The sequence below is a fragment of the Hydra vulgaris genome, chromosome 02, assembly GCF_038396675.1.
Source record: "Hydra vulgaris chromosome 02, alternate assembly HydraT2T_AEP".
NCBI lineage: Eukaryota > Metazoa > Cnidaria > Hydrozoa > Anthoathecata > Hydridae > Hydra > Hydra vulgaris.
This window is the reverse complement of record NC_088921.1, coordinates 19,490,179-19,562,267: the sequence shown is the minus strand read 5'-3', so window position 1 is coordinate 19,562,267 and position 72,089 is coordinate 19,490,179. Positions and strand designations below refer to the sequence as shown.

Sequence of the window (72,089 nt, the reverse complement as noted above, 5' to 3'; positions counted from 1 at the left end):
AAAATAGCAGCAAGACAAAATATCAATTATGTATGTATGTATGTATTTATGTATGTATGTATGTATTTATGCACGTATGTATGTAAAGATGCATGCATGCATGCATACATACATACATACATACATACATACATACATACATACATACATACATACATACATACATACATACATACATACATGAATGTATGTATGTATGTATGTATGTATGTATGTATGTATGTATGTATGTTAAAATCCTGTTATTTCTAATTTTTTAGACGATTGATTTTAAATAAAGATCTATATAAAGAAAGAATAATAGTTAGATATTTTATATCTCAAGTGAGTATTGTATTCAACCTTCGATAGATGTAAAAACATTTGATTTTAAATGAATCTCGTATTTATTTTTGATAGAAATAAAAGTTAAAGATAAGAAGTTTGTTAAATGTAACAACTTGACAAAAACTTAAATGAAAAATTTTTTAGTTAGTCTAATTAAACTCTTTATTTAAATAAAAGCTACACATGTCATTATACATTATTACGCAGGTCTATCATCTATACAGTAGTCTGTTATAAGGTCTATCATGAACAACACATTCTTAATAAACCTATTAAATAAATATTATACATGTAATTTGTCCTCATAAAATGACAGAAAAACCTCTACCTATGTAAGTTTGCAGTCATTTAATGAAGATAAGATGTTGACAGAAATTCAGAAGATGATACACAAAGTTAAAAAAAAAATGGAAGGTCAAAACGTCAAAGAACAAAATAACTTTAGAAATAGGTGAATAAACTTACTAAATTGAGAATATATGTGTGATGGAAATTTATAGTTTTCTAGTGTCTAAATGTTCATTCTCTTGCTATGTCAAAATTACCAAAATCTGTGATAGTTGGTATTTAGGTAATTCAAAAAGTCTGCTGTAATTCACAGTTGGTAAGTGAAGTACAAAAAAAAAGTATTGCGAAGCGTTTTATAGATCAAAATATAGACAGCTTAGTAAAATGCTTAGAGCTAGAAACATGACCTTTTACCCAAGCTGTAATGAAGTTCAAGGAAAATTCTAAAACAGAACTTAGTGTTCTAATAACTTGTGTGTGGACCACCTAGTGTTCTAATAACTTGCATGTCAACCACAAGCTTTTATTACCTCATGTAATTTTTCATAGTACAATCTAGTTATTTGGTAATATCTGGAGTAAATAAGCTCTACCGTTTCGTAATTTTTAATATTACTTTTTCCTGATTTCTCACATAGAGCTTCCTAATTCATCTACCTAATTTATCCCAAAGATCTTTAATGGGATTTAAATTAGGAGATTTTGGGGGAGGGTTTAAAGTTAGTTAGCTATACTTAATTCAAGTCATTCCTTGACACATTTGGCTGTATTTTGGGTCATTATTATGCTGAAAAATAAATGAACTATTACGTCCCATATTTTCAGCACTTTCATCTAGACTTATTCAGATTGTTTAAGTAGGCATATTGATCTATAATTTATTATTGAATACCAAGTTTCCTCCACCTGCTATTCTTCATAGTTGGTTTCATAGTTGCATGTTTTGTGTTTTAAGTGCTTTATTTGGTGAATTCCTAACTTTATAATGTATACATATATATGATATTATATATTTAATATACAATAAATAGTTTAATAAATTTCAAAAAATTTGATGTGATATATTATATGTAAAAATTTGACATAATATAATATATATATATATATATATATATATATATATATTTAATATACAATATATGGTTTAATAAATTTGTTTTATGCACAAGAAATATTTTTCATATTTCTTGTGCATAATTCCTTAAAAAAAAGTAAAACAGTAATTACAAAACTGGGTAATTGATAAACATTCAAATTAAATGTAACAAAATGTATTTTCAAAATAATATATAATTTTATAGTACCAAATCACCAGTATTACAGATACATGATGAAATATTAAATATTTAAGACTTAAAATTATAAGTATTTTTTAAAGGAATTTGACTGCATTACTATATCTAGTACTAGCCTGGTGCAACTTGACACTTATTGCCTCAATCAATATTGGTATAGATAGATATTAGCAGATTATTTACGGTCTTCAGTTGACATTTTCGAAACTGACCTTACTTGGCAATTTCAAAAAGAAAATGCCCCTTGCCACACAACACGCTCAATCAAGTAATTCATGGAAGAAAACCAATTTAATCTAATACCTTTGCCTGCTCGCTCAACTGATTTGAATACTATCAATAATCTTTGCAGTTGAATGGGCTGCAAATTGTAAAAAAAAAAGCTTACTTACTTGGTGCAGCTCAAGAATAAAATGCAAAAGTTGCGGTATACCTTTTTTCTTTGGCATGCCAAGACTCTATGTGGATTCCATGCCACGTAGAGTCTTGGCATGTCTTTAAAAAAATAGTGGCTATATAAATCATTAAATTTTCTTAGAATCTTTAAAAGATTGTTAGTGTGTTAATACTTATGCACATCTTTTCTTATCTTATATTTGTCACTCTTATTGCATTTTAAATCAATCAAAGATGATTAAAAAAAAAATTTATTTGAGACTTCGTAATTTTACTTTCTTTTTTCATTAAATTGAAAAAAAAAGGTTCCAGATTCGATTCAGTCTCTTATTGTTTTCAAATGTTATTTGAAAACAATTAAAGATTTTGTTATTTTGAAAACAAAGATAAAAAATTTCAGTGTTTAATAGTACTTCAGGAAGCACTCTACATATAAGAGATGTGCATAAGAAACTCAAATATGTTAGTATTAATTTCAGCAAGATAATGTTCGGTTAGACTTAGCTTAAATAGTTTCTAAATGATGTTTTTGGATAAAACAAAAATTCACAAAAAGAAAACAGTTTAGTTCAACAGTTTGTGTATTTCATTTAAAATTGTATGTTAATAATGTTTGATAAAAAATATGATAAAAATTTTACATAAGCAGATTCCATCTCAACTAAACAAGCAAAATACCATACTCGATGTTACATTAGGACAAACATCTAAATCAATGCATAAAATTTTATAATAATACACTAAAAGTTTCAGGATTTCTGTGAAAATTAATCATATTGGTGAAAAATTAGAAGTCATTTTTGTTAAACACAGTTCAATATAGTTTTAATGAGATTTTCAATTGTATATTGAATATATATGTTGAAATTATATGTAATATGTAAAATATATTGAATTATATATTGAAATAATTCAATATTATTGTTTAACATTGTAAATGCTATGAAAATGCGTTTGACTGGTTATTTGGTTTGGGATATAAAATATATAGTCATATAAATTAATGAAACTTCTTTCTTTTTAAATGTTAACAGTTTTAGAAACAAGGTCAAAAGATTAAAAGGTTTTTTTTTTTTGAAGTCAAAGATTATCAATATTAGATTAAAACTATTTTTAAAAATTCAGCTCTTTTTTGAATTGACCTGTAGAACATTCATTTACTAATATTAAAGAAACGTCATAATTAAATAAGTAATTGAGTAGAGTTTTTATCTTAACAAATAGACATTGTTTCAGAAAGTAAACTAAAATTTTGTTGTTTTTTGTTGTTTACAACAAATGTTAAAACACGCCAATAGCATTTGTTACTTTGGTTTAAAAAAAGTAAAAATTTTTAAGAAATGTTCTGCGCTTTTTTCTTGTAATTTTATAATATCCAGAGAAATATTAAATATTTAAAGTTCATACAAATATATATATAAAATGGTTGTGTGTTGTGAAATTTGTTTTTTTTGTCAGTTGTAAAGATATAAAAAAATATCTTTGTTTTAAAAAATATTATTTTGGACGAAATTTTATCAACAAACTTTAAAAACAAATATTTGATGTGATTTATGGTAAATTTTACGTTTGATTGGTTTTGATTTTTAACTTATTGCTTTTTTCTTTTTTAAATCGTTCATGTTTTTGTAGCTAAGTCTTGTGTTACCAGATTTCGGTTTGTATGTAGGGTACCATAGTGGAAATCTTGATTTTAATAGTGGTAAGACCCTAAAGACTTAAAGAACAAAAAAAAGTTGGTTTAGCACTGTGTTCTTTTACAAAAAATCGGATACCTAGTAACCATAGGTTTCTAGTTATGCTTTACGATGAAATGTTTATTATTGCAAGTGTATCAATGTTATATCAAATGTTTTTATTTTAAAATTTATGAAAAACTATAAAATATATATACTATGTTTTTGATTTTTAAAGTTTCCAATCAATGTCAAATTTGAATAAACAAATACAAAAACTCTCACTTTTTGAGTTTTGTATAATTTATTCACATAACTTAATTTAAAGTTTCCAATCAATGTCAAATTCGAAGAAACAAATATTAAAACCCTCACTTTTTGAGTTTTGTATAATTTATTCACATAACTTAATTTAAAAAAGATTGTCGAAGGAGATATTCGATTGTAAGTTCTAAACTTGAAATTACAAATTCCATTTATAAAAACATTTATTTCACTCCAATTCATTGTTTAAATAACATGCGTTTTCTTGGTGTCTTATTACATTATGTGGTTGAATTTTTAAATTTATTTGCTATAATAATATAATGAAGTATTTTTTAATATAAATAAAGGTTTTATATTATTTTTAGTATGCTACATTTATAATAAAATTAAATTATTTTGTTTTAAAAATGTGGTAAAGATTATGTTCAAATTGATATAATTAAAATATTTTTTATAATTTTAAATACAGAATTATTTTATCAAAAGTTTTACAGCTTTAAAATTTTTTTTCTATTATATTTTTTATCTTAATTTAATATAAATGTATATAATATTATTATATAAAATTATTTAATAATGATATATTGCATATACATTTTTATTCAATTATAACTTAATATAAATTTATGTATTAATATCTAGATTATTTTATTGTATATATTATGTTTTATAATTTCCATTTTGTTTAAATTATTATTCATTTTTTTATTTATGTATAATATTTATTTTTTCTTTAGATCTTCTAACTAAATGTTTTTTTTCATTCTTATTACTTTTATACTTAATTATGGTTAAATTATCAAAATGTTAATGAAAACAATTATCGACATAAATTTGAACTCAAAACTGAGTACATTTATTTATTTATTGAACGTTTTTATGAAATTGAATGTTTTTATGAAAGTCAATCATCATTTACTGATGAAATAAATTTAATTATCGATGAGCAAGAGTGGACGATTTTCATTGACGATAGAAAAACTTCTTGTGATAATTATTTCGTAAATCTTTGCATTAAATCTGGAAGAAAGTTAACGATGTTATATGTTTCAAAAACTATTTTGTAATGAAAAAAAAAATCTTTTCATTCTTATAATTCAATGTTCAAAAAATGTCCGCAATATTGTTTTTTTCGTCCAATTAAATTCAAAAGATAAAAACTGAAAGAAAAGATGGAAGGGTTACCGATAAACATCTCAGATTATGTAATAACAAAAAAAAGTTTTGAAGAAAATTTTCTTCAGTGAATTAATCTTTGTGAAGGATTGTATCTGCACCTTCACAACGACATCGATTTCATTAAAGAGATTTGCAAATGGATTCATTGTTTGAATATCAAGAAGTTGTTGATCTACTACCGTGTAAAAAAATTTCATAACCTCGATGAATAAAAAAACTTTATAACAGAATATGTTTAATATCTTAAATGAAATATAAACAATAATTATAAATTAACTAATAATTTAATATATTATTTTATAACTAAATATGTTTTCAAATATACGAATTAGTTTTAATAATGTTTAAAAGTTTAATTTTTATTATTTAAGGGTGATATAATTAATTTGTCTTAAAATATAATAATGATAAATAATTATTATTATTATTATTATAATAAATATATATATATAAGTAAATATATATATATATATATATATATATATATATATATATATATATATATATATATATATATATATATATATATATATAAACAACTTTAAAATGTTTTCTACAAAATAGAATGCTTAATGTTCTTAAAAGAACAGAGCAATTATAAATTAGTAAAAAATCACTAAACAAAATTTGTTTTTAAATTTAGACTTTTTTCAATAAAAACATCTATAAATTTAGTTTAAGTTTTTATAATTTTAGTACAAATTTGTTCAAAATTATTGGCTTGTAAACTAATGATTTTTAGAGGTGTAATGAAGAATGTGGCCCAAATCCTGAGTAAAATATTTAATTGTATATCATTATTTTATCTTATTTCTTTTTATTTTTTTATTTATTTTATATTATTTCTTAAGTCTACTGAAAAAAATTAGAGACAATTGTCTCTCTAATACTTGATCAAAATTTGCATTTAAAAATGGTCAAAAATTGCATTTAAAATCTTTTTATAAAAATTTAAATTTTGTAAGGAAAGCAATTCAAATGATTTTCTAATCATTTATTCAAATAAAGCACTAAATAGTGTGATTTAGTGACTATTTTAGGACAATTATATTCATATGCCAAGGAAGGATATTCCATTCATATGCCAAAGGGGACTCTGACTAACTCTGCCCCCCACCCCCAATCTCCCTAGATTTTTTTTTTTTTTTTTTTATTTTAATTTTTTTTTACATAAAATGAATTATTAATAAAAAATTATTAAAATAAAAATTAATAACATGTATTTTTTTTAGTTTAAGTTGAAAAAACAATTTATTTTCATTATTTCAAATTGGTGAATACTTACATACTATTTTATCAAAAACAGGCGTAAGTTTTGTTTTGTTGTTTTTAAAGGTTATACTTGTTTGTATTTTCTTAAAAATTGTGAATTTTATTGTTGTTATATTTTTTTGGCAGGTAATAGTATAAATAATAAACACATTCAATATGGAGAAACGTGACATTGGAAAAAGTCTTAACTTTTCTTTTCTAGAAAATAAGGTTTTGTTTAATTCAAAGATCTTCCTTGTGAAAAACTACAAAAATTACATGCAAATAGTATAATAGTCTAATTAAAAAGACATTATAAGTTTAAGTTTCAATATTCAGTAAATAATTTCATGAGTTACATAATCTTAAAAAAAAATGTCACAATGTTTTCAAAAATTATTTTTGAAAAAATGAAGTTATAAAACCTAAAACTATTCTGCAGGTAGTAAGCAACCGGGGCCAGGGCCAGGGCTCGGTTTGATAACACATAGCCGTGACCGAGACCCAGTTTATGATCAGGGCTGCATTAATATTGATAGATCCTATAAAAATTTTACTTTTAATTAAAATTTATAACATGAATTTTATTTAAAAACAATATTTTATAGGATCTATCAATTTTAATGCAGCCCCGGCTGGGTTTTTGACCGGGGCTGCATTAATATTGAGAGATCCTATAAAGATATTGTTTTTAATTATAACTTATATCATAAATTTTCATTAAGAATAACATTTTTATAGGATCTATAAATATGAATGCAGCCCTGGTCATAAACCCGGCCTCGGTCACGGCTATATGTTATCAAACCTGGCCCCGGCCATAGCCCCAGTCACTTACTATCTGCAGGTTACAAAGAAATTAGTTTGATCTGCTGTTTACATAAAGGAGGTTTATGATTTTCCAGAATTTAAGGTATTTTTTTCATAATTTTAAGTTTTGTCAGTAGTATTTTATAATGTTTATATGTTTTTTAATTATTATGTTATATAAACTATAGAAATATTTTTTAAGCATTTAAAAATAAAATATTTGTGATAGAAATATAAAAAGTAATTTGCAACTAGCATGCATAGTTTTATGACCCTTTAAGCACATCTGGCAGTTATGGGTAAATGAAGCTTATCTTTATGTTCATTATTTCAATTATTTGGTTTATAAATATTTTTGACATTTTTTTTTTATGCTTGAAAGGGATTCAGAACAAAAAAGAAAAGATGCATCAAAAAAACTGCAATTGGTTTTAACTGAAAACAGAAATATTGTTATACGTTGAAAGTATATTTTGAGACTATCTGATGCATTAGTTCACAAAAATCATCCTGTTGGTGAGTAAGTTTTTGAAAATAGGCTTTTAAGAATAACTTTGATTATGACTCTTTTTTAAACCATTAACTTTTGATTTTAAAAGGCAGCAGGTTTCACTCAGCCAATTCCATTCACAGATGAGCTCATTGTTAAAATTGGTGAACTAGTTGGAGTTAATGTAAAAACTGTTCCAGAGATGACCTTAAAACAAAAATAACAACCTTTGTTAACATAGATTTTAGTTCCTCTAATATGCCACTTACATCAAGTAAACATTTCTTTCCATGCGATGAGATCATCTGAAACCATATGATGAAAGCTAGATATAAGCTTTGTCACTCTTTAATAGACCAAGACTGACTGCTTAAAAAGATTAAAGAATGGGAAAATAACTCTAAGGAATCTTGTATAAAGTTTTGCAGAAAGGTGAAAGTTCAAAGGGCAATGATCCAGTGCTTCAAAATTCTTTGTTGTTTTTTTATTAAAATAAATGGCAAAGAAGTCTACTTTTGCGATATCGTAATGAGCTAGCTTTTCTTGATGCTACATATAAAACCACCAGATATGCTTTACCTCTATTTTTCTTGGTTGTGAAAACGAACATAGTTAATCAAATAGTTGCCACCTTTGTCTGGAAAATGAAAACAACAGAGGCAATTACAGAAGCTTTGGTATGTATTAAGAAATGGAATCCTTCATTCCAACCAAAGTTCTTTATGACTAACTGTTCAAATGAAGAAATAAACTCCCTTGATTCTGTGTTTCCAGGTAGTCCTTTTTATGATGTTTATTTGTATAAAAGTTTATTTAGGTTAAAAAATAGTTCTTAAATATGTGTATTATAATACCTTAGAATGTAGTGTATTTATTTGCAATTTTCATCGAGAGCAAGCTTGGGAGCAATGCCTATCCAAATCCATTAACGGCTGTTCCACCATAAAAAATGATGTTAAGATGTTGCTCCAACTGATAGCTCATGTAAAAACAATTCCGAATCGTAAAGAAGCTGGTTTTGTATCAAAAAGGTAAGTACTAATGTTTTAAAGATGAAGGGATTCTACATACAACTTGACCTGTTTGTGAATTTTTTTAAATAGTACGATTTCAATTTAAGTTTTTTTTAAGTTATGTTTGATTCTTTTACTAATGACTTTCATGTCATTTACTATGGCCCTTGTCAAAAAAGATAAGAAATAATTTTAATAAAACTTTCTGGTGATGATACTAAAATCTTATAAACAAAGGCAAATAAGGTAAGAAAAGTTCATGATGACTTCTAATAAGTCCTAATGATCTTATAACAGGTAAGATCATTAGGACTTAATAAAATCTTGTATGGCATTCAAGTTTTTATTAAATAGAGTAAGGTAAAAAAGAATTAAATTTACAGGTACAAGTTGTATCATTAGTTTCTATGTTTACCTGTTTTCTTTCAATATTGTGAATTTCGAGCCCATGTTGTGCAATGTGCCATATGGCAGGAGGTAGCTTTTTTGATCTAAAAAAATGATTTTGCAACATTTTTGAAAATTATCTTCTATTTTTCTTCATATTCTTAGAGAAGGGTGTTTGCCTACCGACAAGATCGATTATTGCTTAATTTAAATACTAACAATGGAATTGAACGGCAAAATCAATGTTTCAAATACAGTTTTTAAGAAAAAAGAAAATCTTCTTCCCTTACTGCTATGCTTAGTGTTTGCATTGAAGAATTCCTTCCACACAAGTATGACAGGTTAGTCAAAATTTACTAATTCTAACGATTATGCAATAATATTTGTGTATTTGTTTATATTGCTCGTCGTAATAATAGTTACAGTAATAAAAATAACAATAGTAAACATCCTCGTTTGCTATTAAGTTACTGTTTGTTGTAAGCAATGAATTAAAGTGAGTTAGTTATGCGGTAGTGGTGTCGTGGTAGAGCGCTCGCTTTATAAGCGAGAGGTTCCGAGTTTGATCCCCGCCACGTCCCTGGTAGTACAGCGCTCAACTTGTTTCTCTGCGCAGCAACCTTGTTTGTCAAGTTTCGTGTTTTGGAATTTCGGAGTTGAGAGAGGGTTATAACCACAAGTAGCCTCCTCATCTGTATTGGCCTTGGGAAGCTGAAGTAACAACAAAAAAAAAAAGTTATTTTATGAATCCTTATTGAATTTACTATCTTTATATTATTCATATTTTGTTAACAGACTTTTATAAAATTTTGTTCATAATATTTACTGTTACCAATTTTGTAGGTGTCTTGGCATAGTTAATTTTTATTTTGTGTATAAAAGCATCATCATATTTTCATGTTGATGAAAACAAAGAGCAAACTCATCGTACCGAAAATACCATGAGACTATTCCTAATTATTTGACCAATCGTCCATGACCTTTGGTTAATCATTGCATGAGAGTGGTTGACAAGTTACATGGTGTGGATTTATCAGAAGTAACTGCTTTGACAAACCAACTTTATAGCGTTCCATCATTTCAGTTTAACAGTAGGGTTATATACCAATGTTATCTTGGTGATGCATAACATATACCAACTTGTAGTTGCCCATCTTGGTTCCGTAGTACATATCTAGACAAGTACTTTTTTGCTATTTTCAAAAATCAAAATCTTTCTTGGTTTGATTTAGGTGCAGCTTACCAAGACTCTCCCTATTTTGTTCTAGATTTATAATCTGAAGAAAGTAGTCCAACAATTGTTGTAGAAAGTCCAGGTTTTTCTCTATCTTTAATTAATTCTCCTGAAATTATCAATAGTGCTGAAATTACATCATTGCAAACAAAATCTGAATCAACCAATATTGATTCAACTTTGAAAACTAGACAGGACTTGTCGCAAGCATGTAGGGATTTATTGAATGACATTAAACAGTTGATGTATCTATGTAGTTCTAAAACAGCATTAGATAATTTATTTAGAGAGCTACTTAAAGTTAAAACTGCCTTAGTTAAAAGTCTTCCTACTGAAAAAGGTATTATTTTACATCCAACAGTTCAACCAGAAAACTGTCGCAAATCTATAACAAAGTTACCTAAATCATTTAATCTACCAAACAAAAGAAAGTTAAAGCGAGTTGGTGCGATATATCACCAAAATAAAGCTTCAACAGAAATATATTTGAAAGTTGAAAAAGAAGATTCTTGTAATTCTGAAATTATAACAGATCACTTAATTGAAGAAAATTGTGAAATCTTTACTGTTGAAAGTGATGTTCAGTTAAATGTGTCAATTGAAGAAGTTGAAACAGGCAAAAGCAATGGACATAGCGGAGCCACTACAGGCCAAGTTCATGGTGATCGATTTCAAAAGAAGCTGCAGCATATTCAAAGTCTCAAATCCTCTTTGATTCCAGATGCTGAACTCTTTGAAATTAATAATTGTCAAATACCTAATGATAATGTTATTCACTTTAGCTAACAAATGATGTTGATTCAGCTAGATATTGATGTTGTTATACAAGATCCCTTAAAGAAAAAAGTTAAAGCTTTTAATAGACATCAGTCTGCCTCTTTTGTTCAAATTCTACACAATGGAAATCTCCTCTGGGTTTGTGTGAGCACATATAATTGTGAGCCAGGATTTATTTGTTTGGCATCCTTTTCCATGGCTCTATTTTTGTTGAGACAAAAAAGCAAATTTGTTCTATTTTACACTACAATAAAAGTTTTATTTCAATTAAAGTTTTACCTGTTCAACAACAAACTAATTTTGTTGATTGCGGACTGTCTGGGCTGGATAAATCCTTAAGAAAAATAAAATACATTCCACTAGCATGATGTTTGAGCAAGGGTGAATGAGAGGTTATCTCCTGAACTGTATACTGAACAACCAGTTAGATGTATTTCCACTCACTGAAAATCCTTCTTTATTTAGAAGATATTTATGCAAAGAACTTTTGCATTCTTCTACATTGCTTATGTCGTATGTTTTGGACACATGAAGATGAGCACATTTTTAACAGGTTTATTTTCAAATGGTTGGAGCTACGTACATTTTAGTTTAAATGAAAGATAAAAATCAACTATAAATATTATTCAATATAAAGATTTATTTAAGGTAAGTTTTTTTTGGACAAGTTTACTATATTTTTAAAGTTATCTTACTCTAAAAAACATCATTGTATTTTTCTCATTGATATTGTCATTGCACTAACGCTTTGAAGAAAAAACCTTTATAATATGCTTGCTATTTATCTTACTCTAAAAAACATCATTGTATTTTTCTCATTGTTATTGTCATTGCATTAACGCTTTGAAGAAAAAACCTTTAAAATATGCTTGCTATTTATTTTAGGCAAATGACTCAGGGTTCTACTTGTAAAAAATGGTTTCACTGTGAATGTGAAAGAATACCTCAGAGTGCATTTGAAAAGAAAATTTTGCATTTGGAATTGTCAAGATTGCTCTAGAATATATACTCTAAAGTAAGAAACAAACTTTGATTGTATGAAAAAAAGCTGTATGAAAAGAAATGCTTTTTTAGGTGCTTTTCTATTAATGAGAGAAAATGGTTTTGTATTATTGATATCATTTTTACGTAACATTTCAAGAGGTTAATTTAGTTGTACAACTCTTTTCCAATGCCCTGTTGCATTTACATCAAATAAAATTTGCCGGATTTTCACAAATATATAAATTTAATACACAAATAATTATGTTTAAAAGAGAATGTAACCAATTTGAAAATAAAATATCTTAAAAAAAAAAGAGCTCTAATCACAAAGTATCGGCTATTAACACTTATAACATTTTTTTTAGAAATGAAACCAAAAACGCTTTGCGAAGATCTTTAAAAATGGTTATTTTCATGGCCACATAAATTTTTAAAAACTTTGCATGTAATGAACAATTACTTTTTTACAAGGATGCACGATATGGTACAATGAAGCAAATGCCAGTTAATGACTTATTTTTAATCGTTCTTAATTTTGAGTTTTTATAAGTATTTTCATATATCTGCTTTTTACTTGTATATTTTAAATAAGCAGAATTCTAAAAGTATTCATATTCAATATACATTTAATAATTTATAGTTATAATTCCCTTATCTAATTATTTAATAGCGAACTTAATAGTGCTCATTTGTGTGTATTTTGACACGGACTTTTTACGGAAAATATAAGCAATAAAAATATACGAGAAGATAAGCATATTTTACGAGAAGATAAGAATATTTTACATAAGCACACAAAAGCTTTTGCATAAAAAGTTTTTTTTTCGGTTTAAAATACCATTTTGTATTAGTTTATTGTTTTATTGCACATATTATACTTTGTTAATTTATTCCTTAAACCATTATTTTGATTGAAGAACTTTGCTTGTTTTTTGTTGTATACAGTATACTTTATTGTATTTGTTTTCATATATAAGTATACTTTATTGTATTTGTTTTCATATAATAATTTTTTATTTCTGTTGAAGCTTTTTAGCATTTATTTGTAATAACACCTTAATTTAGGAAGATTAAAGATTCAGGTATTAAGAAGATGTTATTGTCTATGTCTTCGGAAAATGTTGAAGCATTTAATTAAGAAGATTTTTTTTTGAATAAAACAATGTTTACATTAAATAAATAAAAAATTTTGCTATAGTTTTGTAATAAATTTTTTTTTTTTTGTAATTAATTTATTTTACTTAGTTTAAGTACAAAGTAATTAATAGCATGTTTTTAATGTGATATTTTTAATGTGAAATTTATTAAGGTAGTTTTATTTAATGTTATATTTATTTATTATGTTATAATTATAGTTATTTAATTATATAAGGTAGTATATTTGTTGTTGTCGATGTTTTAAGTTCACTTGATTAGTAAAATTAGTCTTTTCTGCCTAAAGTTTATTTTAGCTTTTTAATGGAATTTATTTTTATAGTATAAATTAAACTATTATATGTAAATTACAGTATTGGACAAAACATTTGCAACCAACATCGAACAATGCTAAAAGTGTTCCTAACTTTACATGTCTTAAAAACGAAACGAACTATACTACCACAGCAAACAGTTCAGGAGTCTGGAGTCATAGCATGCCATGACATGAGCAATCAGCTGACAGGTGACAGCACACAGGGAGAATTTCGTTGACAAGCGCCATTTTGCAGCCGACAAACCAAGTGCAACTTTTTTGGTTTGTTTCATTTTCTTAAGTCTGGTCCGTGTCAACGTCACGGAAGTTTTTTAATAATTAAAGGAAGTATCCAGAAGTTTCCAGAAGAAGCATCTGGAAGCATACAGTAGCATCCAGAAATATCCAGAAACATTCAGAAGCATCCTGACGCATCCAGAAGCTTACAGAAGCATCGAAAAGAAGCATCTTGAATCTTCCAGAACAGGTTCACACAGGTTCATTTTACTATATAAAAGACATGTAAATCGACATGTAATTCAGTCAGTATATGGAAGTCAATCAGTCAGTATTATCAAGACAGTTTATCGAAGTGAGTTTTATCAAAGTTTTTTATTCGAGAACATCAATACAAGAAGTGAAATACAACAAGCGTTTCATTACATCAATACAGTCCACATCCAACCAAGGCGTTGTGTTCCACAGAGCATTATTGTATCATCACAAGGTAAATGTAACACGTTAAGCCTTGAGAAGCGTGATTATTTATTTTTATTATTTTTATGACTTCAAGTGCAAAAATGGCTCCCGACAGTCTTGGATTGAAACTAAAAAACGAAAATTATTGGCGATTACGTAAGTGGAATGTCACAAAAAAGTATTTGTGATAAATATCGCGTGAAAAAATGGACCGTATCAAGACTATGTTCCAAATATCGTTCTACGGGGAAGTTAGCAGCTGATAACAAAGGTGGAAGACCGCGTACCAGCACTTCTAGAGAGGATTCTATGATCGTCAGATCCGTCAAGAAGGATCCCTTGATATCATCAGTCAAGATGCAAAAGCAATTAGAGCTGCCTGTATCGGACCGAACAATCAGACGACGTGCTGTTGAAGCCGGATTTTTTTTTCGACGCCCTGCAAAGAAACCGCTGGTTTCACTAAAAAACCAGAAGAAAAGACTCCTGTTTGCTACATCTCATATTGACTGGAATGTGCAGAAATGGCAAACTGTCCTGTTCAGTGATGAATCGAAGTTCAACATCATTGGGAGCGATGGCATTTGCCATGTACGTCGACCGTCCGGAAAACGCCTCGCTTTACGTTACTGCCATAAGACCGTGAAGCATGGTGGAGGCAATGTAATGGTCTGGGGGTGTTTTTCTGCTAACGGTCTAGGTCCAATACATCGAAATGATGGAATAATGGACCGTTTCATGTATAAAAATATCCTGAAAGATGTTACCTCATGCTGAATGGAATATGCCAATAAAATGGGTATTTCAGCCAGACAACGATCCGAAACACACTGCAAAAGTAGTCAAGCAGTGGTGGTAATATTGTGTTGTTGGTTTTAGAAGTTAATATTGTCGTTTGCTGGTGATTTTGTTTGTTTGTTGTTTAAATTTATATGGTAGATAATATAGCGATTAGGTATTATATAATTAAATTATTAAATATATTATAAATATGATTAAATATTATATAATTAGGTACTATATAGTTAGATTATAGTTATTAACTATAACTTTGTTTAACACTCTTTAATCTAATTGTGTTATACCATTGTATATGTTGTATATAACTATACTATTGTATATGATATAACTGGTAAAAAATAAAGTGAATTTTCGTTTTTTTTTAAGATAAGATTGTTGTTGGTTTTGTGTTTCAAGGTTGTTTTAAGTTTGTTATTCTTGATATTATATATTTTCAACTTGCTTTCAAGTTTGAGAATTTAATAATTTTGTTACAACTATTTTTAATTCTTACACTATCATTTGTTGTTGTTTTATGTCCGCGTTGGTCATTGTTTCATTGATTTTACTACTTTACTAAATTTAAATAATGTTGAAACATTATTTTAATTTAGTAAAGTTTCATGATTTGAAATTTTATTTCTCAACCATTATTCATCAGTTATCGAAAAACAGGAAGCTAAACAACTAAGGTAAAAATAATTTTGTTTATTGGTAAAAACCAGGTTTCACAGTTGATTGTTACTGCTTTTTTTGTGCAACTATATTGTATTTGTCATTAAAAATGTTAACTTTTGAACATAATGCTAATAATATATTGTTTAAAGAATGGTTAATGAACGTCTTCTTAACACAGTGCTTTGATTTTGAATCAATTTGTCTTACTGTAATGAGGAAATCAAAATGTCTTTATGTAATGAGGGTTTCATGGTAGTTGTTCAACTAATGCTTCATAAAGGAAGAATTAATCAACCTTTTAGCCTAATAGTAACGTAAGTATTTCATAGATACAACAATCAATAATGACCATGTATAACTAATTTTTCTACAATTCACCTAATAATAAATGATTTTTTTGTTGGTTTACATTTTCTCTAATGCATTTATTTTCCCTAAATGCTACACCTTTGATAGTATTGAAACTATTTATATTGTTTCAATAGTCCAGTTCACAGTAGCTTCAAAGCTGCATCTACAGCTATTATAAACGAACTGTTTACATAATATTCACGGTTTACTCCAACAAAAGCTTTTATTTTTGGTTTTTTTCTTATTCGATTATTTTTCTGAACTGATAGCATATTAAAAAATATCTAAAATAGCTTAGAGAGGTTGTATTTTTAAGGTAGTGAAGCTTTTTATTAAAATACGTATCCAAGACTTTTAAAAATAAATTAATCAAAGCAATAGTAATTATAATTTTGTCATATATCAATTACTACATATGGAAAGATAGGGATAGGGATAGATAAGAAAGTGTCAAATGAAATATTTTTTATCTCAGATTACATTTGAATATTATTTATATATAAAATATTTATATATAAATATATATAAAAACATTTGATTTTTAAAACTACTTATTTAAATATTTTTTATCAAATTTTTATCAAAAGCTTCTCTTTTATAAATTTAACTTTCTTTTAACCTTTTCTTTTTTTAAATTTAGCCTTCACTCACTCACCTTCCTCTCCAACTTTCTGAATTTTTGTATCTCCCGAAATTGCATTAACAAAAAATGTGACGCTGATGTTTTGGCCAACTTAAAGAATTGATCAATTCTTACTTTGTCAATGATTGTACTAATAATTTTAACAGCCTGGTGATATTCTTAGAAGGTGAAGATGAGCTCATATTAAATATTATTGAGTCTCTTTTTTTTTTTCTAACAATTTTGTTTGATATTATTTTATCGATATTTGGTTGTATATGTTTGGAATGTTTTAAACTTATTTGATATTTTTGAATAAATTATTATTTAGATAACTGTTATTCAAGGAAAATTATGAATTTTGAAAGTTTACTTTTCTTTAAATAATTAGATAAACGTAATGTGTTCTTTTTTTATGTTAAGTCCAATTTGGTTATTGTTGTTATTTTTATTGAATAGCAATGTCTTTAGAATAATTTATATTTTTAGTACAACCACAGCCAATCAAAAATTGCGAGATTCCATTTTAAAGAGATCTTTTAGTGTAAAAGTGAAATTTTAAATATAATTAAAAACTGTTATATACAGTAAATTTGATAGTTTTTAATTTTTTAGCAATAAATCTATTCCAGCAAACGAGTAAATCTATTTAAGTTATTATTTTTTATATGAGTAAAAAAATTTTTTTCAGTGAACCAGATCTGAATGGTCTTTTTTTGTAGTTTGTTGTTTGTTGAACTTTTTATATTATCATCATTTGTAAGGTTAGTAATAACAATGAATAATGTTTTGTTTTATCTGAATAATATTTTTTAATTTAAGTTAAATACTTAATACTCCTACTTTAATATCAGTGGTAGGTTCATTTATTTTCTGTTTAAATTAAACAAGGTTGGAACAATCTTATATTCAAATATACTTATTAGTTAAATTTGTTTAAATGTTATTGTTATAATTCAGCGCAAATTATATATATACATATATATATATATATACATATATATATATATATATATATATATATATATATATATATATATATATATATATATATATATATATATATATATATATATATATATATATATATGTTTTAAAATTATAAATATATATATATTTATAATTTTATGAATTTAATTTCATGTGTTTAATTTCATTTAGTATATCCCGGTAATATGCAATAGCAGCCGATAACAAGTTTTCAATTAGTTTATTTATTTGTAGTTATGTCATGCGAGGTTTTAATCTTTTCTTACCTTTTAAAATATTAATTTTTTTTATTTTAACTTAAAGTAAGAATTTCTGTATAATTCTTTTTATGCTTATGCATTTTATGTAGAACAAACAAGGGACCTACATTCTATAATGTGCATAGCGTGTTATTTTTATTTTACAATACTAGAACTGGGATTTTTAAAATGCTTATGAATACAGTTTATATATGTATGTTTAATGTACTAGGTAAAGGCATATCCTATATACTTTATACAAAAAGTTTTTGCTCAATATACATTTATCTTTAACAAAATTTATCATCAGTGTGTAAATTCATAACAAGTTTTTTATAAGAAGTTTGCAGTGCTTTCTTAAATAAAAAGCTAATATATATTTTTTCTTTTTAGTGGTGTTAAGATAAATGCAATAAATGCATATTTAGAAATGATTCTAATAGTTATACCTCAGATTTTTACCTTTTAAATCATAAACTAAGTGTTTATGCATTCGAAAAACTTAACGTTTACAAAAACCAGGTATATAGGTATTTTATGTTAAAATAACTTATTAAATTATTAGAGGGTGTTCATATAATACATGACACTTTTAATCCTTTTTGGACTCCCGTCATGTTGTAATTTCATCCCCCCTAAAAGTATCGTGGCATTGTTTTTAAACAAAATATATCTCTGAGCTTGCGATGTTTTCTAAAAATGCACTAATTTTGCTTTGATTAAGATTTAAAAAATGTTATTATTCCAATTTCATGCCAATAATTTGAAATTTTTGGTTTGAGTAAGAAAAGAAATGAAAAGAAACGAACTGGTGGGTGCAGTGGTGCCGTCAAAACATGTATATATGTATATTTGGTATATTTACAATTGTATACAAGGTTAAGTAAAACTGATTATTTTTTAATGAAAGTAAAAAAATTTATCGATTTTGTTTTCCATTCCTCTTTTTTATATATAAAATGATAATGAATGTAACTGTAGTGTAAAGTCCTTTTAATGAGGTCAGGAGCCTTCGGCTCTTGTATTTATTCTTGTTACTATAAAATAAACAACGTTAAATTGTAACGTTATCAATAGGAAGAAACATTCACTAAGAGCTTTCTACTTGAAAAAGCTTTTCGTAATTAATAAAAGATACATATTGATGGGTTAAATATTCGTAGAAATAGTCTACCGGCAACATTTTTTCTCGGAACTTTGCTTTTGTTATTATTTGAATCGATGTATACAAAAACGTTTTAAGTCATAAAAACTATTTTTTCGGGGAAAAAGAAAAAACTTATTAAACCCAAAATTATTACTTTAATAAATTCAAAAAAAATTCTGGGTGCTTTTTGACATCTTTAAATATTAGATTTGTTAAAATATATATCAAAATTTGTGATATACATATGTGTTATACATAGTTAAAGTTGTCTGACTTAGAACCTTTATGTTTACATTTGTTAAGGAAAATAACAAAAAGCTTGTCTTTTATATATTTATTCATTTTTTGTACAAAAAACTATTAAAAATCAAAGTTCAAACTATTACACATGTTAAATCACACAATGTATAAAAGGACCGATTTCAAAGCCTTTGTCAGACACCTCACTGGATATCGTGTTCCTCTTCCCCGCCATTCGGTTGTTAACCAGCTCATGAGTTCATCATAAAAACCACTGAACTCATCCGGAGCATATTGCATTAGCTTCCTAATATCCTGCAGTTTCACTCTTTTTATTGGAACATTACCCAATGGGTAGGATACATTTTGCGGAAACTCGACGATGCGATCGACGACTTGAGACATCTTGTAAGTTTGGACCATCAGCCCATCAATGAGTGGCCTAGAGACAATTAATTGGAACGTGTTGAATTAGTTTTGTCTAAGACATTTTTATGAAAACATGTTGCATGGTATGCTATGATAGGCCTAAACAAATTATTAAAAGGCTAACTGGGTATCGAAATTGCAATACAACTCTCACATGCAATCAGTTCCAACAGTAGAAGCAGGTACAGTTCTTCCTTTGTAGTCAATGTACCTTTCACTCTAGCTTCTTTAACAACATTCCTTTTCCACATAGCCTCATTTTTAACCTTTATTCCACTGCTAGTACTAGGTTCTTCATCCATTATAAGTCTTTTTTATTAAAACAACGAAATGAATTGTAATAATTACAATTCATAACGCGATTTAATTATTAAATTGCGTGGGAGAAACCCTGTACGGCGGATTTGACTGACGTAGTTTCCTTGTGGAAATATAAATATAGTCTAAACGGTTTTTTTATGAGCATATTTGAGGTGTTTTTTAAAGTATAAGTTGAACGAGGAGTTTTTGTAGAGGCAGTTTTTTTAATGAATAAAAAAGATCTAAAATCGAAACATTGTGTTCACTGCGAGAAAACTACATGAATAATAAAATAAGCCCAAATAACCTCAAACTCGTAACCAAAACAAAACTAAAATTGGATTAAAAACATCTGAAAGCTACCAGCAGAACATAGCTGGTTTTCTCAGTGCTGCCAACAAAAACATTCTAAGTCACTGACCTAGAACCTTTTAGTTTACAGACAATATTTCAGCTCTCTATTTAACGTGTACGGAGAGGTCTGATTTAGAATGTTTTACTATACAAAAAGTCAAATATTAAAAAAAATGCCTTAGAACGTTTTTGTATACATTGATTCATTTGCAGAAATCCTGACGCAAGAATAAATTGATTCTTATTACTATAAAATAAATAACGTTAAATTGTAACGTTATCAATAGGAAGAAACATTCATTAAGAGCTTTCTACTTGAAAAAGCATTTCGTAATTAATAAAAGATACATAATGATGGGTTAAATAGTCGTAGATATAGTCTATCGGCAACATTTTCTCTCGGAACTTTGCTTTTTTTATTATTTGCAGTAATCCTGACGCAAGAATAAATTGATGGTTGCGTTAAGCAAGCCCGCTCCTAATACATTGGCGTCATGGACGAGTTAGTTCCTGAACTTGTTATTTTATGTCGCGTTACTATCTGATATTTATATGTTAGTCACAGTCCTGGCGAGCGTAAGGTTTACATGAGCCAAATTCAGAAAATTAGCTCCACTTTTAACAGCAAGAGGTACTTCATTAAAGACTAAAGAAAGTTATACAGCACATACTTTCAAACTGTTTTAATGTCAGTGAACCCTGGCATTATATGGTATTTCTATTAGTTTAATATGGAAAGCAAATTTTGTCTTTGTTTTCTCGCATATGGATTACGCTTGACTTGCGTTCTGTGATAAGACCAAAGGACTTCTTGGGGCACCTAAAATAAAGATCTAAAAAGTCTGATGTTTGCTGACACTTTCTGATCCCCCCTTAACACTGTTATAAATTATTTCAACACTTCCTTTAAGCTAATTTAATTAAGTTTACTTATTTTAAAATTTATAAGTTGTTAAAATCATATAATTATATCTTTCAATTCTTTATTTGTTTGAATGAACTTTTTCTAAATGAAATGTCGGCTATCGTCAGTTTCGGCTAATACAGCATGTTGCACCATTTTCATATTTTAAATTTTTTTATAAGCTATAAAATTTAAATTATAAAAAATGACGTCAATAACCTTTGCGTAAATATTTTCCGGAGATTTCGTGCAATATTCAAATTCTGCGAGACGTCCTTTTGAGACAAACTAAAAATATACATAAATTTTATTCGAATAAATTTTACATTTTAGTAATGTTACATGTTTAGTAAGGGCTGTTAGTAAACAAATAATTTTATGTTGGCATTTTTTTATAAAGTAAATTTTTAAGAAATGGAATCAAAATTTGAAGTAAAAAAAAAAACGTTATGCAGAATACCAAGCTAAATATGTTTCTCGGAATGCTGATAAAAAGAAAGAAATGACCAGAGTAAGATCCAAGTGATATCGAGAAAAATTGAAAGCCAATCCTAATAAAATAGCAGCTTATGCTGCTAAAGCAAAATTAAGAGTTTTAAGAAGTCGCACTCTAAAAAGAAAACGTTTAAATCAATTTCAAAGACCAAGCTCATCTTTTAAAACGTTCAACAATGAGAGAAGTTTTAAAAGCACTACCAACTTCAAAGAAAAAACAATCTGAATTTCTTTCTATTCTTTCAAATAGCTCTGCATGTAAACATAATTCGGTTCTACCTCCAGCATGTTCAAAGCTGTTTGGTCTTTTTGAAAGCGATGTTTTAGCATTTGTAAACTTTTCTAATGAAGATGAAGTTTCCTAAATATCACCAAACAAAAAAAGACGTCACTCGAATTCAAATATCTGACTGAAAAGAAAACAATATTCAGATACGTCATTTATATTAAACGCTAAAAGAAGCTTTTGAGTTATTAAAGGAAAAGCATCAGCACTTAAAAAATGGACAAATTTTGCGACCTTCGTCCACGCAATGTGAAATCAGTTACAAAATTTCCGCACAATGTTTGTGTTTGTAGTTTGCATGAAAATATGCGATTTTCCTTAGATGCATTAACAAAATCAATTCAAGCGTCTTCAATCAAAATTGGATCTGAAATGGTAATTAACTTTGTTTGTGAACCGTACTCATACGATTGCGCCTATGACAAATACGCCTATGACAATGCGTTGCATGCAAAGGTATGAAACAGTTCGATAAACACTTGCAAACTGTAAATACATTTGGTTTCGAAGTATCCTGGGGCGAGTGGAGAAAGCCTGAAACTAAAACATATGCAAACATTGAAAAAATTTCAATAAAGTCTGCTGTAACAGAACTAATCCAATACATATCAGCGATGCGTGATAAGTTCGTTAAACACGCATTTGTAAAAAAAAAACCAATCAACAATTTTTAAGAAACTGAAAGAAGTTTCGATGAGTATTAATTCTGAAATTGGGGTAATCAAAGTTGACTAGGCTGAAAATGCTAGGTGTCTCCATCAAAATGAACCGCAAGCGGCATCATAACCCTTGCAGTCTAGAACATGGGGTTAAAAACATTTGCCATAGTTTCTGATTCAACTGATCATACAAAGTCTACTGTTATACCGTACATTGACAAAACACTTCACTTTATTCCTAGACAAGTCAATGAAGTACGCATGTTCAGCAATAATGCCACTTCTCAGTTCAAAAACAAAAGCATTATGGCTGCAATGATTGTGTTTGAAAATCATTTTCATAAAAATTCTACTGGCATTTCTTTGCAGCAGTACACGGGAAAAGAGTGGTTAACGGAATAGGAGCTACTGTTAAGTGAATCGCAGCCCTGAGAGTTAAATCTAGTCAATGCTTTGATTAGGTCAGCAGTAGATTTTGCGTAAGCATTACAAGATTTTCAAATTTCTGTAATTCTTGTCACAAAATGACACAAGACAACAAAAAAATGAACTAGGATTCTGTTCAATTTAAAGTTATTCAAAAAAAATCTAAGATATGTCAAAATCACATCATTTTTATGTTCAGAATGATAATGTTGTTCAGATGCTATTTTCACCTGAGAATAATTAAAATTTATTACAAAATAGCAAAACTTTTTTAAATGATTTTAATTTCATCTTTTTGTTTCGTTACTGAATATTGTGATACTTAACAAATACTTTTTTTCTGTAAAGAAAAACGATTTGAAAACTTTGTTGTTTGTGTCTTTTTTTCATGACTGCCTTATTGCTAAATAATATATATATATATATATATATATATATATATATATATATATATATATATATATATATATATATATATATATATATATATATATATATATATATATATATATTAAACAACTTTAAAAAGTATTCTACACAATAGAGTGCTCAATGTTCTTAAAAGAACAGAGCAATTATTTTAGTAGTAGAAAATCACTTAACAAAAATTTTTTCCTTTTAACACTGTGTTTCATCAACAAAGATTTCTGATGCATTTCTGATGAATCTTTGTTGATGAAACACAGTGTTATATGGAAAAAAATTTTGTTAAGTGATTTTCTACTACTAATATATATATATATATATATATATATATATATATATATATATATATATATATATATATATCCTAATATATATATATATATCCTAATATATATATATATATATTCTAATATATATATATATATATATATATATATATATATATATATATATATATATATATATATATATATATATATATACAGGGTGTATACTTATTTTCTGACCCCCCACATGTTAAAACACAAGATTTTGAGTTGCTCTCTTAAATGCTACTTTACCCCGAAAAATACTATAGTATGTATTTTGGTGTAACTATACTTTCTGCACGTAAAAAGCTCACCTCAGATAGGATATGACGTCAGAAAATGTTTATGGGAGCCATTTTGTCAACATACATAAAAATGATATTTTCATTCTCCTTGTCTTCCACGGCCTTTGGCATTATGACTATAGTTTTAGCCCGTTTTTTAAGTAAATTGTCCTTATTACTCCTTATTATGTGATCTTAGTTTGCCAATTAATAACACATTTTTTCTTTACTGTTTATGACGTATTGCTACTCTTCGAAACCGGGGTCAGAAATTATGTTTACACTTTTTTAATAATTAGCATTTTGGCTACAAGAAATAATCAGCATTATTTTTATTTTCCTTATTTATATCAGTGATACTTGGTGTCTGTTTATGATTTACATTAATTACTCTGTGTGTATTTATATTTATTATATGTATATGTTACTAACATGTATTATATAACATGTATTTTTTAGCAATTTACTCTGAAAATGAGTTCTGATAAACAGTTACTTCGTCACCGAATTCAAGTTTTATGTAGTCAAGGATTAAGCATTATAGAAATCACTAGACAGTGTAAAGTTTCTCGAAATACTGTAAGGAAGTGGGCAAGAAAACAAGAGGGGACGTCACAGATGCTCAGCGACCTGGAAAGCCAACAAAGTTTTCACCAAGAACCAAGGACAAGGTCAGAAAGTGGGTCAAAGACAAAGTCGGAGTTGGAACGAGAACTGTAGCTAAGAAACTGAATTTTTCAGACAGTTACAAAGAAAGAGGAAAAACAATTTCACACAGTGCTATCAGTAAATACTTGCGCAAGACAACATGGGGAAAGCATGCCTATACACAGAAAGTGAAACCCATGTTGTCGCAGAAAAATATCACTGATCGCGTAAATTTTTGTACTCGTTTGCAAGAAGAGGGATTCGCAGATGACTCACCGGATGGTAAAGTGAAACGAGCTCACGTATTGTGGACTGATGAGAGTCCAATTGAATTATATCCGGCTCCAAACCGTCAAAATCAAAGAGTACGTACAGCAACACCAGAGTCAATACCTTATGTTCGACGTCCGAAATTCGGTCTCAAGATTATGATAGCCGGCGGCATTTCTCGATATGGCAAAACTGATCTGGTTGTTGTTGAGTAAAATAAAACTGTTGATGAAAAATATTACCGTGATATTATTCTACCTGTGTACAAACGTGCAGCTGATGATAAGAACATCTTTCCTGTGAGAAATAAAGTTATTCTGATGCAAGGTGGAGCAACTTGCCACACGGCAAGAGCAACAATGAATGTGATCAACAGAGACTTTCCAGCAGTGTGGACCGACTGGCCTGGCAACTCGCCCGACTTAAATGTCATCGAACATATTTGGTCAAGACTCCAGGACAGTGTTTTACACAATCCTCGACCTCGTAATCGTGAACAGTTGATCAGACGTGTTGAACAGGAGTGGGCTGCCATTACGCAAGAAGAGTGTTTTCGCCTAGTAGAAAGCCTGCCAAGGAGAATTACCCAATGCATAGAAAGAAATGGACAAAATACTGATTACTGACTATTAACATATATTCTTTGTCTAATTAAATTGATATGACAGTAATAAAATGGTATGTGTTGAAATACCGTATTCTTAAACCGAGATATAGGGGGTCAGAAATTAAGTACACACCCTGTATACTTAATTTCTGACCCCCTATATCTCGGTTTATATCTCCTAATATAAATATATATATATATATATATATATATATATATATATATATATATATATATATATATATATATATATATATATATATATATATATATATATATATATATATATATATATGTATATGTTTATTTTACAAATAGACTTTTTACATTAGAAACAATGTTTAAAACGTATTTAAACTTTATTATCTTTTAAATAACTTTATTTTACTTAATTAAAGTTATTTAAAACACTTCATGGTTTAACAGTTATTTAACAGTTTATTTACAAGTGATTATTTTGCTACTACTCCGATCCGACTCCGACTCCAATAATGCAAAATTTGAAAAATTCTTTTAATTCTTCAATAATTATTACGCGAGAATAAAATTTTTTATTTTTTTTGCTAATTATATAAAAAATTCTTTGAAGGTTAAATATTTTGTACATGATCGTGCAATACCGAGAAACTTCACTATTGAAGTCGGAGTCACGATTTTGTTTAGCGACTCCGATTCTGCTAAATATGTTGCGAGTCTTACTCCACAACTCTGAATCCGACTCCAACTCCACAGTCCTAGGTGTAACAATGAAATAAATAAATTCAAACAAGGATAAACAATTTTTAAATCTACGTCGGAAAAACCTCATCAGAAAAATCATTGTTAAAAAGATGTCATAAATAGATCTAGTAAATATAATCTTCCTCCCTCTAAGCTAAATTCGGCTGTTATATTCAGTTTTGTTTTGGAGATTACTGTAGTTGTTCATTAAGGATCGCAAATTCCCAGACTTTTTGGTATCCAGGGACAGCGGGAATTCTTCGTAGTGTTCCCGGGAACGTTCATTTAAATAAAATACAAACAAATAAAAGTTTTTTCTTTATTTTTTAAACTATTCTTGTGACCTTAAAGAAAAACCAGTGCATCTAGATGACTGTCTTTTTTTTTCACAAACTTTTTTAATCGTTCATTCATGGATTTCTATGAGTTTTCTAACTGATATTACTATTGTTAAGCTTATTATTAATCATAATATTGTTAAGGTTAATTATTAATTTTATCTCCATTATTATTAATTTTATCTCCAACTAATTCAATAGCTATATTTATCATCTCTGTTAAAGAAGGTATGCAAAATAAGTTATTATAAATATCAATTTTTAATGACTGGGGATTATCTAAAAATCTTAATAAACCAAACAGCTCCAACATATCCTTTCAATTAGAGTATTCTTAAGACTGTTTGCTAAATAGCAATCTTGAGCATCGAGTTCTTTAATAATAAACTTTAATGTGTCATCGGCTTCTAAAATTGTTGCTTACCTTCTACACATCATTTTAGAACCTAAAACAATTGACTTTTTTTTTTAAACTTTCTACTACTTCAAGCTCATCATAAGACAACATGAGTTTTTTAAAACTTTCAACAACTTCCAGCTCATTATCAGACAACATGAGTTTTTTCTAAACTTTCACCTACTTCAAGTTCATCATCAGACAGGAGCTTGGTAAATAATTTAATTTTCATCCTCATTATTATTTTATCATCAAAAACGTCAAAATTATTTTCAATATCTTCTTCATAAGAAATCTAATTACTTATAACTTTTTTTCATAAATTACATCAACTTCAGCTAAATGCATTTCATGAAAAAAACATAGTTGATATTCCTCAGGAGTAATATTTCCAAATTTTTTCATAATGAAACTATTATGGAATTGCTATTGATGGATTTTCTATTTCTCGCGTAATAACTTTTAAAGAATTCAAAGAGTTTTTCAAATTTTGCATTATTGGAGTCGGAGTCGGATCGGAGTAGTAGCAAAATAATCACTTGTAAATAAACTGTTAAATAACTGTTAAACCATGAAGTGTTTTAAATAACTTTAATTAAGTAAAATAAAGTTATTTAAAAGATAATAAAGTTTAAATACGTTTTAAACATTGTTTCTAATGTAAAAAGTCTATTTGTAAAATAAACATATATATATATATATATATATATATATATATATATATATATATATATATATATATATATATATATATATATATATATATATATATATATATATATATATATATATAGGAGATATAAACCGAGATATAGGGGGTCAGAAATTAAGTATACAGGGTGTGTACTTAATTTCTGACCCCCTATATCTCGGTTTAAGAATACGGTATTTCAACACATACCATTTTATTACTGTCATATCAATTTAATTAGACAAAGAATATATGTTAATAGTCAGTAATCAGTATTTTGTCCATTTCTTTCTATGCATTGGGTAATTCTCCTTGGCAGGCTTTCTACTAGGCGAAAACACTCTTCTTGCGTAATGGCAGCCCACTCCTGTTCAACACGTCTGATCAACTGTTCACGATTACGAGGTCGAGGATTGTGTAAAACACTGTCCTGGAGTCTTGACCAAATATGTTCGATGACATTTAAGTCGGGCGAGTTGCCAGGCCAGTCGGTCCACACTGCTGGAAAGTCTCTGTTGATCACATTCATTGTTGCTCTTGCCGTGTGGCAAGTTGCTCCACCTTGCATCAGAATAACTTTATTTCTCACAGGAAAGATGTTCTTATCATCAGCTGCACGTTTGTACACAGGTAGAATAATATCACGGTAATATTTTTCATCAACAGTTTTATTTTACTCAACAACAACCAGATCAGTTTTGCCATATCGAGAAATGCCGCCGGCTATCATAATCTTGAGACCGAATTTCGGACGTCGAACATAAGGTATTGACTCTGGTGTTGCTGTACGTACTCTTTGATTTTGACGGTTTGGAGCCGGATATAATTCAATTGGACTCTCATCAGTCCACAATACGTGAGCTCGTTTCACTTTACCATCCGGTGAGTCATCTGCGAATCCCTCTTCTTGCAAACGAGTACAAAAATTTACGCGATCAGTGATATTTTTCTGCGACAACATGGGTTTCACTTTCTGTGTATAGGCATGCTTTCCCCATGTTGTCTTGCGCAAGTATTTACTGATAGCACTGTGTGAAATTGTTTTTCCTCTTTCTTTGTAACTGTCTGAAAAATTCAGTTTCTTAGCTACAGTTCTCGTTCCAACTCCGACTTTGTCTTTGACCCACTTTCTGACCTTGTCCTTGGTTCTTGGTGAAAACTTTGTTGGCTTTCCAGGTCGCTGAGCATCTGTGACGTCCCCTCTTGTTTTCTTGCCCACTTCCTTACAGTATTTCGAGAAACTTTACACTGTCTAGTGATTTCTATAATGCTTAATCCTTGACTACATAAAACTTGAATTCGGTGACGAAGTAACTGTTTATCAGAACTCATTTTCAGAGTAAATTGCTAAAAAATACATGTTATATAATACATGTTAGTAACATATACATATAATAAATATAAATACACACAGAGTAATTAATGTAAATCATAAACAGACACCAAGTATCACTGATATAAATAAGGAAAATAAAAATAATGCTGATTATTTCTTGTAGCCAAAATGCTAATTATTAAAAAAGTGTAAACATAATTTCTGACCCCGGTTTCGAAGAGTAGCAATACGTCATAAACAGTAAAGAAAAAATGTGTTATTAATTGGCAAACTAAGATCACATAATAAGGAGTAATAAGGACAATTTACTTAAAAAACGGGCTAAAACTATAGTCATAATGCCAAAGGCCGTGGAAGACAAGGAGAATGAAAATATCATTTTTATGTATGTTGACAAAATGGCTCCCATAAACATTTTCTGACGTCATATCCTATCTGAGGTGAGCTTTTTACGTGCAGAAAGTATAGTTACACCAAAATACATACTATAGTATTTTTCGGGGTAAAGTAGCATTTAAGAGAGCAACTCAAAATCTTGTGTTTTAACATGTGGGGGGTCAGAAAATAAGTATACACCCTGTATATATATATATATATATATATATATATATATATATATATATATATATATATATTATATATATATATATATATATATATTAGAATATATATATATATATATTAGGATATATATATATATATTAGGATATATATATATATATATATATATATATATATATATATATATATATATATATATATATATATATATATATTAGTAGTAGAAAATCACTTAACAAAATTTTTTTCCATATAACACTGTGTTTCATCAACAAAGATTCATCAGAAATGCATCAGAAATCTTTGTTGATGAAACACAGTGTTAAAAGGAAAAAATTTTTGTTAAGTGATTTTCTACTACTAAAATAATTGCTCTGTTCTTTTAAGAACATTGAGCACTCTATTGTGTAGAATACTTTTTAAAGTTGTTTAAATATATATATATATATATATATATATATATATATATATATATATATATATATATATATATATATATATATATATATATATATATATATATATATATATATATATATATTATTTAGCAATAAGGCAGTCATGAAAAAAAGACACAAACAACAAAGTTTTCAAATCGTTTTTCTTTACAGAAAAAAAGTATTTGTTAAGTATCACAATATTCAGTAACGAAACAAAAAGATGAAATTAAAATCATTTAAAAAAGTTTTGCTATTTTGTAATAAATTTTAATTATTCTCAGGTGAAAATAGCATCTGAACAACATTATCATTCTGAACATAAAAATGATGTGATTTTGACATATCTTAGATTTTTTTTGAATAACTTTAAATTGAACAGAATCCTAGTTCATTTTTTTGTTGTCTTGTGTCATTTTGTGACAAGAATTACAGAAATTTGAAAATCTTGTAATGCTTACGCAAAATCTACTGCTGACCTAATCAAAGCATTGACTAGATTTAACTCTCAGGGCTGCGATTCACTTAACAGTAGCTCCTATTCCGTTAACCACTCTTTTCCCGTGTACTGCTGCAAAGAAATGCCAGTAGAATTTTTATGAAAATGATTTTCAAACACAATCATTGCAGCCATAATGCTTTTGTTTTTGAACTGAGAAGTGGCATTATTGCTGAACATGCGTACTTCATTGACTTGTCTAGGAATAAAGTGAAGTGTTTTGTCAATGTACGGTATAACAGTAGACTTTGTATGATCAGTTGAATCAGAAACTATGGCAAATGTTTTTAACCCCATGTTCTAGACTGCAAGGGTTATGATGCCGCTTGCGGTTCATTTTGATGGAGACACCTAGCATTTTCAGCCTAGTCAACTTTGATTACCCCAATTTCAGAATTAATACTCATCGAAACTTCTTTCAGTTTCTTAAAAATTGTTGATTGGTTTTTTTTTTACAAATGCGTGTTTAACGAACTTATCACGCATCGCTGATATGTATTGGATTAGTTCTGTTACAGCAGACTTTATTGAAATTTTTTCAATGTTTGCATATGTTTTAGTTTCAGGCTTTCTCCACTCGCCCCAGGATACTTCGAAACCAAATGTATTTACAGTTTGCAAGTGTTTATCGAACTGTTTCATACCTTTGCATGCAACGCATTGTCATAGGCGTATTTGTCATAGGCGCAATCGTATGAGTACGGTTCACAAACAAAGTTAATTACCATTTCAGATCCAATTTTGATTGAAGACGCTTGAATTGATTTTGTTAATGCATCTAAGGAAAATCGCATATTTTCATGCAAACTACAAACACAAACATTGTGCGGAAATTTTGTAACTGATTTCACATTGCGTGGACGAAGGTCGCAAAATTTGTCCATTTTTTAAGTGCTGATGCTTTTCCTTTAATAACTCAAAAGCTTCTTTTAGCGTTTAATATAAATGACGTATCTGAATATTGTTTTCTTTTCAGTCAGATATTTGAATTCGAGTGACGTCTTTTTTTGTTTGGTGATATTTAGGAAACTTCATCTTCATTAGAAAAGTTTACAAATGCTAAAACATCGCTTTCAAAAAGACCAAACAGCTTTGAACATGCTGGAGGTAGAACCGAATTATGTTTACATGCAGAGCTATTTGAAAGAATAGAAAGAAATTCAGATTGTTTTTTCTTTGAAGTTGGTAGTGCTTTTAAAACTTCTCTCATTGTTGAACGTTTTAAAAGATGAGCTTGGTCTTTGAAATTGATTTAAACGTTTTCTTTTTAGAGTGCGACTTCTTAAAACTCTTAATTTTGCTTTAGCAGCATAAGCTGCTATTTTATTAGGATTGGCTTTCAATTTTTCTCGATATCACTTGGATCTTACTCTGGTCATTTCTTTCTTTTTATCAGCATTCCGAGAAACATATTTAGCTTGGTATTCTGCATAACGTTTTTTTTTTTACTTCAAATTTTGATTCCATTTCTTAAAAATTTACTTTATAAAAAAATGCCAACATAAAATTATTTGTTTACTAACAGCCCTTACTAAACATGTAACATTACTAAAATGTAAAATTTATTCGAATAAAATTTATGTATATTTTTAGTTTGTCTCAAAAGGACGTCTCGCAGAATTTGAATATTGCACGAAATCTCCGGAAAATATTTACGCAAAGGTTATTGACGTCATTTTTTATAATTTAAATTTTATAGCTTATAAAAAAATTTAAAATATGAAAATGGTGCAACATGCTGTATTAGCCGAAACTGACGATAGCCGACATTTCATTTAGAAAAAGTTCATTCAAACAAATAAAGAATTGAAAGATATAATTATATGATTTTAACAACTTATAAATTTTAAAATAAGTAAACTTAATTAAATTAGCTTAAAGGAAGTGTTGAAATAATTTATAACAGTGTTAAGGGGGGATCAGAAAGTGTCAGCAAACATCAGACTTTTTAGATCTTTATTTTAGGTGCCCCAAGAAGTCCTTTGGTCTTATCACAGAACGCAAGTCAAGCGTAATCCATATGCGAGAAAACAAAGACAAAATTTGCTTTCCATATTAAACTAATAGAAATACCATATAATGCCAGGGTTCACTGACATTAAAACAGTTTGAAAGTATGTGCTGTATAACTTTCTTTAGTCTTTAATGAAGTACCTCTTGCTGTTAAAAGTGGAGCTAATTTTCTGAATTTGGCTCATGTAAACCTTACGCTCGCCAGGACTGTGACTAACATATAAATATCAGATAGTAACGCGACATAAAATAACAAGTTCAGGAACTAACTCGTCCATGACGCCAATGTATTAGGAGCGGGCTTGCTTAACGCAACCATCAATTTATTCTTGCGTCAGGATTACTGCAAATAATAAAAAAAGCAAAGTTCCGAGAGAAAATGTTGCCGATAGACTATATCTACGACTATTTAACCCATCATTATGTATCTTTTATTAATTACGAAATGCTTTTTCAAGTAGAAAGCTCTTAATGAATGTTTCTTCCTATTGATAACGTTACAATTTAACGTTATTTATTTTATAGTAATAAGAATCAATTTATTCTTGCGTCAGGATTTCTGCAAATGAATCAATGTATACAAAAACGTTCTAAGGCATTTTTTTTAATATTTGACTTTTTGTATAGTAAAACATTCTAAATCAGACCTCTCCGTACACGTTAAATAGAGAGCTGAAATATTGTCTGTAAACTAAAAGGTTCTAGGTCAGTGACTTAGAATGTTTTTGTTGGCAGCACTGAGAAAACCAGCTATGTTCTGCTGGTAGCTTTCAGATGTTTTTAATCCAATTTTAGTTTTGTTTTGGTTACGAGTTTGAGGTTATTTGGGCTTATTTTATTATTCATGTAGTTTTCTCGCAGTGAACACAATGTTTCGATTTTAGATCTTTTTTATTCATTAAAAAAACTGCCTCTACAAAAACTCCTCGTTCAACTTATACTTTAAAAAACACCTCAAATATGCTCATAAAAAAACCGTTTAGACTATATTTATATTTCCACAAGGAAACTACGTCAGTCAAATCCGCCGTACAGGGTTTCTCCCACGCAATTTAATAATTAAATCGCGTTATGAATTGTAATTATTACAATTCATTTCGTTGTTTTAATAAAAAAGACTTATAATGGATGAAGAACCTAGTACTAGCAGTGGAATAAAGGTTAAAAATGAGGCTATGTGGAAAAGGAATGTTGTTAAAGAAGCTAGAGTGAAAGGTACATTGACTACAAAGGAAGAACTGTACCTGCTTCTACTGTTGGAACTGATTGCATGTGAGAGTTGTATTGCAATTTCGATACCCAGTTAGCCTTTTAATAATTTGTTTAGGCCTATCATAGCATACCATGCAACATGTTTTCATAAAAATGTCTTAGACAAAACTAATCCAACACGTTCCAATTAATTGTCTCTAGGCCACTCATTGATGGGCTGATGGTCCAAACTTACAAGATGTCTCAAGTCGTCGATCGCATCGTCGAGTTTCCGCAAAATGTATCCTACCCATTGGGTAATGTTCCAATAAAAAGAGTGAAACTGCAGGATATTAGGAAGCTAATGCAATATGCTCCGGATGAGTTCAGTGGTTTTTATGATGAACTCATGAGCTGGTTAACAACCGAATGGCGGGGAAGAGGAACACGATATCCAGTGAGGTGTCTGACAAAGGCTTTGAAATCGGTCCTTTTATACATTGTGTGATTTAACATGTGTAATAGTTTGAACTTTGATTTTTAATAGTTTTTTGTACAAAAAATGAATAAATATATAAAAGACAAGCTTTTTGTTATTTTCCTTAACAAATGTAAACATAAAGGTTCTAAGTCAGACAACTTTAACTATGTATAACACATATGTATATCACAAATTTTGATATATATTTTAACAAATCTAATATTTAAAGATGTCAAAAAGCACCCAGAATTTTTTTTGAATTTATTAAAGTAATAATTTTGGGTTTAATAAGTTTTTTCTTTTTCCCCGAAAAAATAGTTTTTATGACTTAAAACGTTTTTGTATACATCGATTCAAATAATAACAAAAGCAAAGTTCCGAGAAAAAATGTTGCCGGTAGACTATTTCTACGAATATTTAACCCATCAATATGTATCTTTTATTAATTACGAAAAGCTTTTTCAAGTAGAAAGCTCTTAGTGAATGTTTCTTCCTATTGATAACGTTACAATTTAACGTTGTTTATTTTATAGTAACAAGAATAAATACAAGAGCCGAAGGCTCCTGACCTCATTAAAAGGACTTTACACTACAGTTACATTCATTATCATTTTATATATAAAAAAGAGGAATGGAAAACAAAATCGATAAATTTTTTTACTTTCATTAAAAAATAATCAGTTTTACTTAACCTTGTATACAATTGTAAATATACCAAATATACATATATACATGTTTTGACGGCACCACTGCACCCACCAGTTCGTTTCTTTTCATTTCTTTTCTTACTCAAACCAAAAATTTCAAATTATTGGCATGAAATTGGAATAATAACATTTTTTAAATCTTAATCAAAGCAAAATTAGTGCATTTTTAGAAAACATCGCAAGCTCAGAGATATATTTTGTTTAAAAACAATGCCACGATACTTTTAGGGGGGATGAAATTACAACATGACGGGAGTCCAAAAAGGATTAAAAGTGTCATGTATTATATGAACACCCTCTAATAATTTAATAAGTTATTTTAACATAAAATACCTATATACCTGGTTTTTGTAAACGTTAAGTTTTTCGAATGCATAAACACTTAGTTTATGATTTAAAAGGTAAAAATCTGAGGTATAACTATTAGAATCATTTCTAAATATGCATTTATTGCATTTATCTTAACACCACTAAAAAGAAAAAATATATATTAGCTTTTTATTTAAGAAAGCACTGCAAACTTCTTATAAAAAACTTGTTATGAATTTACACACTGATGATAAATTTTGTTAAAGATAAATGTATATTGAGCAAAAACTTTTTGTATAAAGTATATAGGATATGCCTTTACCTAGTACATTAAACATACATATATAAACTGTATTCATAAGCATTTTAAAAATCCCAGTTCTAGTATTGTAAAATAAAAATAACACGCTATGCACATTATAGAATGTAGGTCCCTTGTTTGTTCTACATAAAATGCATAAGCATAAAAAGAATTATACAGAAATTCTTACTTTAAGTTAAAATAAAAAAAATTAATATTTTAAAAGGTAAGAAAAGATTAAAACCTCGCATGACATAACTACAAATAAATAAACTAATTGAAAACTTGTTATCGGCTGCTATTGCATATTACCGGGATATACTAAATGAAATTAAACACATGAAATTAAATTCATAAAATTATAAATATATATATATTTATAATTTTAAAACAATATATATATATATATATATATATATATATATATATATATATATATATATATATATATATATATATATATATATATATATATATATGTATATATATATATATATGTATATATATAATTTGCGCTGAATTATAACAATAACATTTAAACAAATTTAACTAATAAGTATATTTGAATATAAGATTGTTCCAACCTTGTTTAATTTAAACAGAAAATAAATGAACCTACCACTGATATTAAAGTAGGAGTATTAAGTATTTAACTTAAATTAAAAAATATTATTCAGATAAAACAAAACATTATTCATTGTTATTACTAACCTTACAAATGATGATAATATAAAAAGTTCAACAAACAACAAACTACAAAAAAAGACCATTCAGATCTGGTTCACTGAAAAAAATTTTTTTACTCATATAAAAAATAATAACTTAAATAGATTTACTCGTTTGCTGGAATAGATTTATTGCTAAAAAATTAAAAACTATCAAATTTACTGTATATAACAGTTTTTAATTATATTTAAAATTTCACTTTTACACTAAAAGATCTCTTTAAAATGGAATCTCGCAATTTTTGATTGGCTGTGGTTGTACTAAAAATATAAATTATTCTAAAGACATTGCTATTCAATAAAAATAACAACAATAACCAAATTGGACTTAACATAAAAAAAGAACACATTACGTTTATCTAATTATTTAAAGAAAAGTAAACTTTCAAAATTCATAATTTTCCTTGAATAACAGTTATCTAAATAATAATTTATTCAAAAATATCAAATAAGTTTAAAACATTCCAAACATATACAACCAAATATCGATAAAATAATATCAAACAAAATTGTTAGAAAAAAAAAAAGAGACTCAATAATATTTAATATGAGCTCATCTTCACCTTCTAAGAATATCACCAGGCTGTTAAAATTATTAGTACAATCATTGACAAAGTAAGAATTGATCAATTCTTTAAGTTGGCCAAAACATCAGCGTCACATTTTTTGTTAATGCAATTTCGGGAGATACAAAAATTCAGAAAGTTGGAGAGGAAGGTGAGTGAGTGAAGGCTAAATTTAAAAAAAGAAAAGGTTAAAAGAAAGTTAAATTTATAAAAGAGAAGCTTTTGATAAAAATTTGATAAAAAATATTTAAATAAGTAGTTTTAAAAATCAAATGTTTTTATATATATTTATATATAAATATTTTATATATAAATAATATTCAAATGTAATCTGAGATAAAAAATATTTCATTTGACACTTTCTTATCTATCCCTATCCCTATCTTTCCATATGTAGTAATTGATATATGACAAAATTATAATTACTATCGCTTTGATTAATTTATTTTTAAAAGTCTTGGATACGTATTTTAATAAAAAGCTTCACTACCTTAAAAATACAACCTCTCTAAGCTATTTTAGATATTTTTTAATATGCTATCAGTTCAGAAAAATAATCGAATAAGAAAAAAACCAAAAATAAAAGCTTTTGTTGGAGTAAACCGTGAATATTATGTAAACAGTTCGTTTATAATAGCTGTAGATGCAGCTTTGAAGCTACTGTGAACTGGACTATTGAAACAATATAAATAGTTTCAATACTATCAAAGGTGTAGCATTTAGGGAAAATAAATGCATTAGAGAAAATGTAAACCAACAAAAAAATCATTTATTATTAGGTGAATTGTAAAAAAATTAGTTATACATGGTCATTATTGATTGTTGTATCTATGAAATACTTACGTTACTATTAGGCTAAAAGGTTGATTAATTCTTCCTTTATGAAGCATTAGTTGAACAACTACCATGAAACCCTCATTACATAAAGACATTTTGATTTCCTCATTACAGTAAGACAAATTGATTCAAAATCAAAGCACTGTGTTAAGAAGACGTTCATTAACCATTCTTTGAACAATATATTATTAGCATTATGTTCAAAAGTTAACATTTTTAATGACAAATACAATATAGTTGCACAAAAAAAGCAGTAACAATCAACTGTGAAACCTGGTTTTTACCAATAAACAAAATTATTTTTACCTTAGTTGTTTAGCTTCCTGTTTTTCGATAACTGATGAATAATGGTTGAGAAATAAAATTTCAAATCATGAAACTTTACTAAACTAAAATAATGTTTCAACATTATTTAAATTTAGTAAAGTAGTAAAATCAATGAAACAATGACCAACGCGGACATAAAACAACAACAAATGATAGTGTAAGAATTAAAAATAGTTGTAACAAAATTATTAAATTCTCAAACTTGAAAGCAAGTTGAAAATATATAATATCAAGAATAACAAACTTAAAACAACCTTGAAACACAAAACCAACAACAATCTTATCTTAAAAAAAAACGAAAATTCACTTTATTTTTTACCAGTTATATCATATACAATAGTATAGTTATATACAACATATACAATGGTATAACACAATTAGATTAAAGAGTGTTAAACAAAGTTATAGTTAATAACTATAATCTAACTATATAGTACCTAATTATATAATATTTAATCATATTTATAATATATTTAATAATTTAATTATATAATACCTAATCGCTATATTATCTACCATACAAATTTAAACAACAAACAAACAAAATCACCAGCAAACGACAATATTAACTTCTAAAACCAACAACACAATATTACCACCACTGCTTGACTACTTTTGCAGTGTGTTTCGGATCGTTGTCTGGCTGAAATACCCATTTTATTGGCATATTCCATTCAGCATGAGGTAACATCTTTCAGGATATTTTTATACATGAAACGGTCCATTATTCCATCATTTCGATGTATTGGACCTAGACCGTTAGCAGAAAAACACCCCCAGACCATTACATTGCCTCCACCATGCTTCACGGTCTTATGGCAGTAACGTAAAGCGAGGCGTTTTCCGGACGGTCGACGTACATGGCAAATGCCATCGCTCCCAATGATGTTGAACTTCGATTCATCACTGAACAGGACAGTTTGCCATTTCTGCACATTCCAGTCAATATGAGATGTAGCAAACAGGAGTCTTTTCTTCTGGTTTTTTAGTGAAACCAGCGGTTTCTTTGCAGGGCGTCGAAAAAAAAATCCGGCTTCAACAGCACGTCGTCTGATTGTTCGGTCCGATACAGGCAGCTCTAATTGCTTTTGCATCTTGACTGATGATATCAAGGGATCCTTCTTGACGGATCTGACGATCATAGAATCCTCTCTAGAAGTGCTGGTACGCGGTCTTCCACCTTTGTTATCAGCTGCTAACTTCCCCGTAGAACGATATTTGGAACATAGTCTTGATACGGTCCATTTTTTCACGCGATATTTATCACAAATACTTTTTTGTGACATTCCACTTACGTAATCGCCAATAATTTTCGTTTTTTAGTTTCAATCCAAGACTGTCGGGAGCCATTTTTGCACTTGAAGTTATAAAAATAATAAAAATAAATAATCACGCTTCTCAAGGCTTAACGTGTTACATTTACCTTGTGATGATACAATAATGCTCTGTGGAACACAACGCCTTGGTTGGATGTGGACTGTATTGATGTAATGAAACGCTTGTTGTATTTCACTTCTTGTATTGATGTTCTCGAATAAAAAACTTTGATAAAACTCACTTCGATAAACTGTCTTGATAATACTGACTGATTGACTTCCATATACTGACTGAATTACATGTCGATTTACATGTCTTTTATATAGTAAAATGAACCTGTGTGAACCTGTTCTGGAAGATTCAAGATGCTTCTTTTCGATGCTTCTGTAAGCTTCTGGATGCGTCAGGATGCTTCTGAATGTTTCTGGATATTTCTGGATGCTACTGTATGCTTCCAGATGCTTCTTCTGGAAACTTCTGGATACTTCCTTTAATTATTAAAAAACTTCCGTGACGTTGACACGGACCAGACTTAAGAAAATGAAACAAACCAAAAAAGTTGCACTTGGTTTGTCGGCTGCAAAATGGCGCTTGTCAACGAAATTCTCCCTGTGTGCTGTCACCTGTCAGCTGATTGCTCATGTCATGGCATGCTATGACTCCAGACTCCTGAACTGTTTGCTGTGGTAGTATAGTTCGTTTCGTTTTTAAGACATGTAAAGTTAGGAACACTTTTAGCATTGTTCGATGTTGGTTGCAAATGTTTTGTCCAATACTGTAATTTACATATAATAGTTTAATTTATACTATAAAAATAAATTCCATTAAAAAGCTAAAATAAACTTTAGGCAGAAAAGACTAATTTTACTAATCAAGTGAACTTAAAACATCGACAACAACAAATATACTACCTTATATAATTAAATAACTATAATTATAACATAATAAATAAATATAACATTAAATAAAACTACCTTAATAAATTTCACATTAAAAATATCACATTAAAAACATGCTATTAATTACTTTGTACTTAAACTAAGTAAAATAAATTAATTACAAAAAAAAAAAAATTTATTACAAAACTATAGCAAAATTTTTTATTTATTTAATGTAAACATTGTTTTATTCAAAAAAAAATCTTCTTAATTAAATACTTCAACATTTTCCGAAGACATAGACAATAACATCTTCTTAATACCTGAATCTTTAATCTTCCTAAATTAAGGTGTTATTACAAATAAATGCTAAAAAGCTTCAACAGAAATAAAAAATTATTATATAAAAAAAAATTAACTGGCATCTGCTTCATTGTACTAGCTTTTAATTTTTTTTTTTCTTTCTAAGTTATAAACACTGTCTAAATTATAAAACAAAAAACAATCCCAAGTTACTTCGAAAACTAACAACTGAAAACAAATACAATAAAGTATACTGTATACAACAAAAAACAAGCGAAGTTCTTCAATCAAAATAATGGTTTAAGGAATAAATTAACAAAGTATAATATGTGCAATAAAACAATAAACTAATACAAAATGGTATTTTAAACCGAAAAAAAAACTTTTTATGCAAAAGCTTTTGTGTGCTTATGTAAAATATTCTTATCTTCTCGTAAAATATGCTTATCTTCTCGTATATTTTTATTGCTTATATTTTCCGTAAAAAGTCCGTGTCAAAATACACACAAATGAGCACTATTAAGTTCGCTATTAAATAATTAGATAAGGGAATTATAACTATAAATTATTAAATGTATATTGAATATGAATACTTTTAGAATTCTGCTTATTTAAAATATACAAGTAAAAAGCAGATATATGAAAATACTTATAAAAACTCAAAATTAAGAACGATTAAAAATAAGTCATTAACTGGCATTTGCTTCATTGTACCATATCGTGCATCCTTGTAAAAAAGTAATTGCTCATTACATGCAAAGTTTTTAAAAATTTATGTGGCCATGAAAATAACCATTTTTAAAGATCTTCGCAAAGCGTTTTTGGTTTCATTTCTAAAAAAAATGTTATAAGTGTTAATAGCCGATACTTTGTGATTAGAGCTCTTTTTTTTTTAAGATATTTTATTTTCAAATTGGTTACATTCTCTTTTAAACATAATTATTTGTGTATTAAATTTATATATTTGTGAAAATCCGGCAAATTTTATTTGATGTAAATGCAACAGGGCATTGGAAAAGAGTTGTACAACTAAATTAACCTCTTGAAATGTTACGTAAAAATGATATCAATAATACAAAACCATTTTCTCTCATTAATAGAAAAGCACCTAAAAAAGCATTTCTTTTCATACAGCTTTTTTTCATACAATCAAAGTTTGTTTCTTACTTTAGAGTATATATTCTAGAGCAATCTTGACAATTCCAAATGCAAAATTTTCTTTTCAAATGCACTCTGAGGTATTCTTTCACATTCACAGTGAAACCATTTTTTACAAGTAGAACACTGAGTCATTTGCCTAAAATAAATAGCAAGCATATTTTAAAGGTTTTTTCTTCAAAGCGTTAATGCAATGACAATAACAATGAGAAAAATATAATGATGTTTTTTAGAGTAAGATAAATAGCAAGCATATTTTAAAGGTTTTTTCTTCAAAGCGTTAGTGCAATGACAATATCAATGAGAAAAATACAATGATGTTTTTTAGAGTAAGATAACTTTAAAAATATAGTAAACTTGTCCAAAAAAAACTTCCCTTAAATAAATCTTTATATTGAATAATATTTATAGTTGATTTTTATCTTTCATTTAAACTAAAATGTACGTAGCTCCAACCATTTGAAAATAAACCTGTTAAAAATGTGCTCATCTTCATGTGTCCAAAACATACGACATAAGCAATGTAGAAGAATGCAAAAGTTTTTTGCATAAATATCTTCTAAATAAAGAAGGATTTTCAGTGAGTGGAAATACATCTAACTGGTTGTTCAGTATACAGTTCAGGAGATAATCTCTCATTCACCCTTGCTCAAACATCATGCTAGTGGAATGTATTTTATTTTCTTAAGGATTTATCCAGCCCAGACAGTCCGCAATCAACAAAATTAGTTTGTTGTTGAACAGGTAAAACTTTAATTGAAATAAAACTTTTATTGTAGTGTAAAATAGAACAAATTTGCTTTTTTGTCTCAACAAAAATAGAGCCATGGAAAAGGATGCCAAACAAATAAATCCTGGCTCACAATTATATGTGCTCACACAAACCCAGAGGAGATTTCCATTGTGTAGAATTTGAACAAAAGAGGCAGACTGATGTCTATTAAAAGCTTTAACTTTTTTCTTTAAGGGATCTTGTATAACAACATCAATATCTAGCTGAATCAACATCATTTGTTAGCTAAAGTGAATAACATTATCATTAGGTATTTGACAATTATTAATTTCAAAGAGTTCAGCATCTGGAATCAAAGAGGATTTGAGACTTTGAATATGCTGCAGCTTCTTTTGAAATCGATCACCATGAACTTGGCCTGTAGTGGCTCCGCTATGTCCATTGCTTTTGCCTGTTTCAACTTCTTCAATTGACACATTTAACTGAACATCACTTTCAACAGTAAAGATTTCACAATTTTCTTCAATTAAGTGATCTGTTATAATTTCAGAATTACAAGAATCTTCTTTTTCAACTTTCAAATATATTTCTGTTGAAGCTTTATTTTGGTGATATATCGCACCAACTCGCTTTAACTTTCTTTTGTTTGGTAGATTAAATGATTTAGGTAACTTTGTTATAGATTTGCGACAGTTTTCTGGTTGAACTGTTGGATGTAAAATAATACCTTTTTCAGTAGGAAGACTTTTAACTAAGGCAGTTTTAACTTTAAGTAGCTCTCTAAATAAATTATCTAATGCTGTTTTAGAACTACATAGATACATCAACTGTTTAATGTCATTCAATAAATCCCTACATGCTTGCGACAAGTCCTGTCTAGTTTTCAAAGTTGAATCAATATTGGTTGATTCAGATTTTGTTTGCAATGATGTAATTTCAGCACTATTGATAATTTCAGGAGAATTAATTAAAGATAGAGAAAAACCTGGACTTTCTACAACAATTGTTGGACTACTTTCTTCAGATTATAAATCTAGAACAAAATAGGGAGAGTCTTGGTAAGCTGCACCTAAATCAAACCAAGAAAGATTTTGATTTTTGAAAATAGCAAAAAAGTACTTGTCTAGATATGTACTACGGAACCAAGATGGGCAACTACAAGTTGGTATATGTTATGCATCACCAAGATAACATTGGTATATAACCCTACTGTTAAACTGAAATGATGGAACGCTATAAAGTTGGTTTGTCAAAGCAGTTACTTCTGATAAATCCACACCATGTAACTTGTCAACCACTCTCATGCAATGATTAACCAAAGGTCATGGACGATTGGTCAAATAATTAGGAATAGTCTCATGGTATTTTCGGTACGATGAGTTTGCTCTTTGTTTTCATCAACATGAAAATATGATGATGCTTTTATACACAAAATAAAAATTAACTATGCCAAGACACCTACAAAATTGGTAACAGTAAATATTATGAACAAAATTTTATAAAAGTCTGTTAACAAAATATGAATAATATAAAGATAGTAAATTCAATAAGGATTCATAAAATAACTTTTTTTTTTTGTTGTTACTTCAGCTTCCCAAGGCCAATACAGATGAGGAGGCTACTTGTGGTTATAACCCTCTCTCAACTCCGAAATTCCAAAACACGAAACTTGACAAACAAGGTTGCTGCGCAGAGAAACAAGTTGAGCGCTGTACTACCAGGGACGTGGCGGGGATCAAACTCGGAACCTCTCGCTTATAAAGCGAGCGCTCTACCACGACACCACTACCGCATAACTAACTCACTTTAATTCATTGCTTACAACAAACAGTAACTTAATAGCAAACGAGGATGTTTACTATTGTTATTTTTATTACTGTAACTATTATTACGACGAGCAATATAAACAAATACACAAATATTATTGCATAATCGTTAGAATTAGTAAATTTTGACTAACCTGTCATACTTGTGTGGAAGGAATTCTTCAATGCAAACACTAAGCATAGCAGTAAGGGAAGAAGATTTTCTTTTTTCTTAAAAACTGTATTTGAAACATTGATTTTGCCGTTCAATTCCATTGTTAGTATTTAAATTAAGCAATAATCGATCTTGTCGGTAGGCAAACACCCTTCTCTAAGAATATGAAGAAAAATAGAAGATAATTTTCAAAAATGTTGCAAAATCATTTTTTTAGATCAAAAAAGCTACCTCCTGCCATATGGCACATTGCACAACATGGGCTCGAAATTCACAATATTGAAAGAAAACAGGTAAACATAGAAACTAATGATACAACTTGTACCTGTAAATTTAATTCTTTTTTACCTTACTCTATTTAATAAAAACTTGAATGCCATACAAGATTTTATTAAGTCCTAATGATCTTACCTGTTATAAGATCATTAGGACTTATTAGAAGTCATCATGAACTTTTCTTACCTTATTTGCCTTTGTTTATAAGATTTTAGTATCATCACCAGAAAGTTTTATTAAAATTATTTCTTATCTTTTTTGACAAGGGCCATAGTAAATGACATGAAAGTCATTAGTAAAAGAATCAAACATAACTTAAAAAAAACTTAAATTGAAATCGTACTATTTAAAAAAATTCACAAACAGGTCAAGTTGTATGTAGAATCCCTTCATCTTTAAAACATTAGTACTTACCTTTTTGATACAAAACCAGCTTCTTTACGATTCGGAATTGTTTTTACATGAGCTATCAGTTGGAGCAACATCTTAACATCATTTTTTATGGTGGAACAGCCGTTAATGGATTTGGATAGGCATTGCTCCCAAGCTTGCTCTCGATGAAAATTGCAAATAAATACACTACATTCTAAGGTATTATAATACACATATTTAAGAACTATTTTTTAACCTAAATAAACTTTTATACAAATAAACATCATAAAAAGGACTACCTGGAAACACAGAATCAAGGGAGTTTATTTCTTCATTTGAACAGTTAGTCATAAAGAACTTTGGTTGGAATGAAGGATTCCATTTCTTAATACATACCAAAGCTTCTGTAATTGCCTCTGTTGTTTTCATTTTCCAGACAAAGGTGGCAACTATTTGATTAACTATGTTCGTTTTCACAACCAAGAAAAATAGAGGTAAAGCATATCTGGTGGTTTTATATGTAGCATCAAGAAAAGCTAGCTCATTACGATATCGCAAAAGTAGACTTCTTTGCCATTTATTTTAATAAAAAAACAACAAAGAATTTTGAAGCACTGGATCATTGCCCTTTGAACTTTCACCTTTCTGCAAAACTTTATACAAGATTCCTTAGAGTTATTTTCCCATTCTTTAATCTTTTTAAGCAGTCAGTCTTGGTCTATTAAAGAGTGACAAAGCTTATATCTAGCTTTCATCATATGGTTTCAGATGATCTCATCGCATGGAAAGAAATGTTTACTTGATGTAAGTGGCATATTAGAGGAACTAAAATCTATGTTAACAAAGGTTGTTATTTTTGTTTTAAGGTCATCTCTGGAACAGTTTTTACATTAACTCCAACTAGTTCACCAATTTTAACAATGAGCTCATCTGTGAATGGAATTGGCTGAGTGAAACCTGCTGCCTTTTAAAATCAAAAGTTAATGGTTTAAAAAAGAGTCATAATCAAAGTTATTCTTAAAAGCCTATTTTCAAAAACTTACTCACCAACAGGATGATTTTTGTGAACTAATGCATCAGATAGTCTCAAAATATACTTTCAACGTATAACAATATTTCTGTTTTCAGTTAAAACCAATTGCAGTTTTTTTGATGCATCTTTTCTTTTTTGTTCTGAATCCCTTTCAAGCATAAAAAAAAAATGTCAAAAATATTTATAAACCAAATAATTGAAATAATGAACATAAAGATAAGCTTCATTTACCCATAACTGCCAGATGTGCTTAAAGGGTCATAAAACTATGCATGCTAGTTGCAAATTACTTTTTATATTTCTATCACAAATATTTTATTTTTAAATGCTTAAAAAATATTTCTATAGTTTATATAACATAATAATTAAAAAACATATAAACATTATAAAATACTACTGACAAAACTTAAAATTATGAAAAAAATACCTTAAATTCTGGAAAATCATAAACCTCCTTTATGTAAACAGCAGATCAAACTAATTTCTTTGTAACCTGCAGATAGTAAGTGACTGGGGCTATGGCCGGGGCCAGGTTTGATAACATATAGCCGTGACCGAGGCCGGGTTTATGACCAGGGCTGCATTCATATTTATAGATCCTATAAAAATGTTATTCTTAATGAAAATTTATGATATAAGTTATAATTAAAAACAATATCTTTATAGGATCTCTCAATATTAATGCAGCCCCGGTCAAAAACCCAGCCGGGGCTGCATTAAAATTGATAGATCCTATAAAATATTGTTTTTAAATAAAATTCATGTTATAAATTTTAATTAAAAGTAAAATTTTTATAGGATCTATCAATATTAATGCAGCCCTGATCATAAACTGGGTCTCGGTCACGGCTATGTGTTATCAAACCGAGCCCTGGCCCTGGCCCCGGTTGCTTACTACCTGCAGAATAGTTTTAGGTTTTATAACTTCATTTTTTCAAAAATAATTTTTGAAAACATTGTGACATTTTTTTTTAAGATTATGTAACTCATGAAATTATTTACTGAATATTGAAACTTAAACTTATAATGTCTTTTTAATTAGACTATTATACTATTTGCATGTAATTTTTGTAGTTTTTCACAAGGAAGATCTTTGAATTAAACAAAACCTTATTTTCTAGAAAAGAAAAGTTAAGACTTTTTCCAATGTCACGTTTCTCCATATTGAATTTGTTTATTATTTATATGATAAACACATTCAATATGGAGAACAATATATATTGTCCATATATACAATCCGTAAGTTACTAACAAGATACTAATAATAAGATAGTAATAAAAATTATTGCTAATTCTCTTGATAAATTCTGTAAATATAAAGTTTTATTTCAAAATGAGTGCTATTTATCTTAAAATTAACCATAAACTTTATAAATAAAAAAATGTAAAAGTGACATGGTAATAAATAAAACATCTACTATTAAAAAATAGCAAGAAGCGATATTGGCTTAAACATATTCTTCTAAAAGCACGGAAATATTCAATCTTTATTTGTTCAAAAATCATTAATTAAAATTTATTTATTTATTTTTTTCAATACTAAACTTCAGGACTCAAAACATAAGTCTAAGGTTCAAAAAATAAAAACGATAACAACACATTAAACAACAAAAACATAAATAAATTTAAAAAGTTACCAAGTGCATTTAAACGTGTCTTTTTTAAAATAAATATACTTATCATTTATGCAATAGATCAATCATAAGGATTTTTTGCATTTTCAGAAATAATTTTGTTGTAAATCTTTTTTTAGTAATAACTTTTTAAGTTATGTCTTAAACTAATTAAATATTGTAAGTTTTAAGTTCAGCTGTAAGTCCACGGTGTAGTAAGGGCGGTTTTTAAATTATTCGAATTCTTTTATTTGAAGTTAGCATGATTTTAGCAGCGTATTTTGTCCAAATAAGAGCTTTAGATGTTATAATTTTTTTTGTTTTATGATTTTTTAATATTTAAAGAAACTTTTTCTTTTTTCATATATAAAATTTTCAAAACCTTTTTACTACCCTTGTTAGTGAATCTAAAGAACACCATTTTGTAGTCTTTAGATCAAGTTCGATCATCGTAGTTAACGTGAACTTAGTTAAAACCTTTTAAAAAAGTGCCTAAACCCACCATAGATCTAATTTTTAATCGGTTCTGACGTATATTAACTGTATATAGTTGTTAAAATACAATATTTCTATCAATTTTCACGAAGTATACTATAATTCCGACAAAAAAGTGCTTATAATTATGGAAAAATGGACAATAAACGATCAGAACAAATCATAATATTAAACTATGATGTTCATCTTACCTAAAAACGTATATATTTAAAATTTTATTCAAACTTGGACAAGTAATAATGATTTTAAGAGGTTGTTTTTTTTTTTAAAAAAAAGACTCTTTGGTCTGGGTTTTTTCGCTACAATCATTTAACGTACATATAGCGTAGTCAACCAAATATCATACAGACGCTATAAAATTTTAAAATTGCCCTAATTGCACCGAGTCCATGCCTTTGGTCCTCTAATTGAAATTGAAAACTCTGTTACCGCAAAGTAACGTTTGGATTGTATATAGGTGTTATTTGGATATCAAACGGGTGATGCGGAAGTTTTCGGTCAAAATAAAAACGTCAATAACTTATTTATAGATAAAAAAACAAACTACTATTATATTTTTTTTTAATAAAGCATTTATCTTTTAATAAAAGTATATTATTTTTTATATGAAAAAACACCACCATCTGCAATTGAATTCAATATTGCTCTGACACCTTTCATATGCGACTGTAAAAAGTTTAAATCAATTTCTTGTAGTTTTAGTTTCATGCGATCAATCAAAACTTGCTCTGATGAAGCTTGTTAATCTCTCTCGTAAACTTTCTGTGCCAAATGTCCCCAAAAATTTTTAATGGGTTGTGCTTGAGGCACATTTTGGGGATTGGATTCTTTATCAACGTAATAGACATATTAGTCCATCCAATTTAGAGAATCTTTAGAATAATGAGAACTTGCTAAATCTGGCTAAAATAAATAGTTAAAGTCTCCATGATACTTGTGAATAAATGGAAGAAGTCGTTTTTCTAAACATTCATTAATATAGATTGATGAATTGATTGCTACAGCCTTGGAAGTGCGAAACAATGGCTCGGACATACCACGGTCAGATATGGCTATCCACATTAATAATTTTTTTGGAAATTTCTCTTTTCCTATAAAACAAACACTTTCTGGGCATGTCTATTTGTTGTTTGTGTAGTATCCAGAATTTCCAGGCATGTTGTCCCCTGCAAAACAAAAGTATTTTTCGTCATCGATGACTAGAAGCGATTTTGTGTTATAGAGTTGGTTAACAAGTTTCCTGCTTCTTTTCTTTGCCTTTATTTGTTGTTCTATAGTGTATTTTGGAGTCTTTTCACGTTTTCTATATTTAATATTCATTTTTTTTAACTGACAACCAATTGTCGATTGATTTACACCGAATTTAATACCTATTTTTCTCTGACTGACCCCTTTTCGATTGTTGACAAGTCTCGTTAATTCGGCTTTCTTTTCTCTAGTCCAGGATGTCGGACGACCAGGGTGCTTTCTATCAGAAAACAATTGAACAGTTTCAAGTCTTTTTAGGTTATCATATATTGTACTTCAAGCAAATCCTTCCTTTTCAAAATGATTTACGATTTATTTATTTTTTATATTAGGTTTATTTACAAAAAATATTTTTAGTCGCTTTCGAAAAGATTCTCGTTCAGCTGCATTTAACCTCATTTTAAATAATTGTGTTTCAAATAATAAAGTTTATATTTTATAGAACGTTTATGCCTACGCATAAAACCACAAAAACTAATTATTATGCTCAAATAATGAAATTAGGATTTGTCCGATAACTTCCGCATCACCCGTTAGTTAAGTATTTATTCTAATTTGTTTTCATTTACAAATTAAAAGTTTTTGCAATAATACTTTTATTAATTTTAAACATAACAATTAAAAGATGATAAATATTTATTTGGTAAGTATTTAGTATATTTAACTTAGTAAATAAAGGTTGGCAGGGTGTATAGCGTCTTTCATTGGATATAATTATGATTGCATATTTTTGCATATTAAAGAGTTTTTTAAGTTTATTTTTATTGGTACTACACCAGGCAATGTTATCGTAATGCCAATGTTAGCGTAATTAATATAGGAAAAAGTAAAGGAGAAGTATAATAGTTTTAATTAACTTGAGTTTAAAAAAAGTTTTGTTCTATTGAGTAGGCCAAGGCTCTTTGATATTTTACCTTTAATATATTTTATATGACCTCTCCATGTTAATTTTTCGTCAAAGAGTACTCCCAAAAGTTTTAATAATACTTAATTAATACGAGTAAATACAAAGATTTGGAAGTTGTAGTGGAATTATGTCTCGTTCATGATAGCGATGGAAAAAAGTATTTTTTGTCGAGATGGGCAGATTCCGATTTTCCAAATTCCAGCGGGAAAATCGAAAAAATCGGAAAACTCCCCATTCTCACGGAATCGTAAGTACCGTGTTTCTCTACCCTTTTAACGATTCCAATTCTAAAATGACTTTTAACAACTTCACCTATTTTATTAATACTCCCTTGATAATTGAAAGAAAATAAACACACTTTGCTATTCATACTTCCTTATTAATTAAAAAATATATACATTTTTTGCCGTTGTGATGTTCTTTAGTTTTCTTGCTTATGGTCCACAAACTCTTGCAATATAAAAACCCTTTAATTTTTTGCACCAAAAAAACAGATATTTAATGCTTAAACCCAGGGTAATGGTTAAATGAGGAAGTTGGTTACAATAGAGTTAGTTGCATCAACGCAACATACATACTACATTTTCAAGAGAACAACCAATCAAAATCATTAAACCTTAAAATTTTTATTTTACCTAATTGCATCAACTAGAAACTTTGCATTTCAATGATGTACGCAGAAGCATATAATCTGAGTACCTGATGCATTAGTTCTAATGCACTTGTTTCAAAACTCAAAACTTTAAAAAACTGACTTTGACATTTAGGATATCATTATTTAAATGTGGGATGTAGTTCATCAGTTTTGAGTTGTAAAACCTTTTTTGAACATTTTATTCTTAATTTTTATAAACTTTTTTTTGCTGACATTATTCAAAATTTTATGAATATCAATCATAAAATTTTGATAAAATATTTTTGATAAACTATTTCTAGTGAAAGAGGGTTTCCAGTGATTTTTTAGGTAATGATTTACCTCAAAAAACACTGAAATAAATTTCTTGCTTAGTTTTAATTTTTTTTTTTTCAGAATATCTCAGTTTTAACTTGTTTTGAAGTTCGAACAAGATACACAGACACTTAAAATTAACTTGGAAACATTTGCACCTTATATTTACAAGCCGGTCTCTGATTTTTTTTTATTTCATACATTAAAATGTCTAGTTAATGATCTTAGTTTATTATAATAAAGTTAAAGAAGATCTTTTTAATATCTTTTGCTAACGAAATAATTTTAGCAAGCCAGTCAATAGTGTCCTCAAATTTTTAATTTGCTGCTTGTGTTTTATTAAAGCATTAAGCATTTCCGATCAAATGAGATCCCAGAGATTTCGAACTTTGTTAAGCTGTCCACGTGGCTATCTCATCTATTTTTTTACCTTCTGAATACATTGCAAGAAAAATGATTCATCGCGGTTTATATATATGTATATCGCGGTATATATATATATATATATATATATATATATATATATATATATATATATATATATATATATATATATATATATATATATATATATATATATCCCCAATAATACTAAGGCGTGCAACATGTTTTTGTTAAAAATACAGAGGTTTAAGTTTATTTAAACTGAACCACGCAACATTTGCATAGTTTAGGTGATAATTGATAAACAAATGATTTAGTTAAGTTAAGTGTGCTTATATCGGATGTTTCTTGTTTTGTGTAAATGATACAATGATGAAGACTTTTTCAATGTATTCAGTATTTTTTGGAAATCAATAGCATCCAATATATCTCTTTCAATAGACATTAAGATGGTCTTGATTTAAAGAAGATCGTAAACAATTTTAAACTAGTTTAAGCTAACTGAATGCTCTTTCACAGTTAACGTGTGTAACAGAGAGTGTTAAAACAAGTTCAACTGCTGCATACAAGTTACAATAATTAGGTGAATGCATATTTATTTAATATATTAACTTTTGTCGACATATTAAGCATGATTTTGAACTATGATTATTATTGATAGTTCTTGGTTTTCCACACCCTGTAAAAAAAACAATTTTACACTAAACATAACATATAACTAAATATAGTTTAAGTTAAGTAACTAAATAAACTTTTAAATATATTTTACTTTTAACTTCTGAATCCATTTTATCCCAACAAAATGTAAATTCGTCATTGTCACACTCTTGATTATCTTGAAACGTATCGTTATAAATTTTTGAAGTATTTAAACCCAGAGGCTTGCAATATTGTCATATATTTTTGAAAAATCATACAATTCAGACCCTAATTTCTGATAGCTTATAGATGATAATTTTGATAATTTTTTTAATGCTGATTCTGGTAAATTATTTGCAGGTGGAAAATTCCCAATAAAAGTAAGGGTAAAAGAAAAATGAATGTAGTTAACTCTTTTAAATTGAATATATGATATTACTATAAATCAGGGATGTCCAACCTTTTTACAGTAAGGGCTATTAATTCGTTTCAAAATCAATTTGAGGGCCACAAACATAAAATACCCAAAATAAAAATTATTAAATTTGAAGTTTTTATTTAAATTTAAATAAACAGTTACACTCATAGTTAAGGTTCAAAGTGAAGTTATACAAAAGTTCGATCAATGTGAAACTTGACACTGTTTTTTTTTGCATAAATGATCTATGTCTGCTTTTATATTTGATGATGCAATTCAAAGGGTATTAGTAAGGTGTTCATCTGTCAATTTATTTCTCTGTTCTGTTTTTACATGCTTCATTTTTGAGAAAAACTCTTCGCAGTTGTATGTGCTTCCAAAAAGTGAAAAATATTTAATAGCATGTGTGCACAAATGAGGAAAAACTTCAATGCTCATGTATTTTTTATAAACTTCTAACAATTCTACTTCTTTGTAGGCTTCTTTAAGATCTTTATTGTTTTTCAATTCTATTATTTCCATTTGAAATTTATTTCTAACTGTCTCAGCTTTGATGGAAAATGGATGCGCAAATAAGTCTAACATATTTTTTTCCTTTTTAAAATCACAGAATCTTGTGTCAAATTCATCAACTAATTTTAAAATAAGAGTACAATATCTTTCAGAGTCAATTGTATTAATATTTCTTTCTGATAATGCCTTGAAATGGACAAGTACTTTAGAACTTAATTGTTGTTTCAGAAGTTTTAATTTTAAAACAAATGTTTCTACATTTTCAAACAATTTACTAATAAGTTGATCTTTACCCTGCAACTTAAGATTTAATTCCATTAACATCTGAGTCATGTCAATCAAAAATGCCAAATCATTCAGACAGTCAATATTTTCAAGCAAGCTTGTGTCTTTCCCTTTAATTTTTAGAAAAAGCACTATTTCAGGTAATAATATCCAAAATCTTTTCAGAGTAGCAGCTCGACTAAGCCATCTAACCTGGCTGAAATAAATTACATCTTCAGCCTCACTACCACAACCTTCAACTAATTGTTTGAACTGTCTGTGATTAAGGCCACGACTTCTTGTAAAGTTAACAGTATTAATAACAAGTTCCATAACATTCTTCATCTCCAATACTTTTGCACATAACTGCTCTTGGTGTATAATGCAGTGATATGAAATAATTTCATGATTAATGGATTTCTTAAGTAATGCAATAAATCCAATATTTTTTCCTGTTAGTGTACTTGCTCCATCTGTAGTGACACCACAGAGTTTCTTTTCTGGTAATTCAAATTTCACCAATGTTTTTTTCACTTCAGAGAGAATATCTTCTCCTCCTGTTGTGTCCTTCATATGATTAATATCTAACAGTTCTTCAATTACATCAAAGTTACTAGTTATACCTCTAATAAAAATGGCTGGCTGAGTAGTATTACCTCTGTCTGTTGATTTATCCAGTGCCAGACTATAGGGTTCACATTTATTTAATTTTTCATTTAATGATAATTCAACATTTTTTGATGGATCTTCAACTCTTCTAGCAATAGTCTGGTGTAAGAGGCTAAGATCTTCAACAGTAGGTGTTTTTTCAGGACATATCTCTTTACAAAATATTTTTAAACAGTTTTTTAATAAATCTCCAGTACAAAAAGGTTTACCACTTTTTGCAATAGCTTCTGCCATTAAAAAACTTATTTTGGTAGCACTGTAAGAGCTAATCACTTTAGTTTTCATCACTGATTGTTGTGCAAGAAAAGTTTTGTTCAACAATTCAATCTTATCAATTCGAAATTGGCCTTTAAATTTGTCATAACTTACAGCATGTTTTGTAGTGTAGTGCCTGTTCACATTATAACTTTTACACACGGCAATTTTCTCCAAACAAATTAGACATATAATTGAATTACTTTGTTCATGTACAAAATAGTCAGTTGTCCAAGAAGGATTAAATACACGACCCCCATGACCGCTTTCAGTATCACATCTACGTCTTTTAGCTGAAGCCATCTTTATTAAATATATAAATATGTTTTTTCTTTAGAGCGCGTTTTATTATTTCAAATGCGGATTTATATAGTGAAAGTATAATCGAAATCGAATGTATAATTCGAATTATAAATATATAAATAATATGCTGTTGCTGTAGAACTTATTTTATTATTGTTATTTGAAATTTTTATTAAAATAAAATTCAAAATTAATGGACCGTGATATGCGGGCCATGCCATAGGCTGACGAGGGCCACCTTCTGGCCCGCGGGCCACGCGTTGGACAACCCTGCTATAAATATAATTAATGATTGAAATAAGTATAGTATACTGTTTAGAATAGCAGATTGATATAAGTATAATATACTAATCTCTTTAAACTCACCAACAAATATTTTGTTAGATGTGCATGTAACGACCGATGTAAATCATATATTTGTTTATTTTGGGTCATCTGCAATAGCTTTTAAATCAACCAATTTTTTTTATACGAAGTTTTTCTGCTACTCCCTTTTTTTACCTCCATAATGTATTGTTAATTTATTTACCTTAATTTTAAGTTTTAAATTATAGCTGTATTTTGATTCTGCACTGAATAAATAAATTATTTTATACACGACACAACGGTAGAAATCTGGATTTTATTATCGCTGTATCGCTGATAGCACAGCGGTATAAAAAGAATAGCATATTACGTAATAAGCAAGTAATCAAACTGTATAAATTGAATCTATTGCTTGAAGGGTATCTTGTTGAATCTAATATAATGTTACTTACAAAACTGTTTTTAATAATATATGTCTATAATTATTTTTACAAAAATAGGTACACATTAGGTTATTTGTTTTTGCCCGATGGATATAATATAACTCAGCCCACTGTGCATATTTAAAATTATTGGAACATAATATTCCAATACTTTGAAATATTTTACTGCCTGAATTTTTGATGTGTCTTTTTCATGAAAAATTTTATTAGAATATTTCTTATAAAATAGCAAGGCTGTTATAATCACATGTATTCAATATTATAATCGCCTTAAAATTCATGAAAATTTTATTACTTCCGTGATGGTAAGAAAATCAAGAAAGCAAGTAACGAAAGAAATTTATAATATGGTTTTAAATATGCAAGAAAGCAAAAAATATACTATCAAACAGATTTCAAATACCGTAAATCTCTGCACCAGGGCGGTTGGAAAAATAATTTAAAAATATGAAGATGGAGTTGCGTTTGTATCATCTGGTAAATGTGATTATAGTCACGATTATAGTTTACATCAAATGTTTTTTACAATTAAGGTGTATAAAAATAAATTTGGTTTCTATAATATTGAGAGATCAAAGTTGAAAGAGTTTAATATTGTTAAACTTTAATTTAAGAAACTGCAGCGCAGTGGATAGCGCGCTTGCCTCAGAAACTAGAGAACCGTGTTTCAACGCCATCTGAAGTTTAGTAACATCGGTAAAAAAAAAGAGTCTTGAAATTATTGGTTAAATGAATTTTTTAGGGTAGGTTTTGGCCAAAAGATAAACAATATTAATTTAATTCAGCAGCAATTTTTTTTTTTGATTAATCAAAAACTCATCCTTTTCGTTAATGTTTTTGGGTAAAGGCATTTGAGCTTTTAAAAATTTAGTTTATATATTTATCAAGTAAAATAGTATTTTTATTTAAGATTTTTTTTCTTCCTTATTCAAAGATTTTAGCGTAATTTATATAAATAGTTATACTTTTCACTAATTTTGATTTGAAGTAATTAATATATAATTTTTTTTCGATTTTTCGATCCTTGGTCATCCATGATGATTTATTGTTTTTTGGTATCAGAATAATTTTTATTTTTGTAGACTAATCTAGAATCATCTAGAATATTATTATGTTTCCAATGTAATAGAGATCTCTTAAACAATGTTAAGTTTGCTTCATTAAAAATACGTTTATAAAGAAATTGCTTGGTATGTTGCAATATTTTGTTATAAATATTAGTCGAGAAAATCATCGAAAAAGGATCGCAAATATCTATTTTAATTATACCCTGTTGAAGAGTATAGTTAAAATAAATCATTGGTTATTAAATCCTCTATAAAAGATGTCGATGGTTGAGTAATTCTAATTGAGTAATTATTTAGGGAGCCAATTTCAAACAAACTATAGTTAAACATTTTAGTTTTTTCTTTTAATATGTTGATATTTTTTCCCGATTGCATTTTTTAATTATATTACGAAATAGAAATGTGTTAAGATTTTTATCTCGATTTTTAATTAATTTAAAAAATAAACGTCGCAATTACAATTAAAATAACGGTGGGGTGAGTTCTGATAAATTTATGGAAACAAAGTTTGATTTAAATTACGTTTAATTTCCGGTATCGAATGAGGAAGTTTATTCGTGTGCATTCACTTCAAAACAGAGGCGATTCTACAAATAAAATGTAGTGAGGAAGTAGGGGGGGGGGGCGCCTGTGGTGAATTTTTTAAAATGACTGATTCCTTAAAAAAATAAAAAAAAACAAAAAAGGACCTCAAAAAATAAATAACCCTCTGTTATAAGTACATCACTTGGCAGGCAAGGACGACAAATCATGCTCTACACGTTTACCAAGTCATAGTACTTGAAATTCTTTTTTTGTTATCTTTTGTAGAAGGAAAAATTACTGTTTTTTTTTTTTTTTAAATTTAAAAATTACTGTTTTTACTAAATTTTTGTTTTTTAACTTAATAACTTAAGACTTAAAAAACAATAGGTTTTGAATCGCTGCGCTTTAATGTCTTCGAAACTGCAAATAATTTGCAAATCAATGATTTTTGTGACGTAATACGCAATTCATATCAAATAAATAAAATGTATGGGGAAATACAAATTAAATTTTTGTTAACTTAATTAACTTTTTTTGGTCAAATTTTTCCATTTCCTTGTATTGTCATCGAAAATGATTAAGTGTGCAAAATTTGAGCAAAATTGGTTGAGAAAAAAGCTTTCAAAAATTGATTTCAAATTTTGTGGCACACAAACATATATATATAGAAAGTAACCTTATATAAAGCATGGAAAAAACACTTTACATTATTATAAAAAAACATTGATAAAACAACTATAAAGCACATATTACCACATACTTATCAAAAAAGCAAGCAATAAACATGTGTAAACAAAAACTTTAAAAATGAAAAGAGAAAATTTAAAAAGATTCAAAGTAAACAAAATAAATATATACAAACAATACTCTTTACCTTCATTTTTTTTTCTTAAAAAAAATGAAGGTAAAGAGTATTGTTTGTATATATTTATTTTGTTTACAAAATATTACAAAACTGTAATCCTCAAAACAAAATTTAACCTTTGCATACAATAACATGTGACATGCCATGTCAGTGTTGGCACAAAATTTTAATTTATTTTTCTAAATTTTCTAAAAAAAAAAAACATAGTTAATAGCATCACAGAAATTTCAAAGTAGTAATAAACATTTTTATGGAAATAGCATTAGTTTAACTTTTTTGTTGCATAAAAAATAATTAGGCCTCATCCATGCCCCTATTTTCCTTCTTAAAAATAAAATACAAGCTCAATAACAACAAAACTGCTAATAAAAAAAAAACAAAGCTAACAAAAAAACTAAAGCAAACAAAATGTAAACGATTTTAAAAATAAAAGGAGTGATCCTTTCTACTTTATATCTAAAAAAATATTATATATAAAGTGCTATTTTCTATACTTACTTCAATTATAATATGATCTTAATGATATTTATTTATCTTAATATGATTCTTAATGTAATTTTTCTAAACTAATAAATAAAAATTAAATTCCAAAAGGTAAAAAGTTTTAACTCGCTTAAGAGATCTTTCTCCAATGACCGCGTGCATTAGGAGAACGCGCTCTTTCAAAGCTTAATAACTAATGAAACGACGTTAAACATTAAACGTTTCTGTAGCAATTATATAATAAATATATATATATATATATATTTTATATAAAAATTATATATATATATATATATATATATATATATATATATATATATATATATATATATATATCCTTGGAGTCGCGGACAACGTCATAGTTCATGTGTTGGGAGAAAACATTGAACAAAACGCATAATAAAACTTATAAATGCGTTATGTACAATACAAAACAGGTTACTAACGCGGGTTTGTCATTTACCCCCTCCAACACACAAACTATGACGCTGCCGCGACTCCAAGGATATATACATGTATATATATATATATATATATATATATATATATATATATATATATATATATATATATATATATATATATATATATATTTATATATATATAAATATTTTTTGAACTATTTATTAGTGAAAGCATATGAAAACTAAAATTTTCTTTATATATATAGTATATTTTATAAATAAACCTCTACAATTTCTTCGGTACAACAACTCGATTATGATTAATAACAACTCTGTGAACATGAATTTTCTAATAATCTAAATCTTAATAAATTATAAACAATTAAACTTAAATAAAAATATATGAAAATGATTAATGCTATATTAAATATAGAAAAAAAAACATATAATAACACAATCATATCCTAAACCACACTCATTCATGCAAGAAAAATTGTTACACATTTATTGAAAAGCCAGAAACATTTTTTTCAAAGAGAAAAGGTTTTAACAATACTATAGATAAATTTTATTTATAACAAAATGTTATCATGGCTTTAATCCTAATTATTAAAAGCATGTGAAAGCATGAAACTACCATAAATATCTTTTAACGCTAGACCCCATCTAAGAATTATAGTAATCTATATTTTCAATTTAATATCTATAACACGAAACTTTAAATTTAGAAGTACAATTTAAAAAAAGATTACAATAAATTAATTACTACTAACATTTACTAAATAATTAATTAATCACTAACATAAAGATAAGCCAATGATGACAACATTACGCAAATGTTATGTATTTTCAGAATACTTATATTAAAGGCTAGACAACACTTAAACCTAAAGCAGTAACACCGCTTGACTGGTAAGGTTGGCAAATCTTGCTCTAGATCTATATCTCAAATATATAGTTATACTAACTATAAAGTACATTAATTTTTTAATGTTATATAACATATAAAAACACCTCTTTTAACAATCGCGTACATATTAGATAAAATACATTTCATACTATTATAAAAATTTATTTAAACACATTTATTTAAACACATTTATAAAACAACTATATAACATATATCACCACATACACGTATTTATCAAAAACTTTTTAACTTTGAGCATAATATAAACATATATGCAAACCTTTAACAACTATAAAACAACATTTATTAGCATCAATTATTTTTAATGTAACAAAGAATGTAGACTACAATTTACAACATTTTAATGAAAAAGATGAAATCATTAAAGAACAAAATTAAAAATTTCTAATAAATACATATTCAGATACCTTAAAATGAAGCATAAGATAACATTCTTTTGACAAATTTCAGAATTATTTTTTTTAATTTTTCTATTCCTTATTATTTTTCCTAAGAATATAAAATATACAGTATAATAACTTATTGTAACTTTTTTTTTAACACATTTCACTTTGAAATACGGTCTACTCTTTGTTTAACGAAAGTTTATTAATAAAGGAAATCGTTATTGGAATACTCTGTTATTACTAATCTCTTATATTGTATTGTATATATCTATATATTGTACTTTTTGGTACCATAATTTATTATTACCATGTTAAGAAATGTTTTACGAGTCACTAATTTATAAACACAAAAATAAATATAGAAAATAATGCTTCCCTTTATTAATAAACTTACTTATTCTAAAATACGATAATAAATCTGTAAAATAATGCTCTTGTAGTTTAAGATGACGTTTTTTTTTTTATTTGGTATTAGTAAGTTGTACTTGGCTTTCCTTCTCTGGTGCTTGCTATTGTTAAAAAGAACCTAATATCTAAAGTTACGTAGTCTTTACTAAATGCCAAGACCAACAAAAGCTAGCAAAATCAAAAAGATTATGGTATATAAATAAGGCTGCCTTTGTACCGATTTTTACGGAGGAGAACACAATGCTAAACTAAAACTTTTATAGCGTTCTTTGCCGAAGAACACTATAAAAGTTTTAGAGAGGATCACACTTTCTAATTTTTAAAATTGTTTATATTTTGTTTGTTTCAGCTAATCTTTCATTGGTACTTCGATTGGGCTTCTTGTTTATGCGTTTTTAAAACGATTTTGGAACGTTTTACTTTTGCGAGCGGTAACGTAGTTTTTTTTAATACTTGATTCCTTTTTATTAACATACTTTGTAACAAAGGACTTTTTAGAACAATTATTCTCTAGATAAAAATACACTGATTTACGCTTTCCTTTTAACTTTTCTCCAAGTTTGTTGATTCAGAAGTTAACTTCTTCATAAGAAATTAGCGTTTTTTAAAAAATAACTTTAAAATGTTGTATTATTTTAATTAGATCAGGTTTTTCTGAAGTATCAAAAGATACAAATATGTGACTGCGTTAGTTATGAACTGTAGCAAGACAGTTCACAATTTCTTTGGTTTTTTGTAAATATGCCAGGTACTGTAAGACGGCTATATTTTGAAATTAATTTTTGCATGTTTTGCAACTCTTGTACTCAACTAAATTTTGATTTAAAAGTGTGACTAATAAATTTAACTTAACATGCAGCTGAAGGGTTTATCATTGTCAAAAGCTGGTAATTTATTTTATCATAAAACCAAGTAACAGTTACTAAAAAGATGGTTGCTAAGGGCAGTATCATTTAGGAAAAAAACGACTAATTATAATCGAATGTCCGATATATTCCTAAAGCAACAACACCAAAGTATGGGCAGATAAAAAAATTTATAAGCATCTATAAGAAAAATAGCAAAATTTTTGCTATGCCTAAAAAATTTAAGTGCTTAAAAAAAAAGTTCTTAAACCAGTTTTTCTGATAAAAATATTGAAAAAATTACTTTAAAAATGTTTAAAAAATTATTCATTAAATTTTACGTCAAATATGGTAATAGTAATAGTAGTTTAAAACTGTAGCTGCATTAATTGCGAGTGAGTTAAAAGCTCACTTTGACAGCCTTTAATAATATACAACAATTAAATTCGTAAAATTTAAACAAAATGGTCAATTTTGGATGCAAAAACTAACCTTTTTGTTTAAATTTCAAAACTTTTCTATAATGATTTTACTTTGTTCTAATTAGGGTTTGGTAGTTTCTCGAAACCAGTTTTAAAAACCAAGTTTTTTAAAAGTTTGTTTAGTAAAACTGGTTTTAAAAGCCAAGTTTTTTAAAACCAGTTTTAAAAAACAAGTTTTTCAAATAAATTTGACACATTTGAAAACTGGTTTTTAAATTATAAAATCCAGTGTTTTGTTTTTTAACATTTTTATTATACATTAGGGTGTGTCGATTTTCACTTTTTTTTAAATTTGATAATGGCTAATATTTTTTTTTTGAAAATCAGTATGCAAAACATAAAAATAATTTTGTTTTGAAAAAAAATCTTTCAAGCTACTTTTTATCACCCTTAAGCAATTATTTTTGGACTAATTTTTATTCTTGAAAATGAAGTTTGCCGTAATCTCCGAAGAAGATTGCATTTATTTACCAAACCATGTAATGAACAAAAAATTGAACTTTGTTCGCAAAATGGTGCATTTCAAAATTTACTTTAACAAACAACGTGTAAACAACAATTATGTTTTCAATACACGCTCTTTGCAATGTTTACGTTATTTTTGGATTATGTAAGAATAATGAACTGTGTGTCTTACATTTTATTTATAAAGCCTTATAAATCTACAAATTACAATGCTTTGTTATTAAATTTTTCAAAAACTTGTGTGTGTGTGTGTATATATATATATATATATATATATATATATATATATATATATATATACACACATTGAATATATATTCATAAGAGGTTTTGGTTTAGCCTGTTATTAATTGAAATCGGGATTTGTTTTATAATTTAGGGTGGATGATTTGAGTTAATATTAAAATACAATAATTTGAATTTTTGTATATTAATATTAACTCAAATATAATTAATATTAATATACAATTTTTTAAATTTATGTTTATTTCGATTTGAACGCCAATATTCTCAAAAAATTTTATATCTTTTCTAATTTTATCGAGCTGTGGACTAGATTTTTTACGCATTACTATTAAACCATCGTCGCGATAAAAGTCATTTATAATGATTATTTTACTTAATAAATCTAAAATGTATAGTCCAACACATTTGTAATCTCTGCTCCGTCATAACTGCCCATTGTTACATCAAAGCAGTCATGCATGTTTTTCTTTTTCCTAGTTTTCTTATTAAAATAAAGCATGGTTTTTTCTGCAATGTTTCATAATCCAGATTATTTCTTCAGGAAAATCTGTATGGATTTTAGCAAATTCAATTGTTTTTTCTAAAGTATCTGCGGTTATTGAAGGGTAAAAATCATTAATATCAAATTGAATAAATGTACAGTCATTTGTATTTTGGATTATGGAGAACCAATTTATAACATCAGAGGTTTTTTTTCATTGTTGCAAACTTAATTTATTTCCAAGAATATTATTAATTTTGTCCAATTTCATTTTGCTTACATGTCCAATCTCACTTTTTGAGGGTCCCAATAACTTACAAGGAAGTTTGTTTTGAAAATTTGGTGTATGGTCTTTTAGTGTTACGAAGACTTGGGCAGGGGCAGATGATTCTTTTAGCAATACTTTGCGCTTCTAAACTATTTGCGTTTTCCAAATTTTTAGAGGCTTTCTCATAAGAACTAGTATTATTTACTAGAAAAGAAAAAGTTACATCAAGTCTCCTTTTAAAAAACATTGTTCTAAAAAAGCATAAGTAATTATTTCTAAAGAATTCTTTCTATGATAGTGTCAGCAAATTCAACAAACTTTGTGAGAAAATTTACTGTAGTTAAGACATTTGCGACTTTCTGTAATTTAATTTTGGTATAAAAAAACTCTAAACTCTTTCTATTTAAAATAATAAGCTATTATACATTTAATTCTTGGTATTACAAATTAAAAATAGTTTAAGGGTGAAAAAAAGTAGCTAAAAAGATTCTTTTTTTCAAAATAAAATTATTTTCATGTTTTTCTTACTGATTTAAAAAAAAAAAAAAATACGATCCATCATCAAATTTCAAAAGAAAGTAAAAAGTGACACACCCTATTTTATATTGTTGTTATACAATAACATTTTGTTATGTTAGTTTAGTAAGCTGCGTCCTTTGTTTTTTTAACACGTAGCTTTGACTTTTTCTCTGCTGTTGATGAGGATTTCGATTTCATTTTTGCTAAATGTTATGTAATAATTACCCAATAAAAACTTGTCTAAACAATAGGTGCTTATCTAAAAATACACAAATGTAAACACCAAGTTTTAGCGAAAGTTTTTTTAAGGTGAGGCAAGGTATATGATTCTACCATGAACTTTTTTCAAAAATATTAATTTAATTAATTAATTTCAATTTCAAATAATAAAAAAATAATAATTCAGAGGTTTGAAATAGTTTTAAAAAGTCAGAGGTAGAAAAAACAAATATGGTTAGAAAAGGCAACCTGCAAATATTGTAATAAAATATTGAGTTGCAAAGGTTCATCAACAAGCAATCATAATCGCCTAAAATCAGCTCATAAAATAGATATTGAAAATAAATCAGAAACGGTTAGTGAAGAAGATACTGGTCCTTCATCTTTTTTTGCAAACATTCAGTTTCACAAATCACAAAGAATTGTAAATTTTTTTGCAAATCTCCAGTAAGAAACATTACTCTAAATACCTTCGATATTATATAAAATTAAAAAAAAAAAGAGTTAAATTTAATACTTTATTAAAAACAAATTGAAATAGTATAAAGAAAATAGTTATTAGATTTTTAGCAGTAAAAGAATGTGCGGTTTTAGCATTGAATGATTTTGGTTTCTCTTATATATAGAATGAAACTCAATATCCTACCTAAAAACCCTAAAAACATTTCCGGCCTAGCAAAAAGTTCTAGTATACTTCATTTAGCTTCGAAAATCGGCAATTATCTGAAAAGTTATTGTCTACAATATTTCAAAGTTCTATTGTGAATGCAGATTCGGTTCATGAAGAAATCGAATTAACAACTCATTAGAGTGAAACCTTTTTTAAAAGAGGTCATAAAAAATTGAATATATAAGTTTCTTGAAGAGCCTGCAGAAAACCTTAATAACCTAAAGACTCTGAAAGCTAAGCTTTCATTATTTGAGGCAACCGCATGAAAGAACCAAAAACTTACTTAAGTTTGTTTTTTGATGCACTTAAAACTATAAAACCAAGCTAGTGAACGCCTATTTTCAATTGCAGGCAATTTTGTGAACATATTTTGTTTTATAAAATCCTCTTAACGTCGGAAAAGTGAAATAAAAATAATATATAAGTTCAGTATTTCTTATTTTCTTCAGTATTTCTTTTTATTAAACTTTTATTAAAAAAAAAATTAAAAAACCAAATAAAACCATTTTTTTGGGGGAATTTAGAATTAAATTTTTTTTGAATTTGGTTTTTGTCCCAACCCAAGATCTACTTTTTCTTTATCATATAATAAGTTTTCAATATACAATATTTATGGAACTACCATCCCTAAAGTCTAAAATCAAAAAGCCTTTTTTTCTGCAGTGGATATCCTGAAGAGAAAGACTGAGTTTGAATATTCCCCATTTTTTATGATAAATTAAATGATATAACAAGGTTTGATGAATGTGAAACATTAAGAAACTATAAAGTTAAGAGTCATTTTTTGTAAGAATCAGGCAGTCAATGGAAGTGACCTCCTCCAAATTGCTTGAATTTTTTATATATTGATCAGAATATAGAAAAAACCTGTTTGGGTAAAAAAAAATTTTCAAAAATGTTTCGTTCACTCGGAATCTGGGCTTAAATTTTTGAGATTTTTTTAAAAATTTTTAGAAATTTAGTTTTTGCCACCTTTGAACCCATTTTTTTGGCAAGGCAAAAAGTTGCACATAGCTTTTGTAGTTAATGTCAGACGTAACCCAAAATCTCTCTCCAAAAAATATAAAAAAGTTGCGTGCGGTTGGCTAATTATCATAGTTCAAAAGTACAAAATCAATCAGTTTTGTCAACTTTTAATCGGAGTTAATTCTAGCGGCGAAGTGTTGCACACAATTTTTCTTTTAGGATTTGAAATTATCAAAGGTATTGAGTCTAAAAATGTAAAGAAAGTTATGTGATACCTAAGGCCTATTAATATATTAAGGCTTGAAATTGGAAAAAAATGTTTTAGTATACTTACAAAATGAACCATTACGGCAGAGGCGCTTAGTTTTGTAAAAATGTAAACATATCCAACTGTCAATACAAAAAGGTCCTAACATAATAATAAAACAAATTCGTGTGATCTTTAGATATTAAGTTAAAAATAAAGGTACAAATTGTTAAAAATGATTAAGTACGAAGAGATATTTTTTTGGACACACAGATGAGGTTTTCGCTCACAATAAAATTTCTATCATCCAAAATTAGCATTTAGCATTACACAAAACATTGCACGTAATGTTAAGAAAAAATTTAAGCGTTTCTGACTATGATATAGAAATCATAACAATTGAAATAAATAATAATAAAAAACAATACATGATCAGAAGTGAATTATTTAAATTTACGTCATAACCAAATAACTTGTGGTGATCGAATGGAAGAAGAATCGCTGATATCACAATTGTGGAGAAACAAGTTAGTGGGCGGTTGTTTACTTTACAATAAAAATGTCTTAACTTTATTTTAACGATCTTTAAAAATTGCATAAATAGAGTAGATATTTTATCATTGCTATTGAGAAATAGGTACTGCATAAATAGAACTTGTTTTTAGTTGAGTATGAAACAAAACAAATATTTTTATGAAAACTGTTGTTGCTTTTCAAAAGGAAATTGTGGATCATTCAAAAAACATAATATTATAAACAAAATGTTCTACATTCATCAGCTGGGAGATGTTGATGTTAAGAAACACCTCATCAACTTAAAGGTAATTATGTATTTTAAATTTACGCAGACTGTAATATAATTTTTATAATTACATACTTTATAACTTCTCTGCAATAAGATTTTGAGACAAAGTTCTTTAAACAAAAAAAAATAGCTCTTTTAATTAATTCCTCACTCTTTTAATAAATAATCACTAAATTAATCACACTCTTGCAATATTGTATTTTAATAATAACAACAATATATTTCAAACTTGTAAACATTTTTCGTGAAGAGTCAGATTATAAACAATGCTTTAAATGACACACTTAATAATTGTTTAAAAAATTGTTTTTAGGTCATGCGATTAAACGATAATAATATTTGGGAAGAAAATGGACTTATTGCAAATAGACTTAAAAGAAATCTTGAAAAAGATGAACAAATATGTGCTTTTCACCGGTACACATTTGGTATTGCATGGAGTCCTCCAAAAACATGCTTTCATCCTAACCATCTAAATATAAAAGGAAAAAAATCTCCCGCTTTAAGGGCGTCACCAATACATGTCGTCATATCAATGTCAAAGCGATACAATGAAGTATTTTCAGTTGGTGCAATGCTGTGTTTTACCCATTTAAAGCAAGAAACTGCTTTATCTAGAGTCAACGAAAACACCAATTTATGTACAGAAACACAAACACAACAAGAACAAACATATACGACACCTGCTACTCCAGATGAAGAATTTGATCCCGGTGAAATTAATGTTTCACAGGAGATTTTGGACGAATCTCTAAGAAGCCGTGAGAGTGTAACTGAGGTTCTTAATGCAAGTCCAATAAAATTTAGATTAAAAAGGAAGTTCGAATATCTGGAAGATACTACTAAAGATAAGTTAAAACGCAAGTACGTTCGCCTAGAAAACTTATTAAAGAAAAAATTTGCGGAAGCTGTTGCTCCTGGACAAGAGGAAATACTTATAGATTTTCTTAACAGTAAAAATGTTGATGAAATAAATAGCCCTCTCCAATTGAAATTATTCGTGCTCAGAAAGTATATAAGCAAAGTGATTCCATGGGAAAGTTAGTTATCCTCTCATTATTAGACCATACCAAGTATACCAAAAAGTTTATAATGAACACATTTGAGTGTACCAAACATCGTATAGAAACAGCAAGAAAATGGCATGCATCTCATAAAGGGTTGGCATTTCCAGAGAAGAAAGTATTCGTCCGATCTAGTCTTGATCAAACAAAGTGTGAACATTTTTTAGACTTTATATTTACAAGCGGTATTTTGCATGATGTTGCTTATGGAATAACCAAATTGAAATACGACAGCGGTGAAGAACAAAAGATAGTGCATGCAATACTGACGACAAAATATAGCCACGCTATCATGTTCTATCGAAAAAGTTGTAGTGAAAACAATTATATACCATTATCTGATTCAAGTTTGTGGAAAGTATTGCATGCAATAAAACCTTCAAGTCGAAAACGCTTAGCTGGATTAGATGATGTTACTGCTTCAGGCATGAATGGTTTTCAAACATTACAAAAATTGGCACAAAGATTTAGTTCTAAATCTCTCGAAGCTGCCCTTGAAAAAGGAAAAAGGTATTTGAAAACAAGTTATCAAACCAATTGTAGTGTCAATGACTCAAACATTTCTTCTCATAGCTCAAATCATGCCTTATCAGATCCATCTGAAAAAAATCTTCAATCCAACACAGAGATATCAGAAGTGGTATGTGCCGATTGCTATGATTTGTGCAAAGCTATCGAGATGATCAAAGAACTAACAATTCAAAATTCTGACGATGCTGATTCTATTTATGATTTGGAAATTGCTGTAAAGGATGTATTCAACTACATAAAACACCTGATGAGAGATTCTCAACAAAAAAAGGCAAAAATCGAAGCTTTTAAGCAATTAAACGATGAAACTGCTTTCTGGCTTAAAGATTTTTGTCAAAAAATTCTTCCGGTTCGATACAGAGAGGGCCAAAGAGAGTATTTTGGCAAGAAAGGAATGAGTTTACATGTGGATATATTCTTCATAAAAATAACAGGAAAGTTATTCAAACGTGTTTACTTTACTTCAATGATAGGTGTGATCAGGGAATAGGTGATGTTGTTTCGTTAGCCACTGCAGTTTTAGACCAATTCAGAATTGATCAACCGCATATCAAGAAAATGTTTACCAAATCTGATAATGCCGGCTGCCATCAGGGAAATCTTTCAGCTGAAGCAATCTACAATGTATGCAAAGAGAGAGATATAAAGTTGCTGAGATATGATTATAATGAACCCTGTTGTGGAAAAGATCAATGTGACAGGGAGAGTGCAGTTGTAAAGACAATTTTAAGGAGTTACGTTGACTCTGGTAATAATCTTTTGACTGCTGAAGATATACACAAGGCTATGCATTATAGTTTTGGCGCTAAAGATGCAAAAGTAGCAGTTGCTCAAATTAGCAATGATAAAACTGTAGTTACTGGACCAAAGATTAAGAACATTAGCAACTATCACTCATTTGAGTTTGGTGAGAAAAGTATGAAGATGTGGCGTTATTTCAATATCGGTGAGAGAATTGAACAAGAGTATGGAAATCTTAAATTCAACCCTCGATTAAGTTGTTGTTGCCATATAGCAAAACAGATAATTCAATTAAGCGTAACAAGTCACTTAAGGAAAAACAGAAAAGAAGTGACAGGCAATTATATTCATTAAGATTTTGCACTGAAATGAATTGTACTTTATCATTTGAAAGCGATGCTGAGTTAGAAGAACACATGCTATCCGGTCTTCATACAGTTCCGAAATCATTAACATCATTGGATAAAGTTCGCAACTCGTTTGTTCATAAGATGAAAATTACTTCACAACTAAATATGCCAATTTCTTCATCCTCTAACATTGCTTCCGTAAAAGACAAACCACATTGCATGAACATTTTTCTATTGCAAGGTTGGGCATTACCAGTTCGAAGTTCTTTTAGATTTTCAAATCAGCAGAAAGAACTGTTGTATAAATACTTTTCGTATTATTGTTGTATAAATACTTATTCGTGGAGAAGAATCAGGTAATAAAAGGAGCCCTGAGCAGGTTCACATGCAGCTGAGGAGAGAACTTCCGCCTGATCAATATGTAACTAGCCAACAGATAAGTTCTTTATTTTTAAGGTAGGCATTGTTGCTATCAAAACTTTTGCAAATTAGATTATGTTTCTGACTGTTAAATAGTTCTTTTACAAATATGAAATTAAAATTTAGGTGAAAGTTATAATTTTGTGTGTTTGTTTACATATGTTTAAAAATATGTGCAATTGATATTGTTATAGATTTAGTAACCTGAAAAGAAAAGGTAAGCTGGTAGAACCGACACCAGAAAATAATGAAAATAGTCAGGTTAACGATAACAAAGAAGTTTATGGCGAAAATGATGACTCTAATCTGGCAGGAGACAATGAAGATGATAATAAATATGAGGAAGACATCGCCAATCTTGCAAAAGAAATTTGTCTTTTATGGAAAGTGAATGATTGGGTCGCTGTTGCATATTAAAAACAATGGAATATTGGATATATTGTGGAGGTAATATTATTCAAAGTATATATTAGTTTCAAGTTTTTATTTTGTTTTACAAAACAGTGCTCTAAAATAAAAGGAATATAAATAAAATGTAAAAATAATTTCAGAATGACATTATATAAGACTTTACAAGTTTTATTGAATGTAAGCAAAATTAAACAAATCATAAACTCTTTATTATATTATTTTAAATGTTGCGCTAATACTTTTAGGTACCTATAACTGGGATCAGAGTTAATTGTATGATTAACGGGCAAGAGAAGAATACTTTTCTCTGGCCAGTACTACCGAGGAGATAAATAACCAAACTGATAAAATTATCTGTTTAGTAAATGCTCCTTTTCTAATCAGTGGTTGTGGCGATTATTCATTATCCGAAGAAGACTATAATACAGTCATATCATTATTCTTAGAGAAACTTACTGCAGCAGAGTAGAAATTATGTGTGATGTAATGGATAATGTGTGTAAATGACTCTATTAATAAATGAAAAACTAATTTTTAAATGGAAAAACATTTAAATGTTTGATTTATGTTTTATTTAATTAGCAATATAGTTATCTTGATGTTAGATTTTTGTTCAGTTTTTAATTCATGTTATATCATGCGTGTGACAAAATCACACGAATTTTTTTTATTATTATGTTAGGCCTTTTTGTATTGACAGTTGGATATGTTTACATTTTTACAAAACTAAGCGCCTCTGCCGTAATGGTTCATTTTGTAAGTATACTAAAACATTTTTTTCCAATTTCAAGCCTTAATATATTAATAGGCCTTAGGTATCACATAACTTTCTTTGCATTTTTAGACTCAATACCTTTGATAATTTTAAATCCTAAAAGAAAAATTGTGTGCAACACTTCGCCGCTAGAATTAACTCCGATTAAAAGTTGACAAAACTGATTGATTTTGTACTTTTGAACTATGATAATTAGCCAACCGCACAGTGTCACGCAACTTTTTTATATTTTTTGGAGAGAGCTTTTGGGTTACGTCTGATATTAACTACAAAAGCTATGTGCAACTTTTTGCCTTGCCAAAAAAATGGGTTCAAAGGTGGCAAAAACTAAATTTCTAAAAATTTTTAAAAAAATCTCAAAAATTTAAGCCCAGATTCCGAGTGAACGAAACATTTTTGAAAATTGTTTTTTTCCCCAACAGGTTTTCTCTATATTCTGATAAATATATAAAAAATTCAAGCAATTTGGAGGAGGTCACTTCCACAGTTTCAGGAATTTGCCTGATTCTTAGAAAAAACGGCTCTTAAGTATTATTTGTTGGTTTTTTCTTGTCTACATTATTGTATAATGTTTTTCTAAATAAATTAAAATGTGATCAAACATAATATCTGTTTTTTTTTTAGAAAAATATCTGTTATTTTTTAGAAACTTTAGTG

General features: G+C 27.9%; 3 protein-coding genes across 3 annotated transcripts; 1 reads left to right on the top strand and 2 right to left on the bottom strand.

The window, feature by feature from the left end:
* Positions 1–7,879: 7,879 nt before the first annotated feature.
* On the top strand, positions 7,880–10,027 carry LOC136076438 (uncharacterized). The gene is made up of 4 exons (XM_065789826.1): positions 7,880–8,005; positions 8,089–8,753; positions 8,839–9,010; positions 9,545–10,027. Exons 2-4 carry the CDS (start codon positions 8,624–8,626, stop codon positions 9,588–9,590), a joined length of 348 nt encoding a protein of 115 aa, XP_065645898.1. The 5' UTR covers positions 7,880–8,005; positions 8,089–8,623; the 3' UTR covers positions 9,591–10,027.
* A 34,417-nt stretch (positions 10,028–44,444) lies between these two features.
* LOC136076437 (uncharacterized) lies at positions 44,445–46,592 on the bottom strand. The gene is made up of 4 exons (XM_065789825.1): positions 46,467–46,592; positions 45,719–46,383; positions 45,462–45,633; positions 44,445–44,927 (listed from the first exon to the last, which is right to left on the bottom strand). Exons 2-4 carry the CDS (start codon positions 45,846–45,848, stop codon positions 44,882–44,884), a joined length of 348 nt encoding a protein of 115 aa, XP_065645897.1. The 5' UTR covers positions 45,849–46,383; positions 46,467–46,592; the 3' UTR covers positions 44,445–44,881.
* Positions 46,593–53,381: 6,789 nt separating this feature from the next.
* LOC136075914 (general transcription factor II-I repeat domain-containing protein 2-like) lies at positions 53,382–55,109 on the bottom strand. Its single transcript, XM_065789358.1, has one exon. It carries the CDS (start codon positions 55,107–55,109, stop codon positions 53,382–53,384), a length of 1,728 nt encoding a protein of 575 aa, XP_065645430.1.
* Positions 55,110–72,089: the final 16,980 nt, after the last annotated feature.

Excerpts from the sequence above, each read along its gene's own strand:
- LOC136076438 (XM_065789826.1), top strand. The coding sequence starts at position 8,624 with ATGAAAACAACAGAGGCAATTACAGAAGCTTTGGTATGTATTAAGAAA. Across the intron at positions 8,754-8,838 it reads CCTTGATTCTGTGTTTCCAG|AATGTAGTGTATTTATTTGC; the intron begins GTAGTCCTTTTT and ends ATAATACCTTAG. Across the intron at positions 9,011-9,544 it reads GCTGGTTTTGTATCAAAAAG|AGAAGGGTGTTTGCCTACCG; the intron begins GTAAGTACTAAT and ends TCATATTCTTAG.
- LOC136076437 (XM_065789825.1), bottom strand. The coding sequence starts at position 45,848 with ATGAAAACAACAGAGGCAATTACAGAAGCTTTGGTATGTATTAAGAAA. Across the intron at positions 45,634-45,718 it reads CCTTGATTCTGTGTTTCCAG|AATGTAGTGTATTTATTTGC; the intron begins GTAGTCCTTTTT and ends ATAATACCTTAG. Across the intron at positions 44,928-45,461 it reads GCTGGTTTTGTATCAAAAAG|AGAAGGGTGTTTGCCTACCG; the intron begins GTAAGTACTAAT and ends TCATATTCTTAG.
- LOC136075914 (XM_065789358.1), bottom strand. The coding sequence starts at position 55,109 with ATGGCTTCAGCTAAAAGACGTAGATGTGATACTGAAAGCGGTCATGGG.